Genomic DNA, 71,802 nt, shown 5'->3' with positions numbered 1-71,802 from the left:
AGCATTTGCATGTCTGTTATTTAACTTAAAAAGGGTTTGTGTGGCATAAAAGGATTCACAGTGGGGAGCTGGGAACGGGTTTCAACAATACAAGGTTTATCAGAGTAAAACAGATAAAATGCAAAATGAGCACTTATCATCAAGGGTTAAGAGTCCACTTCTGATTATAGACATGGACAAGATGTGCAGTCTGTCTGAGCATAGGCGAAATGAGCAGATCTTCAGTGATTCCAGGGTTACCCCTGCAACCACTGCCTTCACCCCCAGAGTGTGGGCGCAATAACTGGGTATCAGTTAAGGCCCTGGTAGCCTGAAGACCTGTGGTCTAGTATCAGGGAAACTCAGAACAGAGACTTACAGAGGTGTCCCCAAGTTCAAGTGGCTCCTGGGTGGCAGTCGTGGCATATGCAGGGTGCTGGACTGCTGCAATCCATGCTTCAGCTCGTGTTCTTGTGAGGAGTTCGCAGATGAGAGGGGTTTAACTGCTCAGCATGTGTCCAAACAGGACCTGTGGATGAGAAAAAAGGAGTGGGTACCCATAGAAGCACGTTGGAGCAGATTAAAGTCAGAGCCACATGGGGGTGGGGTTAAAACTTTGAAACATGTTTGGCACCCACAGTGGGAAAATCAAAGTCCACTCAACACGTGGGAGATATAATTAAATCGCATAGAGCAAAAAGTGGGTAGGGCAAAATTAAAGACAATTAAAATAGGCATGGGATAAATAAAAAAAAATTGCAACACGTTGAGGCGCCATTTGTTGTTATTTAACTTAAAAGGGGTTTGTGTGGCTGGCATGGTGTGTAAAAAGATTCACAGCGGGGAGCTAGGAATGGGTTTAAACAATACAAGGTTTATCACAGTGAAACAGATAAAAGGCAAAATAAGCACTTATCATCAAGGGTTAAGAGTACACTAGGGCTATAAAGTCTGAGTATAGTTATCAGTTCCCAGGAGAAGTAGCCATGGCAGATACCTGGAGTGCCTCTGCCAAGATGCTTCTGGCCAGGAGAAGAGGCAGCAGCCAAAAAGAGTGAACTTCTCAAAGTCTCGTGCTTTTATACATTCCCTTCTGTCTATCCCGCCTCAGGGTGATGTCATTTGTTTGCCTATAGTCCCAAACTCCTGTTGGGATTCACAACATATGTCCTCTGGATAAATGCCTAAGAATGGTATTGTTGGATCATAAGGTATTATAATTTTTACTTGTTTAAGGACTCTCCATACATTCCTCCAAAGGGATTGCATTATTTTGCATTCTGTGGCCTTATTTTGTGAATCATTCTTCTCAAATTCTATTGTGTTTCTGTCTTAGGTAAATACATGAGCAATTCTGAGTAAGTGAGCCGTGTGTCAGATTTCCTGGTCCAGTTGAGATTATAATCTTTTGCTACCTGACTTCCACAGAGAGTATCTTGTCTGCATTCTTGTCTATTATGAATAAATAGACCTCAGGTTCAGTACTGTGGGGGAGAGTATCACTGTTGTTTCCTACTGCCATAATCCAACACTAGTTGAATGTAATTTGAAGATATTATCATCAAAAACCAAGAAACACTTTGCTAAGTGCCTCGAGAGGTGATCACATTTAAATATCAATTAATTATGTGTCTTAGCTCCTTCTACTATTGCAAAGGAATTTACTGAAACTATACACTTGGGTCTTTTCAACTTTAGATGGACCTTACATAATAAATACTCAGTTAAGGAACATTGGCTATGATTGTTGAAAAATCACACCACATTTTAGACAATTTTGGGGATATAAATTTTAAAAGTCAAATGAAAAGTACTGTGTCAAAATTATGATTTGAACAGGGAGGCGTGGCCATGGAATAACTGGGACCTAATCACCTGTCCTCACAAAACAACAAATAAATACAACAAGAGACCCAACTGAAGTCATAATCTACAGCTGAAAGTTCTGCAGCCTCAGGTGGGTGCTTGTGTGTGGTTGGAGTGAAAAGGGGTGAGGGCTGAAGAGCAGCAAAGTCAAATCAGAGTTTTGGGCAGTGTGGGCACTGAGCTGCACCATTTTAATGATTTCACTGTAAGCACAGCAAGCAACATTGTTCCTAGTGCCAGAAGAAAAGAGACAGGGACTTAAAACCTCTCAATATTTGACCTCACCAATGTACCCTGGAACCCCACCTCTCCAGAACCCTGCCCCAGTAAGGAAAGATGGGAGTATGGATCAAATTATCAATGACTATGTCCATCAGAGAAGCAATTACAGAAACCAGACCTCCCACCTTCTGCACCCCATAATGATCCTGGGTCCATACTCCCTGAGGGATAATAGTACAGGAAAGCTTTCAGTGGAGGGGATGGGATATGGAACTCTGGTGATGGGAATTGTGTGGAATTTCACTCTTCTTATTCTGTGGTCTCTTTGATATTTTCTATCTTTTATTTTATAAATAAATTAAATCAAAATTATGACTTGAAGCAAGAGTCATCAAATTTTTAAAAGAATATTTTATTTATTATTTATTGGATAGAGAAAGACAGAAATCAAGAGGGAAGGGATATATATATATATATATATATATATATATATATATATATATAGAGAGAGAGAGAGAGAGAGAGAGAGAGAGAGATTGAGATCTATAGCACTGCTTTTCTGCTCATGAAAGTTTCCCCCTTTAGAGAGGGGCTGGGGGTTTGAACCCAGGCCCTTGCACATTGTAACCTTTGCACTCAATTGGGTGCACCACAGCCTGGCCCAACTTTTCAGTTTCCCTAACACAGCTTTTCAGTTTCCAGTGAGGAAACAAGCCATGGATCAAATTGTGGATTTTGTAACAGGTCTGGCTGAGTCCTCAAAGCTTTGCTTAACGCACATATAATGAATGCAATCAGGCTGAACAAGAGAGGCAGAAAAGGAGAGTGAGTCCAGTCACCCTGTGGGTGAATATGTGTTTCCAGAAGTGTTCACACTTTGCTTGTCTTTTGTTTCAGCTGCACTTTTCTTTTTCACTGTTAAGTGTCTTTGTAATGTGAGACAACCACAAAGTTGGAATATCATGGACACAAGGGCACAGAAAGGAAGCTGTGCCCTCTATGCTGATTGGCAGTGCCCCACACCTGAAACGTGATGTTTCTTTAGTAAGAAGAGAACAAAACAAAAGTGAAAGGTCTTTAGTTTCCACTTGTATTCAGAAAAAGATGACTATGATCTTACAATAATTTATGTAAGCTGATATGGCATAATCTATTTTTAAAAGTTTAAAGGCCGTTCTTATCTACAAAAAAAAAGAGGTAAAACAGGTAAGGTTTGAGTTCTTACTAGTTGTAAAGATGAGGGTGAAGAAAGAAGGGAAGAAACATGTGCCTTTTTACTTTTCTTTATTTATATTTTTTTGCCTCTGGGGTTATTGCTGGGCTTGATGCTGGCATTACAAATCTACCACTCTGGTGGCCATTTTTTCCTATTCCATTTGATAGAGAAATTGAGAGGGGAGAAGGAGTTTGAGAGGGAGAGAGAAAGAGAGGCATCTACAGACCTGCTTCACCACTTGTGAAGTGTCTTCCTGCATGGTACTATGGGTGCTCGCTTAACCAGGTGTGCCACCACTCTGCCTGCCCCTTGTGTGCCTTTTTAAGAATGACTTCCTGGTAGTCCTTCTACCACCTATTATCAAATTATCTTTTCCTTCTTTAGTTAATCTTTTAAAAGTCACATTGTGGTTATATGAAAGCTTTATTCTTTTGAAATTGCTATGTGTGGCATAGTGCACCAAAGTAAAAGACTTTGGGGTGGGTGGGAGGGAGGCTTCAGGTCCTGGAACATGATGGCAGAAGACCTAGTGGGGGTTGTATTGTTATGTGGAAAACTGGGAAATATTATGCATACAAACTATTGTATTCACTGTCGACTGTATAACATTAATCCCCCAATAAGGAAATTTAGAAAATTGCTCTGTGTTATAAATTTGAAATTATTTTGATGTACACTGGATACCATTTAGTGAAATGTATGGGAAAATTGGCTTGTAGCTCATCTTGAATTTTCTCATTAAAATTTCTCGGGAGTCAGGCGGTAGTTCTTGGGTTATATCCCTAGGAGAGGAATTACTGGGTCATATGGAAGGTCCATGTCTAGCCTTGTGAGGGTCCTCCAGACTGCTCTCCACAGGAGTTGGACCAATTTACATTCCCACTAGCAGTGCAGAAGGGTTCCTCTGTCCCCAGAGCCTCTCCAGCATTTGTTGCTGCTGTCCTTTTTGATGTATGCCATTCTCACAGGGGTGAGGTGGTATCTCATTGTTGTCTTTATTTGCATTTCTTTGACAATCAGTGACCTGGAGCAAATTTTCATGTACTTGTTAGCCTTTTGGATCTCTTCTGTAGTGAATATTGCTTTTTTTTTTTTTGTAGTGAATATTCTGTTCATATCCTCTGCCCATTTTCGGAAGGGGTCATTTGCTTTTTTGTTGCTAAGTTTGCAGAGCTCTTTGTACGTTTTGGTTATAAGTCTCTTGTCTGTTGTATGGCATATGAAGACCTTCTCCCATTCTGTGAGGGGTCTCTTTGTGTGATAGTTTCTTTGGCTGTGCAGAAGCTTTTCAATTTGATGCAGTCCCATTGATTTTTTTTTCTGTTTTAGTCTTCCTTGCAATTAGGCTTGTATCATCAAAGATGCCATTAAGGTTTAGGTGAGAAAGTGTTCCACAAAAGTTTTCCTCTAAGTATTTGATAGTTTCTGGTCAACATCCAGGTCCTTGATCCACTTGGAGTTGACTTTTGTTTCTGGTGAGATAAAGTGGTTCAGTTTCATTCTTCTGCATGTTTCAACCAAACTTTCCTAGCACCGTTTATTGAAAAGAGCCTTCCTCCATTCAATACTTGGGAAAGAAGAACAGAAAGGGAAAATCAAAGCAAGACTTGACTGAGTCTGGAGTAGGGCACCAAAGTAAAAAATCTGTGGGTGGAGGGTGAGAGTAGATGTTCAGCTTTACTGGGGTGGAGTGAGGTGAGGAACACAGTCCTTTGGTGGTGGGAATGGTGTTGATGTACACTCCTATTAACTTGTAGTCTCATAAATCACTATTTAATTAATATGAGAGGGGGAAAACATGATTGAATATCTCAAACCTTTTAAAGCACAGACCATACATAGGCTGAATATATGTTCCTTCAATCTAAGCACTTAAGACTTCAAGAGTGTAACCAGACTGAATTTTAACAGTGATCTCAAATTGTTAATACATTTCTACTAATGATTTGTTCTTTGAAATGTAGACTTTTCTAAAAACAGACCAGGGGGAAAAGAAGCAACTGGTGGCATTACTTTATAAGACACAGCTATATATAATGTCAAAGGACATAAATTATGATGATGTCCTAACAATCCTAACAATGGGACCTTCAAAGTTAACCCAATTGCCAAATAATTTGATTATAGCAATAACTGTCTATTGCCGTCTTAAACCCTAAGACAGCAGGAACCTCCCGCTTCCTCTATAAAGTCCATATTTTCCCCAGTCTTAGAACCTCAGGGGTTGGGATTACTTTGCTGCATGCTTCTCTCAATTCATATGAAATGATATAGCATCTGCTGATCCCAGCCTAATCAATGCAACGAGTACCACCTCAGCATAATTTACTTCCAACTGTGTCCAGAGATGTCAGGCAAGGAATGTCAACCCTTCAGCCTTATTAATCAGGTGAGACCTTTCCTTTCTCATAGGACTCTCTAATTCCATTTCAGCTGGTTCATTTCCTAACAAAGCCCCAAACCTAGATATAGACCAGGTCCCATGAGATAGGGCATATGTACACATGTATCCATAAATTAGGGTAAAATATATACCTGAAAGCAAAAGTTAACAATAGTCTGCAGTGAGTCAATAAATGAAGAAAGCAAGTAGAAAGACCTAAGAAGACATCATAAAGTTCTTCTGGGAGTGTGATGCCTCCGGTTCTGTTCTTTTGTCTCAAGATTGTTTTGGCAATTCTAGGTCTTTTCTGGTTCCAGATAAACATTTGTAGCATTTGTTCTATTCTCCTAAAAAATGTGGTTGGGATCTTGATGGGGATAGCATTAAATTTGTAGATGGCTCTGGGTAGTATATTCATTTTGATGATATTAATTCTGCCAATCCATGAACATGGAATATCTTTCCACTTCTTTGTGTCTTTTTCAATTTCCTTGAGTAGGGACTCATAATCTTCAGTATACAAGTCTTTCACTTCTTTAGTTAGGTTTATTCCTAGATATTTTATTGTTTTGTTGCTGTAGTAAAAGGAATTGATTTCTGGATTTTAACTTCTTCTAACTTACTGTTTTCATAGAGGAATGGCACTCACTTTTGAATGTTAATTTTGTAGCCTGACACCTTACTGTATTGCCTGATGATTTCCAAAAGCTTCTTGCTGGATTCCTTAGATTTTTCTATGTATACTATCATGTCATCTGCAAATAGGGAGAATTTGACTTCTTCTCTCTTCCAATCTGTATGCCTTTAATTCCTTGCTCCTGCCTGATTGCTATGGCAAGAACTTCCAACACTATGTCAAATAGTAATGGTGATAGTGGGCAGCCCTGTCTAGTACCTGATCTGAGGGGAAATGATTCCAATTTTTCACCATTGAGTATGATGTTGGCTGTAGGTTTGCTATATATAAACTCCACTATCTTGAGGAATTTTCCACCTATTCCCATTTTTTGTAGTGTTTTGATCATGAAGGGATGTTGTATTTTGTCAAAGGCTTTCTCTGCATCTATTGATATGACCATGTGGTTTTTGGTCTTGCTTTTATTCATGTGGTGGATCACGTTAATTGATTTATGTATATTAAACCAACCTTGCATCCCTGGGATAAACCCCACTTGGTCATGATGAACAATCTTTTTAATATACTGCTGTATCCGGTTGGCTAGAATTTTGTTCAATATTTTAGCATCTATGTTCATCAGAGATATTGGTCTGTAGTTTTCTTTTTTGGTTGTGTCCCTGTCTGCTTTTGGTATTAGAGTGATGTTGGCTTCATAGAAGCTGGAAGGGAGTATTCCAGTGTCTTCAATCTTCTGGAAGCCTTTTAAAAGTAGAGGTATTAGTTCTTCTTTGAAGTTTTGTAGAATTCATTTGTAAAACCATCTGGTCCAGGACTTTTATTTTTGGGGAGATTTTTGATAACTGTTTTAATTTCATTAGCTGTGATGGACCTGTTCATGTTATCTACTTCCTCTTTACTTAGTTTTGGAAGGTCGTAGGTATCTAGGAAATCATCCATTTTTCTAGGTTCTCTAGCTTGGTGGCATATAGTTGTTCACAGAAGCCTCGCATGATATGTTGAATTTCTGCAGTGTCTGTTGTGATAACTCTTCTTTCATTTACTATCTTATTTATTTGGGTCTTCTCCCTTTTTTGCTTTGTGAGCCCGGCTAAAGGTTTGTTGATTTTGTTCACTCTTTTGAAGAACCAACATTTACTTTCGTTGATCTTTTGGATGGTTTTCTTATTTTCAATGTTATTTATTTCTGCCCTAACTTTAGTTATTACTGCTCTTCTGGTTGCTTTAGGGTTCCTTTGTTCTTCTTCTTCTAGGTCTTTAAGATGTGCAATCAGGCTGTTTATTTGTGCTTTTTCTTGTTTCCTAATGTGTGCTTGCATGGCTATGAACTTTCCTCTCAGTACTGCCTTAGCTGTGTCCCAAATATTTTGATAGCGTGTGTCTTAATTTTCTTTTTTTTTTTATTTTTATTTTTATTTTTTTTTTATTATTTTTTTTTATTTTTTTTTTTATTTAAGAAAGGATTAATTAACAAAACTATAGGGTAGGAGGGGTACAACTCCACACAATTCCCACCCCCCGATCTCCATATCCCACCCCCTCCCCCGATAGCTTTCCCATTCTCTATCCCTCTGGGAGCATGGACCCAGGGTCATTGAGGGTTGCAGAAGGTAGAAGGTCTGGCTTCTGTAATTGCTTCCTCGCTGAACATGGGCGTTGACTGGTCGGTCCATACTCCCAGTCTGCCTCTCTCTTTCCCTAGTAGGATGGGTCTCTGGGGAAGCTGAGCTCCAGGACACATTGGTGGTGTCTTCAATCCAGGGAAGTCTGGCCGGCATCCTGATGATGTGTCTTAATTTTCATTGAACTATTGAAACTTTTTTATTTCTTCCTTTATTTCTCTTTGACCCAGTAGTTGTTAAGAAGTGTACTGTTGAGCTTCCACATTTTGGAACAATTACTAATCTTTTGTCTATTGTGAAGTGTTAGTTTAATTCCACTGTGGTTCTGAGAAGACGCTTGGGATGATTTCAATGCTCTTGAGTTTGCTGATGCTGTCTTTGTGGCCTAACATATGGTCTATCTTTGAGAATGACCCATGTGGATTTGAGCAAAATGTGTATTCCATTTCTTAGGATGATTGACTCTGAAAATCTCCAATTGTTCTAGTTTATCTATCTCTTCATTTAGCTCCCTTATGTCTTTATTGATTTTATGCCTGGATTATCTGTGAAGTTGAGAGAGTGGGAAGTTGAAGTCCCCTACTATGACTGTGTTGCTGCTAATATATTGCTGTAGCTCTTTCAGTAGATTTTTGATGTATTTAGATGGCTTCTCATTGGGTACATAGATGTTAATAATCGTTAAATACTCTTGATTGACTGATCCTCTGAGCATTAAGTAGTGTCCATCCCTATCTTTTAAAATTTTATTTATTTTAAAGTCTATCATGTCAGATATGAGAATAGCTGTTCCTGCCCTTTTTTGTGGGCCATTGGCCTGTATGATAGTTTTGCATCCTTTCACTTTGAGTCTGTGTTTGTCTTGTTGAATTAGGTGGGTTTCCTTGTAGACAGCATATTTTTGGGTTGTGTTTTCTGATCCATCTTCCTACTCTGTGTCTTTTAATAGGTGAATTCAGGCCATTGACATTTATTGATATCAAAGATTGAATACATTTTAACACCATTCTTGTAGATTTTTTAGAGTGTTCTGATAGATAGCCTATTTATGGTGGTCTGACTGTTAATAGGAGACCTTTCAGAACTTCTTTCAGGGCAGGCTTGGTGCTAGTTGATTCTTTCAACTGTTGCTTGTCTGAGATGGTTTTTATGCCTCCATCTAATGTGAATGACAGTCTAGCAGGATACAATATTCTTGCTTGAAAGCCTTTCTCATTGAGTACTTGATAGATATCTTGCAATTCTCTTTTGGCCTGTAGTGTTTGTGTGGAAAAGTCTGCTGCTAATCTTATGGGTTTTCCTCTGTAGGTGACTCTTTGTTTTTTCTCTTGCAGCCTTCAGGATCCTTTCTTTATCCGTATTCCTTTCCATTCTAAATAAGATGTGTCTTGGTGTCTTTAAGTCTGGGCTAATTCTGTTTGGGACCCTCTGGGATTCTTGAACTTTTATGTCTTTGATGTTGTCTAGACTAGAGAAGTTTTCAGCTATTATGGCCTGAAGAATCCTTTTTTCCTCTGGTAAGCCAATAATGCATATATTGTTTCTTTTGAAGTCATCCCATAGCTCTCTGTTGTTGTTTTCAGTATTTCTTAATCTTTTTGAGATCTCTCACTTCTTTTTTAGTTGTCGCTAATGCATCCTCAATCTTGCTAATTCTGTCTTCAGCCTCATTGATTCTATTCTTTATCTCCTCTACTGTTTTCTGGAATTTATCTATTTTTGTTACCCTTTTCTGATACTGTTTTAGCTTGTTCGGCTAGTTGTGTTCTTAGCTCAACTATTTCAGCTTTCTGCTCTCTAATAAGCTTGAGATAATTAGTGTTTTCTTCCAGAGTCTCATTCATTGTTTCTGCATTTCTGATGACAATTCTTTCCAAGTCTTTATTCACTCCTTTGATTATTTTGTTAACTAGTGTTTGGATGTTGACCTCATTATTTTGTGCTTCAACCTTTGGGGGGCTTTTAGCTGGACTCTTGTCCTGTTTCATTTCTCCAGTATTTCTTCTTGTTGGTTTAACCATTTTATATAGTATGTTATGAGGTCCCTCTCTCACTACTTTTCAAATTACTGATCACTATTGCCTGGATTGACTCATGTCTAAGTAAGGTAATCAAAGGGTTTACAGTTGTGGAAGTTAACAGTTGTTTCCCCTAGCCAGACTCACAAAAAAAAAAAAAAGCGAGAAGTCTCAAATTAATAGAATCATAAACAATAGATGAGATATCACAACTGACACCACAGAAATCCAGAAAATCATGTGAAACCTCTATGAAGAACTATATGCCACCAAGCTACAAAATCTGGGAGAAATGGAAGAATTCCTAGAAATATATGCCCTTCCAGAACTGAACCAAGAAGAACTACAAAACCTAAATACACCAATCACAGACAAAGAAATCGAAACAGTTATTAAGAATCTCCCCAACAACAAAAGTCCTGGACCAGATGGCTTCACAAACGATTTCTACAAAACCTTCAGGAAACAGTTAATACCCATACTTCTAAAGTTTTTCCATAAGATTGAAAAAAACAGAAACACTCCCTTCAACCTTCTATGAAGCCAACATCACCCTGATACCAAAAGCAGATGGGGACACAGCAAAAAGGGAAAACTACAGTGCAATATCTCTGATGAACATAGATGCCAAAATATTAAGATCTTGGCCAACCAGATACAGAAGTATATCAAAAAGATTGTTCATCACGACCAAGTGGAATTTATCCCAGGAATTCAAGGCTGGTTCAACATACGTAAGTCAATCAATGTCCTTCACCACATCAATAAAAGCAAAGACAAAAGTCACATGATTATCCCAATAGATTCAGAGAAAGCCTTTGACAAAATCCAACACCCATTCATGCTCAAAACTCTACAAAAAATGGGAATAGATGGGAAATTCCTCAGATAGTGGAATGCTGGGAAATTGTGCAGATGCCGTCACATCTGCCATGTTGTCCCCTCAGGCTATTGCCAGTTCCTATGAGAGTTGGGACATTCTCGGAGTGCCTTTCCCAACCAATCCTGTCCCGGTTCATCACTCCCGGTTTTTGCCCTATAAAGCCCTTTTTCTTCCGCCCCTCGCTCTCTTGCCCACTTTTCACTTTGGTGATTAGACACGGGGAAGGTTGCTGTGCGAGGTGGCCATTTTGGCTAGCTCCACATGGCCTGAACCACTGCACTCTCACCCAACTCTGAGGTGCCCATGTGAATAAAGAATTGTGTTCCCTCTCTGCTCCGGATCTCCTCTCTCCCTCCTCCGTGTCACAGCACGGCAGTGGAATCCATATATAGCAAACCCACAGCCAACATCATATTCAATGGACAGAAGCTGAAAGCATTCCCCCTCAGATTGGGGACTAGACAGGGCTGTCGAGTATCACCATTACTCTTCAACATAGTATTGGAAATTCTTGCCATAGCAATAAGGCAAGAGAAAGAAATCAAAGGAATACAAGTTGGAAGGGAAGAAGTCAAGCTCTCACTATTTGCAGATGATATGATAGTATACATAGAAAAACCTAAAGAGGGGAGTCGGGCTGTAGCGCAGCGGGTTAAGCGCAGGTGGCACAAAGCACAAGGACCGGCATAAGGATCCTGGTTCGAACCCCGGCTCCCCACCTGCAGGGGAGTCGCTTCACAAGCGGTGAAGCAGGTCTGCAGGTGTCTATCTTTCTCTCCTCCTCTCTGTCTTCCCCTCCTCTCTCCATTTCTCTCTGTCCTATCCAACAATGACGACAACAACAATAATAACTACAACAATAAAACAACAAGGGCAACAAAAGGGAATAAATAAATAAAATAAAATATTAAAAAAAAAAAAAAGAAAAACCTAAAGAATCCAGCAGAAAACTAGTGGAAGTTATTAGGCAATATAGCAAGGTGTCAGGCTACAAAATCAATGTACAAAAATCAGTGGCATTTCTTTATACAAACACTAAATCTGAAGAAGAAGACATCCAGCAATCACTCCCATTCACTGTTGCAGCAAAATCAATAAAATACCTAGGAAGAAAGCTGACCAAAGAAGTGAAAGACTTGTATACTGAAAACTATGAGTCACTATTCAAGGAAATAGAAACTGATACCAAGAAATGGAAAGACATCCCATGCTCACGGATTGAAAGAATAAATATCATCAAAATGAATATTCTCCCCAGAGCCATATACAGATTTAATGCGATACCCATCAAAGTTCCACCAAGCTTTTTTAGGAGAATAGAACAAAAACTACAATAATTTATCAGGAACCAGAAATCACCTAGAATTGCCAAAACCATCTTGAGGAAAAGAAACAGAAGTGGAAGCATCACACTTCCAGATCTCAAACTATATTAAAAGGCCATCATCATCAAAACAGCCTGGTACTGGAACAAAAATAGGCACATAGACCAGTGGAACAGAATTGAAAGCCCAGAACTAAACCCCCACACATATGGACATCTAATCTTTGGTAAGGGGGCCCAAAGTATTAAACAGAAGAAGGAGGCTCTCTTCAATAAATGGTGCTGGGAAAACTGGGTTGAAACATGCAGAAGAATGAAATTGAACCAGCTTATCTCATCAGAAACAAAAATCAACTCCAAGTGGATCAAGGACCTGGATGTTAGATCAGAAACTATCAAATACTTAGAGGAAAACATTGGTAAAACACTTTCCCACCTACACCTCAAGGACATCTTTGATGAAACAAACCCAATTGCAAGGAAGACTAAAGCAGAAACAAACCAATGGGACTATATCAAATTGAAAAGCTTCTGCACAGCCAAAGAAACTATCACACAAACAAAGAGACCCCTCACAGAATGGGAGAAGATCTTCACATGCCATACATCAAACAAGAGACTAATCACTAAAATATACAAAGAGCTCAGCAAACTTAGCACCAAAAAAGCAAAAGATCCCATCCAAAAATGGACAGAAGATATGAACAGAACATTCACTCCAGAGGAGATCCAAAAGGCTAACAAACATATGAAAAACTGCTCCAGGTCACTGATTGTCAGAGAAATGCAAATAAATACAACATTGAAATACCACCTCACTCCTGTGAGAATGGCATACATCAAAAAGGACAGCAGCAACAAGTGCTGGAGAGACTGTGGGGACAGAGGAACCCTTCTGCACTGCTGGTGGGAATGTAAATTGGTCCAGCCTCTGTGGAGAGTTGTGGAGAGAACCCTCACAAGGTTAGACATGGACCTTCCATATGACCCAGTAATTTCTCTCCTGGGGATATACCCCCAAGGATTCCATAATGCCCAACCAAAAAGATATGTGTACACCTATGTTCATAGCAGCACAATTCATAATAGCTAAAACCTGGAAGCAACCCAGGTGCCCAACAACAGATGAGTGGCTGAGAAAGCTGTGGTATATATACACAATGGAATATTATGCAGCTATTAAGAACAATGAACTCACCTTCTCTGACCCTATTGGATGGAACTAGAAGGAATTATGTTAAGTGAGCTAAGTTTAAAAGATGAAAATGAGTATGGGATGATCCCAGTCATCAACAGAAGATGAGAAAGAAGATCAGAAAGGGAAACTAAAAGCAGGATCCGACTAAATTGGCACCAAAGTAAAAACCACGTGGTGAGGGTAGGGTGGACATTTGGCTTCCTGGCGTGGTGGGGTCAGGGGTGGGTGGGATAGGACACAGTCTTTTGGTGGTGTAAATAGTGTTTATGTACACTTCTATTAAATTGTCATATATATATATCACTACTTATTTAACATGAGAGTGGAAAAATTGATTGTATGTCTTGAACTTTTTAAAACACAGAGTCTTTTTAATACATAAGCTGAGTCTTTGATATGTTGCCTTCCTCAAAAGCCTAGACCAGGTATAAGAGAAGCAACTGGTGGCACCGCTATATACAAGATGCTGGGTAGTATACAGCAAGCCCTAACAAAGGGACCTTTCAAAGTTAACCCAATTACCAAATAATGTGATGTTAACAATAACTATCCATTGTCTTCTTGAACCCTAAGACAGCAGGAACCTCACATTTCCACTGTAGAGCCTATATTTCCCCCAGTCCTGGAACCTTAGGGTGGGGCCCACTTTCCTGCATGCTTCTCTCAATTCATATCAAATAATATTGTACCCGCCGATTGCCACCTAATCAATGCAATGAGTGCCACCTCAGCATGCTTCACTTCAGACTGTGTCCAGAGACTTCAGGTGTGGAATGACAACCCTTCAGCTTCATAACTCTGGTGAGACCTTTCCTTTCATAGTATTCTCTAATTCCATTCCAGGCGGTTCACTTCCTAACAAAGTCCCAAAACCTAGATATAGACCAGGTCCCCTGAGATAGAGCATATGTTCACACGTATCCATAATCCAGGGAAAAATATGTACCTAAAAGCAGTACACAATAGTCTGTAGTGAGTACCCAACACTTCATCTGCACTATTCCAGCCCTAGGTCCATAATGGTTCAACAATTTGTTTGGCTTTGTATGTTAACTCTCTTTTCAGCCACCAGGTTTCAGATGCCAGCATGATGCCCACCAGACTTCCCTGGACAGACAACCCCACCAATGTGTCCTGGAGCTCAACTTCCCCCAAGACCCACCCTACTAGGGAAATAGAGAGTCAGGCTGGGAGTATGGATCGACCAGTCAACGCCCATGTTCAGCGGAGAAACAATTATAGAATCCAGACCTTCCATCTTCTGCAACCTACCAAGACCCTGAGTCCATACTCCCAGAGGGAAAGAGAATGGAAAAACTATCAGGGGAGGGGATGGGATATAGAGCTCTGGTGGTGGGAATTGTATGGAGTTATACCACTCCTATCCTAAGGTTTTGTTAATGTCTCCTTTTTAAAATAAATTTTAAAAAACAACAGTTGTTTCAATAGTATTTTAATTCCTGATTTGGGGCTCAGTTTCTTAAAAGCCTCTTTTTTCTTTTTCTTCCCTGTAGGCTATTGGAGCTTGAGGGCTTTTAAACTATAAGTAGGTTGCTTATCTTAACCACTGACTCCTCCTCGAGGAAACACTCATGAAAGACATGTCTCTGATATCTGATTACTGTAAAAAATGGCGACTAATCCCTAGCACTGCAAAAACGGTATCATCTGTTTTCCATCTACACCATGCCTCGGCCTCGCGTGAGCTTAATGTGCAGCTTGGCTATACGAGAATCCAGCATGAAGCCCAGCCAGTCTATCTTGGCGTTACTCTCGATCGCACTCTGTCATTTCACAAACATATCATAAAAACTGCAGCAAAGGTGGACGCGAGGAATAACATCATTGCAAGACTGGCCAGCTCCTCATGGGGCGCGAGCGCTTCCACACTACGATCATCATCTCTGGCATTATGCTATTCCACTGCAGAATACTGTGCCCCAGTATGGTTCCGTAGCCCCCCTGTCCACTTGGTCGATTCCAAATTATATTCCTCCATGAGGATAATTTCTGGAACCATCCGTTCCACCCCGGTTCCATGGCTGCCAGTTCTTAGCAACATCGCCCCGCCAGATAATCGTCGGGATGCGGCATCATCTAAGTTCATTTCCCACGTCTACGCTCGACCGGACCTGCCAGTATACGCGGAGATCTTCGCCCACCCTGTCCAACGCTTGACGTCTCGTCACCCAATCTGGTCCCCTACGCCTACACTGAACTTCTCTGTTCCAGACTCTTGGAAACAGAGTTGGAAGTCAGCTGAGGTAAAGAACAAACACCTCATCACAGACCCCTGCAAGCGTCAAACCAGCTTTGACCTAGCACGTTATGATTGGGTCCTCCTCAATCGCTATGGAACAGGCCATGGCCGGTGCGCGGCTATGTTCCATCGCTGGGGAGCCAGAGACGACCCGAACTGCCCCTGTGGCTCCAGACAGACTATGACCCACATAGTCAACGACTGCCACCTCTCCAGATTCAAAGGAGGTCTCGAAACTTTACATCAGGCTCAACCTGATGCTGTTGACTGGCTATGGACGAAGGGCAAACGCTTGAAGAACTGACTCCTCATGAAGAGATAAAGCAGGCTTTGGCACAGATAATCCAGTGGTTATGCAAAGAGACTTTCACAGCCCCACTGCTAGGCCCCCAAGGTATAGATCTTCTCCTGAGTTTCCTGGTTAGTTCTTTTTCCCCTGGTGTCAGCACAGGGAGGGCCTCCCTGCCACTGCTCCAGATTTTGAGGTCAGTAGCAATGGAGACTCACAGCTGCACTTGGTGAGTCTCAGGGGAGTCCTCTCCTCCCTTCAGCTGTCCCCTTGTTGGCGAAACAGACTGGAGGTAGTGTCTAAATTGGTAAACTGCCGGACTGTTACCAGCCACTTAATCTGTCCTAGGCTCCTCTCTGTCATGAGCCACGCGTGTTTGCACTAACTGGTAATTTGGTGAGTTCCTGAAGTCGTTCTAGTCCTGTCTTGTTGCAGTCCCAGGTCGTCTCCTTTGGTATTCCTAGTTGATCTGGGAGAGGAGAGGAGAGAAATCCTGGCTGTTAAGTTCTTGTTGTTGATGGTGATCTGTCTGTTATTTATCTTCTATGTGTGCTACGGGAGCCTAAGAGCTTTTTAAGTATAAATAGATTTTTTTTTCTAGCTTAATCACTCACTTGTATAACTAAGCTAAGCATAACATAACTAGGTTATGTGTGATTTGCACAATGGTTATGCAAAGAGACTCTCATGCCCAGGGGTCCAAAGTTCCAGGTCAATTCCCCACTCCATAGCCAGTCAGAGTCAAGCAGTGCTTTGTGTTTTAGTGAGTTTCTGAGTAATTTATGGTTGTATTTGGTGAGTTTTGAGATGATTTTTCATAGGTTTTCCTAGTTTGTCAGGAGAATGATATGAAAAGGCACCTATTCCATAGCTGTACTTCTGGACCACTGGGAGGGTAGATTTTATCCCGAGTCAGACGGACAGTTCTGTGCCCTTGATGTCAACACAGGGTCTCCTTGCTGCTGCTCCAGCCTCTGAGGAGCAATAGCAGTGGAGACTCGAGAACCCATAGTTACAAATTGGTGAATTTTGGGTGATTTTTAATTTTGTTGTTGTTGTTGTTGCTAACACTCAGACCTGGAAGTGTTGTTTCTCCATTGGCAAACTCTCAGACTGGTGCTAGCCTTTCCTGAGTATGGCCTTTTAGCTTCAGGAATTTCTCCCTTGGCACCTTCCTGTTCATAAGATGCAGGGTTTGTATTCACCTGTGGCTTGGTGGTGTTTTGAAGAGATCCTGAACCTATCTTACTGAGTTTTTAGGCGATCTTCATTGCTTTTCCTAGTTCTCTCCCTTACCTCTTTTCCCACCCACTGTTCATGTGTGCCTGCACCCACCTGTGACTTAGTGAGTTTATTCAGAAGTTCCAGTTGTAATATGGTAAGTTTTCAGGTGATTTTTCTTTGCTTTAACTGGTTAATAAGGAGGGTAACTTGTGGCAGCTGCTATTTCATAACATTCCTCCAGAAGTTTCTTGGCTACTTTTTATTTTCTCGTAAGCTAATGTGTTTCAATTCTCTATATTCCATATACAAGCAAAACCATGATAGTGGACATCCTTACATAGTTTCAGATTTTAGGGGGAAAGCGTTTCCCCACTGAGTATGATGCTAATTGTGCTTATCATATATAGCTTTTATTACGTTGAAGTTTTTTACCCCCTTCTATTCCTGATTTTTTAAGGTTTTTTTTTTTTGTATCATAATTGAGTTTTGGATCTTGTCAAATGCCCTTTGATATCATTTGGCACAATATTTGGCACAATACTTATGTGATTTTTATCTTGATTTTTGTTGATGTGGTGTATTACATTGACTGATAGCCACTGAGTCTGGCTCCCCCCTCCCCTTTCCCTTAGAAAGATTTTTGATTACTGCTTCAATTTTTGTAAAACCATTTTGAGTTAATTTTTGTATGTGGGAGGGGGACAGTTGAATAACTTTTTCATGTGAGTATCCATTTGTAGTTATACCATCAACGGGGGGGGGGGGGGGAGCCTGCTATTCTTTCTTCCTTGAATGAAATTATCTTGACATTTTGTTTGAGAATCAGTTGACTGTGCATACCTGAGTTTCCATCTGAATTCTCAATTACTTTTTTTTTAAAATTTTTTATTTAAGAAAGGATTAATGAACAAAAACATAAGGTAGGAGGGGTACAACTCCACACAATTCCCACCACCCAGTCTCCATAACCCACCCCCTCCCATGATAGCTTTCCCATTCTCTAGCCCTCTGGGAGCATGGACCCAGGGTCGTTGAGGGTTGCAGAAGGTAGAAGGTCTGGCTTCTGTAATTGCTTCCCCGCTGAACATGGGCGTTGACTGGTCGGTCCATACTCCCAGTCTGCCTCTCTCTTTCCCTAGTAAGGTGTGTCTCTGGGGATCTCAATTACTTTTTTAGATTTTTTTTCTTAAAAAAACATTTTTATTTATTACCAGAGCTCTGCTCAGCTCTTATGATGGTGTTGAGGCTTGAACTTGATATATTTGGTGCCTCTGGAATTAAAGCCTTTTTGCATATCCTTTATGATATCTTCCCAGCCTTGGACTCAGTTATATTCCAGTGAGTTCTATCTCTGTTCTTATGCTAGTATGGCATTGTTCTGACAACTATTTCTGTGGTAAGTTTTGACATTTAGCTATATGAGTCCTTTTTTCTCCTGTGTACACCCAGCAAAACAACTCCATACTCAAGGACCCCATCTAGTATCCAGGACAGAATGTGTGCACCGCCTTCTGACCAACGGGAAGAGGACAGGGATAAAACACCACCTGTCCAAGGGTGTTCTTGCTTATCCCTTCTCTAGGTTTCTACTGCCCTCCTGGAGAACTCAACTGCTGTGCCAGTGACTCTCCGTGTCTGTGATTGACTTCTGATCATAGGCAAACCCTATTCTGTTTTTCCCCACAAAGAGAGCCTCTCCTGCTCCCCAAAGTGCTTGGATTCACGTAGGTCTACCAGGGGAGCGGGCTGGGTGCTGCAGAGAACTCCAGGGGCTGAGGTGTGTGTGTGTGTGTGTGTGTGTGTGTGTGTGTGTGTGTGTGTGTCTGCGCAGGGGGTGCCTACTGGGCGGGGCCGCCTGGCTCCAAGCCTAGTCCCCCTATGGCAGCATTGCGTGGGAGGCGAAGGAACAGGGGACCCCAGGCTAGTTTGGTGGGCGGGCCCGCAGGCAGTGCAGAGCGGGACAGAGCTGCACCCTGGAACATCCTGGACACCCGAGGGCAGGTTTCAGGTCCCTAGAAAGCCGTCCTTCCCCTGCCGGCTGGGGCGGGGCGGGGTGGCGTTTGGCCTCTTAAAAGGTCTGGGAGGGCGCCCCAGAGCCAGGCGCGATGTCCACAGGGTGCCAGCTGGGCCCGGTGCTGGCGGGCAGCGCCCTCCTGATCGGCCTGGGCGCCTTGGTGCTGGGGGCCAGGCGCCCGTCGCCTTACGGGCGGCACCTGCAGGCAGGGTCCCGGGCACGGCTGCCGGCCCGCGCTGCCTGGTTCCTGCAAGAGCTGCCCTCCTTTGCGCTGCCCGCGGGCATCCTGGTGCACCGGCCGCTGCGCCAGCCCAACGCGCTGCTGCTGGCACTCTTCTGCGCGCACTATTTCCACAGGTACCTGTGTGTGTGCGTGTGGGGGGTCGTCCTGGGGCCGGGGGTGGGGCAGTCGGGATCTCCCTGGGGCCAGAATGGGCCCAAGTGGGGAGCGACCAGGGTTGGCAGGGAGACAAAGTGGGCAGCGCCCAGGGATAGTGAGGGGCGGGGTGGGGTACCCGGGATGTCGGGGGCCCGTGGTAAGTGGGGAGCGCCCGAAGTGACCAGGAAGAACCAAATGGGGAGCGCTGAGGACACAGTGGGGGCGCGGGGTGCAGGGGCTGGCGGGATGACCAAGGGGAGAACGCCCAGGGGCAGCCAAGGAAGACCAAGTGGGGAGCGCCCCGAGGCAGCAGGGAGACAGTGTTGGGAGCGCCCAGAGATGGAAGGAGACAGCGGGGGGGGGGGGGGGGGCAGGGTGTGGGGGGCCAAGAAAAGAGCACCTTGGGGGCGGCCAGGGGGTTCAAATGGAAAGCACACGGGGTGGCCAGGAGCACCTGGGGTTGGTAGGGGACCGGGACGGGGTTACCCAGAGGTGGTGGGGCGTGGCAAGTGGGGAGTGTCAGAGGTGGCAAGGGGGGACTGAATGGGGAGCTCCCAGGGCTTCCCTGGGGATGTGGTGTGTGTTTGATGGATGCACCAGGGGTGGGGTGGGTGGTGGCTCTGGGGTGGCCAGGGTGAGGCCAAGTGGAGAGCGTCTGGGATGGTGGGGGATGAGGTGGTGGGTGGACCAGAGGGTGGGGAGCCCCAGGGGCTTACGGGATTGGGACGGGTTCCCCACGGGTGGCGGGTGGCGGGGGCATATGGCAGAGAGCTCTCTGAGGTGACCAGGCAGAACCAAATGGGGAGTGCCCAGGGCTTGCCAGGGACCTGGGGGACATGGGGCAGGGGTACCAAGGAGTGGCGGGGCAGGGAACCAAGGGGGCCAGAGCTGGCCAGTAGTGAGATCCCGGGATGGTGGGTGTGGGAAAAGTCCGGGAACAGGTGGGTCTAGTGAGGGAGGTGGTAGTGTCACACCTGGCTTGCAAGGTGGGAGGTCAAGACCACTACACAGAGGACACAGGTTACCAGTAGCGCTCCTTTACCTTTCCTATTTCCCTGGGACAGAAGTGGGCTTGCAGCTCAGATGGATTCTTGCATCAAGACCTCCCCCTGCAGGTGGAGACTGGGACCTTGAACTTGGGTCCTCTGGTAATGTGGCTCTACCAAATGAACCACCGCCTGGCCCCAAGAGACCAGTTTTTTGTTTCACCATTATGACCACAGAGACATTTGACAGACATGATTCTATTAGGCCATTATCTTTATCATGAAAGTTACTATATTGTCTGTCTGTGTCATAAATAGTCTTTTTTATGAGGTGATTTTATCATTCTTCTTTTTTTCTTTTTATTGGCACCTGGTTTATCACTGAGGGTGTGGTGTCTGCATGTCCATCTTTTCCCCTTTCTTGTTCTCTTTTCTGTCTTTTTTCCTTCCTTCCTTCCTTTCTTCTTCTTCTCCTCCTCCTCCTCCTCCTCCTCCTCCTCCTCCTCCTCCTCCTCCTCCTCCTCCTCCTTCTCCTCCTCCTTCTCCTCCTCCTCCTCCTCCTCCTCCTCCTCCTCCTCCTTCTTCTTCTTCTTTTTTGATAGGACAGAGAGAAATTGAGGTGGAAGGGGGAGATAATAGGGAGAGTAAGAGGCACCTTCAGATCTGCATTACCGTTTGTGAAGGTTCTGCTGCAGGCGGGAACTGGAGGTTTGAGCCTGGGTCCTTGCACGTGGTGGTGTCTGCACTCGACTGGGTGTGCCGCTGCCTGGCCCCAAGGTCTTTTCATCTTCACGAGGAGTATTTCCTGACAGTCTTATTAACATAGTTTTGAGATTTGCTTGTAAATTTTGTCTTCATGATTTCTTGGTATTTCATCCTATATAACTGATCTCTTCATGAATTTATAGTTGAATACTCAACTGGCCTTGGGCAGGGATTTCAAGAAAGCTGTGATGCCTTTTTTTTTTTTTTCTTTCTTTCTTTCTTTCTTCCTTTTAATCTAGATTCTTTTCAGAAGCTATTTTATTATTTATTTATTTATTTTACTAGAGCACTGTTCAGCTCTGACTTTATGGTGATGCTGGGGATTGAACCTGGACCCTTTGTTGCCTTAGGCATGAAAGTCTTTTGCATCTCCATTTTAAGCTTTCTCCCCAGCCCAGTGAGACTATTTAGTAATTCAAGAGGCCCAGAGTGATTCAAAGATTGGGAGCATTTTTTGGAGTCTTGATGTATATCTGCTTTGAGTTTTTGTTTTTCCCAGAGCTCTGTTCAATTCTGGCTTGTGGTGGTGTGGGGAATTGAATCTGGGACTTTGGAGCATCAGACACGAGAGTCTCTTTGTATAACTGTTATGCTATATCTCCTTTGCTTTGAGTCTTTATGAGTCCTGTGGCTTGGATAATAAGGAGACATTAAGGAAAACACAGCAGGTTGTGTCACTTCCAGTGTCCTGTGGAGCTGTGACATGAAACTTAAAATGAAGGGGCTGGGCTAAGGAGGAGGGCTGGCTTGAGTGTGACTCAAGCCCTTTGCAGACTGCCCTTGGGAACTGTTCAGAACACGAAAGCCCACTGGATAGAATAAAAACTCTACTTTTCTCTGTACAGAGATTTCATGTTAGGGGGCGTGTATAGCTCAGTGGGAGAGCATTTGACTGCAGAAGTGACATGTAAGGTTGGAAACCTCACAACAGCAAGACCTTTTGTCTCATTTCCTAATTTTTATGAGTGATTTTATTTTATTTATTTATTCCCTTTTGTTGCCCTTGTTGTTTTATTGTTGTAGTTATTATTGTTGTTGTCGTTGTGGGATAGGACAGAGAGAAATGGAGAGAGGAGGGGAAGACAGACAGGAGGAGAGAAAGATAGACACCTGCAGACCTGCTTCACCACCTGTGAAGCGACTCCCCTGCAGGTGGGGAGCCAGGGTTCGAACCGGGATCCTTATGCCAGTCCTTGTGCTTTGCGCCACCTGCGCTTAACCCGCTGCACTACAGCCCGACTCACTTTTATTAGTGATTTAATATTGATCCACACAACTATAAGATTAACAGTGGTATAATTCCACACTGTTCCCACCACCAGAGTTCTGTGTCCCCATTCCCTCCTTGGGAAACTGCAGTGATTCTCCCAAGGTCACAGACATAGGTTGACTATTATTTCTATAACTATTTATACTTCTATATATTTGCCCATTTATTCTATGGCCCTGCCTTTTCTTTCTAAGTCACACATACTACTTCCAACGAGTGTCCTTCCTTCCTTTATTTTCTCCCTCCTCTTCTTTTCCAGGTCCTGACGGAATTGGAGTTAACATTTACACCTTCTGGGAATATAGACCAAAATTCTTTATGGGGTGCAAAAGGTGGAAGGTCTGGCTTCTGTAATTGCTTCTCTGCTGGATATGGGTATAGAGCTCACATGTTTAAGCCCCCAATCCCCACCTACATTGGGAATCTTGACAACTGATGGAGTAGTGTTGCAGGTATCTCTCTCTCTCTTTCTAGCAAAGGAAAAAAAAGCCATGAGTTAAAAAATATTTATTTATTTTGAATGGAGACAGAGTGAAATTGAGAGGGGACGAGGAGAAAGGGAGGGAGAGAAAGACACCTGTAGCACTGTTTCATCACTGATGAAGCTTCTTCCCTGCAGGTGGGGACCAGGGGTTTGGATCTGGGTCCTTGTGCACTGTACTGCGTGCTCAATCAAGTGCAGCAGCACCTACCTGCCCCCTAAAAGTCATAACTGTTTCTTGTGATAAGTGGCCACCTATTGTGACCATCACAATTCACACCCAGAAGCTGATAATAGGCCACACATTCGAGCTGGTGTAGACATTTCCTGGGGGTTAGGTGCTGAAATGGATAACATTTCCTCATCAGCGACTGAGAGGATCATCTATAAGATGACTTACTAGTTTCCTTCTGACCTTTCAAGACTCAGGCCAGCACCACTGCCTACGGGAAGGCTTCCTGCGTTCCACACAGGTGTGATACTTCCTTGGCCTTTTAAAACAGCTGGTGTCCAGATTTCCCTGGACAGACAACCCCACCAATGAACCAGGATCCTTACTCCAGTCCATGTGTGCTTACCTGCTGCACATCTTCAGTTCATTTCTTTCTTCTATTTTATAGTTTAACATTGCCTCACATTTCTATGGCTTGTGTTTCCGCTTCCCCAGAGCCCTTCCCCAGTAGAGAAAGAGAGGGGCAGGCTGGGAGTGTGGATTGACCTGTCAACACCCATGCTCAATGGGGAAGCAATTACAGAAGCCAGACCTTCCACCTTCTGCATCCCACAATGACCTTGGGTCCATACTCCCAGAGGGGTAAAGAATAGGAAAGCTGTCAGGGGAGGGGATGGGATACAGAGGTCTGATGGTGGGAATTGTGTGGAGTTGTACTCCTCTTATCCTATGGTTTTGTCAATGTTTCCTTTTTATAAATAAAAAAAATAATAAAAAAACAGCCGGTGTCACCTTCCATAAAGGATGTCAAAGTGAACAGGTTTGAGGAGACTCCATCCTCATCTGCCAAGCTTCCTTATTTTACAGAAACAAGACACGGGAACGAAGTCATTTATGGGGCAAAGACAGAAGTTTGAGTTGAGTCTACTAGTGCTTTCTGAGCATGCCTTGTGAGAAGTGCAGAGATCATAGAAACCTGACAGGAATATGATTTTACCAAGGGAACTGGCTGAGAATCAGAGTAACTGGCTGAGAATCAGAGTAATAGTTAACACCTCTGCTAGGAACCATCTAGGCTGATCAGTGCCCTTTACAGATTGAGTAGAGAACCCAGTGCTGAAGAGGTGACAAAATTGTGGCCACTTAGCCATGTGTTAAAGAAATCCAGGAGGTTTAATTGGAGCCAATTAATGTGAACACAACGGCTCATTAGAATGGGGGTCCAAAAGCTAGATAGTCACTGCTTTTGGCTTTGCAGCCTTGTTGTCTTTGCTGGAACTTCTGGATCCTGCTGGTGTACCCTGAGAGCCCCTAGTCTGTAAACAGTCGAGGGAGGTCGTGTTCCAATAAAACTTTATTTACAAAAGCAGGCAGTGGGCTGTTTTGGCTGCAGGCCCTAATTGCCAGCCCCCTCCTGAAGAAACCCTGGACTTTATACTCAGTGCCCTGCTAATCCTATAATAATATCTTGTGAACATCTATAGAAAGCAGCAGGCATATTCTATACCAAAGCAGAAATCTGGGATTAAGCAGCAGTTTGACAAGCCCTGGGTCCCAAGTCCTTTATTTGAAACCAGGTGGGGAGGAGTAAGGGTCTTAGTGTTCACATTCTACATGACATGACATCATGAGGACATCTGGAAGACACAGAGTGGTGCTTGCCAGTGACATAAACACACTTTAGAGAGCTTGGCTATTTCCCTCTCACCTTGCCAAAGACAGGACTTTTTTTTTTTTTTTTTTTTTTGCTCTTCTCAAGTCTAAGTTTGGCAGTGGGTGAAGTGTGGAACTATGCCCCTGTAACCTTACAGTCTTGCTAATAGCTATTAAATCAGCAATAAAAAATTAAAAATAAATACATTTGGATCTCATACACCATCACCAAAAAAAAAACAAAACTCCAACACAAACAAACAAACAAATAAAAACTAACTTGCAGGGAACAGACAAGATAAGGACAGAGCCATCGACACTGGCAAAACAATGTTCCAGTTCATGTAGGAGGAAGGAGCAGTGGAGGCTGGGACCCAGGCCGTCTACAGAAGGAGTCCACGTGCTTAGCGGACAGACCCTTGTGCCTGTGCGGCGCCTGTGCTGCACCTGCAGGACACCTGGTGTTTACTCTCCTAGAGGAAGGCAGGACAGAAGCACTGCTCTGAGCTTTTCATTGCTCTTTTGGGGGGTGAAAGCTGGGTGGGAGCAGGGGTTCCAAAACCCTGGGGTATTTGGAGAATGTGAGAAAATGCAAACAGAAGGAGTTAGGGTCTGAGGGGCACCCAACCCCCCTGATCACAGTGCTGAGGTCTTGGGCTTTATACCTGAGCGAGCGGGAATGAAGGCAGGTGGGTGGGTAGGTTGGAGGGAGCCCCGTAAATGGAACCTCTTGCCTCACAACAGTTCTAATGAGAGGCACTGGGCCAGCAGGAGGGGGAGCCTGGGGTGTCCCCTCACCCATGCTGTTTGTTTTGGCTTCCTGTTACCTGTGGCAGTGGATGACATGGACATCAAAGCTGGATTTGGATTTTTAAAAAATTTTTTAAATTTTCTTTATTGGGGAATTAATGTTTTACCTTTGACAGTAAATACAATAGTTTGTACATGCATAACATTTCCTAGTATTCTGTATACCAATACAACCCCCACTAGGTCCTCTGAAGGACCTGTATTCCCCCCCCCCCCCCACACCCAGAGTCTTTTACTTTGGTGCGATATACCAATTCTAGTTCAGGTTCTACTTGTGTTTTCTCTTCTGATCTTATTTTTCAACTTGTGCCTGAGAGTGAGATCATCCCATATTCATCCTTCTGTTTCTGACTTATTTCACTTAACATGAATTTTTCAAGGTCTATCCAAGATCGGCTGAGAACGGTGAAGTCACCATTTTTTATAGCTGATTAGTATTCCATTGTATATATACCACAACTTGCTCAGCCACTCATCTGTTGTTGGACACCATTTAAAAAACTTTTTTATTTATAAAAAGGAAGCACCGACAAAAACCATAGTATAAGAGGGGTACAACTCCACACAATTCCCAATACCAGAACTCCATATCCCATCCCCTCCTCTGATAGCTTTCCTATTCTTTATCTCTCTGGGAGTATGGTCCCAGGGTTATTATGAGGTGCAGAAGGTGGAAGGTCTGGCTTTTGTAATTGTTTGCCCAGTGAACATAGGTGTTGGCAGGTCGATCCATACTCCCAGCCTGTCTCTGTCTTTCCCTAGTGGGGAAGGGCTCTGGGGAAGTGGAGGTCCAGGACACACTGGTGGGCTCATCTGCCCAGGGAAGTCCGGTTGGCATCATGGTAGCATCTGGCACCTGGTGCCTGAAAAAAGAGTTAACATATAAAGCCAAACAAATTGTTGACTAATTATGAACCTAAAGGCTGGAATATTGCAGATGAAGATTTGGGGATCTCCATTTTGTAGATAGCTAGTAGCTATCTTATAGCTAATAGCTATTTTATGTTAAAAAAATGTCACTTTACTCAGAAACCTCTAACAGCACTCAGCACCGCATAGAGGAGCTCTAAAAATTACAACCCACTGAAACGGGGCCAGCAATGCAGTTTATCTTCCACCTGTTTATGGCTAAGCAATAGTTATTGATTCTTGGTGTTCCACAGATTATGTAACATGTTTTCCAGCAGTGATCTCATTGCACCCAAGGATATCACCTTTTGTGCATGATTGATGGCAGCAATGACTGGGGGTGAGTAGAGGGAGGGTGAACATGACCTGGAGCTGGTCTTCAAAGAACAGGACTGTTTTCAGGACTGAGTCAGGCAAGGAGACCTGCCTGGTGACTCATGACTTAACATTGCTCTGAACTCCATCTGCATTATCTTCTAAGATGTTTTCCAGACATACCTCTCCTCTTTCAAATTCTAAAGGTCTTGTGTATCCATGCCATACTATCACCCTACTGACTAGTCAAGGTTTAAGTCAGACTCTGGGTCATTTTTCAGAAGTCCTCTATTCTGTTGGCTCTGTGGTGTCAAAGCTGATCCTAGAGTTTACCACAAAGAAGAGAAGGTCATTGGCTTTTGTGTGTTTCCTAACTGATGGTGAAACTTCTTCAGAGGCTGTCCTGGGTGCACTTTCTGTTTCTCTGGCCTCTATTTGTCATCTCTTGACGGCCTACGATTTCCTTGCTCAAAGGTATACAGTTGACAGACAAATCTGAACACTCATATATTGTATCTTTTGTTTTCTTATTAATGACATTCCAAAGTTCTATATATGTTTTTATTTTTTTCTAGTTAACTTGCTTTGAAAATATTCTTTCTCAGATTTTCCCAGTTTATTAAAGGGGGGGTTAATACAATCCAGTTGTTGATACATAAGTACAACCCATCATCTCTCCATGATAGGTGTTTGCAAGACATTCTCCCAACTGAAGTCCTTTTTCACCATCATGTACCAGGTCCCCAGGCCCCTTCACCTCCCTCCTTTCTCAGAGTCCTTTGTTTTGGTGCAATAACACTGCCTTTCGTAGAACAGATAATACTGATGAAGCCCATGATTCCAACATGGCTGACTTGTCAAATAAGTGCTGAGAATTATTTTTGGATTTGGAAATTGGAGAACTTTAGTGACCTGGCCAAGACAAGCTTCTGTGGTAGAAGCTGTGGGGGGGGGGGGGGGGAGGAGGCTGTAAGACATGAGGAGACAACTCTGGAAGAGATTTTTTTTTAAGGCAGAAAAATGGGGGTAATAGATGGAGGCAGGTAGAGTTGAGGAAGGAGTTATTAAGGCAAATGACAAATAATCATATCCATGAGAATCTGGTGTGGTACTGAAGAGACGAAGCACCAACACTGTTTTATACATGACCCATTTCAAGCTCCAAGGCCACATGGGAGGTACTGTGGCCTGGAGGAAACTTTGGCACTGTGGTCTCTCCATTTCCCTCTCTCTATATGAATAATAATAATAGTCAAAAAGGCCCAGAGCAGTAAACTTGTTCAAAAATGAGGTTCCCAGGAGTCGGGCGGTAGCGCAGCGGCTTAAGCGCATGTGGTACAAAGTGCAAGGACCAATGTAAGGATCCTGGTTCAATCCCCCGGCTCCCCACCTGCCAGGGGGGTCCCTTTATAGGCGGTGAAGCAGGTCTGCAGGTGTCTATCTTTCTCCCTCTCTGGCTTCCCCTCTCTGTCCATTTTTCTCTGTCCTATCTAACAGTGACAACATCAATAACAACAATAACTACAACAACAATGAAAAACAAGAAGGGAACAAAAAGGAAAATAAATAGAGATAATAAAAATAGATGTGTTTAAAAAAATGAGGTTCCCGTTCCACCCAAAAGAAGAGAATCTTTTTTAAAGTTTTTAAAGTATTTTATTTATTTCTATTGGATAGAGATAGAAATCTAGAGGGAAAGGGGACATAGGGAGAGAGAAAGAGAGATACCTGCAGCACTGCTTCACTGCTCATGAAGCTTTGGCCCTGCAGGTGGGGACTGGGGATTTGAACCCAGGCCCTTGTGCATGCCAGTGTGTGCACTCTACCAGGTGTACCACTTGCCCAGCCTCTGAGGATCTTCTAGATAGACTCAAAATGAATTTTGATTGACAATAAAGTTAAAATTTTCATATAGTATGTGTATTCAATAGGCTTGATAATCTCAGCAATAGCTTTATATTTGAAGAAGACTTAGTTAAATATGAGTGACTCTATATGATATGTGTTATTTGAAAGGTTGCTTCTGTGGTTTAATTTGGAGTTTAAATTTCAGTTAACCCTTTCCTATCAGAGACCCTCCCACTGAATGTGTACTTAGTGGTGATGGAAAACTTTACAGTTAGGGTAGTCATCACTCCCTGTATCACAACAAGGGGGTGGGGAATACCAACTTGCACTGGCAGTGTAGTAGGAGGGAATTAGAGAAAAGTCATTCCAGGGAAACTGAGTCACAGGCCACATGCAGGACATGGGCTTCGGAAGGTTTGTTAGCTTGTCTGGCTACCTGACTCACTGCCATCTCTTCCTTGCTTTTGTTGATTTTTTTTCACTGCTTCCATCTTTCTCACAGCAAAAACTTTTGGATCAGAAGAATTGTATTTGTTTTCTTAGACTCCTGCCCTTCCAAAGGCATACTTCATTTTCATTTAAAAATTAATTTACTTTATATGATAGACTAGAGAGAAATTGAGAGGAAAGTGGAAATAGAGAGGAGAAGAGAGGAATAAACAACACCTGCAGTACAGTTTCTCTGCTTGTGAAGCTTCCTCCCTGTTGGTGGGGACTAGAAGCTTGAGCCTGGGCCCTTATACATGGTAACATGTGTGCTCAATGGGAAACACCACCGCCTGGTCCCCATATTTCATTTTTTTTACTGAGGAAACAAAGAGGCTAATTCTTAGAAATTTGGTGAGATGGAAAGAGGGAGGGTGAACATAGTAATGGGTCCTAGCCTGTAGCCTGATCCTATGGAACACTTATGCAATCCTTCACTCTCGCTCCTCCACCTCCTCCTCCTCTCTGTCTGCTGGTCCATAGCTGAGAAGAGCCTGGCTTCTGGCTATCACTCCTGAGTATCATTGTTCTGTGGCATGGACCATGAAAATGTTCATTTACGAAGATAACGTACCCAGAAACTCTAATTCCTGGTCCTGTTTACCTCATTAGTTTAAATAGTTCTTAGCTCCATCTATGACATGCACAATCTTCCCTGCCATCCCTAGGAGAAGTTTCCTTGCATTCTTCAAGATGAGGGTTTCTCCTGTGCCTTCACACTCTCTCTGTAGTGCTTAACCCTCCAAGAAGTCTGGCATTTTCAGGTTGGTTCAGGTGGTCATATTCTCTGCTGTAATGCCAGATGGTGTCTGGATGAAATATGACTGGCGCTTGTCACCTCCAGATGCTGGTGTCACTGCAAATTTCCTAGTACTCTGAGGTTCGACTTTTAGTAGGAATTTCCTTCCACCCATCACATTCATGAGGCTCCTCCCCATGTGATAAAAGGGTCCAGAGAATGCTACTCCAGACAGGTCACTTTGGCCTAAGGATTATTTTGAGGTGGAACTGAAAACCAGGAGACAAAAACATTTCTTTCCTCCTCCTCCTATCTTTTTAAAAAATTTTTTTTTTATTTAAGAAAGGATTAATTAACAAAACCATAGGGTAGGAGGGGTACAACTCCACACAGTTCCCACCGCCCAATCTCCATATCCCACCCCCTCCCCCTATAGCTTTCCCATTCTCTAGCCCTCTGGGAGCATGGACCCAGGGTCATTGAGGGTTGCAGAAGGTAGAAGGTCTGGCTTCTGTAATTGCTTCCCCGCTGAACTTGGGCGTTGACTGGTCGGTCCATACTCCCAGTCTGCCGCTCTCTTTCCCTAGTAAGGTGTGTCTCTGGGGAAGCTGAGCTCCAGGACACATTGGTGGGGTCTTCAATCCAGGGAAGCCTGGCCAGCATCCTGGTGGCATCTGGAACCTGGTGGCTGAAAAGAGAGTTAACATACAAAACCAAACAAATTTTTGAGCAATCATGGACCCAAAGCTTGGAATAGTGGAGAGGAAGTGTTAGGGGGATACTCACTGCAAACTCTAGTGTACTTCTGCTTTCTTACTTTGGTGCCATACTCCAAACTCAGTCAATTTCTGGTTTGCGTTTCTACTTCTTTTTTTTTTTTTATTATTTTTTTACATCCATAACATTCCCCAGATTCCCATTTAACAATACAACCCCCACTATTTCATTCATCATTTTTCATGGACCTGTATTCTCCCTACCCACCCACCCACCCCAGAGTCTTTTACTTTGGTGTAATACTTCAATTCCATTTCAGGTTCGACTTGTGTTTGCTTTTCTAATCTTGTTTTTCAACTTCGGCCTGAGAGTGAGATCATCCCATATTCATCCTTCTGTTTCTGACTTATTTCACTCAACATGATTTTTTCAAGGTCCATCCAAGATCGGCTGAAAACAGTGAAGTCACCATTTTATACAGCTGAGTAGTATTCCATGGTGTATATATACCACAACTTGCTCAGCCACTCATCTGTTGTTGGACACCTGGGTTGCTTCCAGGTTTTGGCTATTACAAACTGTGCTGCCAAGAACATATGTGTACACAGATCTTTTTGGATTGATGTGTTGGGTTCCTTAGGATATATCCCCAGGAGGGGAATTGCAGGGTCATAGGGTAGGTCCATTTCTAGCCTTCTGAGAGTTCTCCCGACTGTTCTCCACAGAGGTTGGACCAATTTACATTCCCACCAGCAGTGCAGGAGGGTTCCTTTGACCCCACAACCTCTCCAGCATTTGCTGCTGTTACCTTTTCTGATGTATGACATTCTCACAGGAGTGAAGTGGTATCTCATTGTTGTCTTGATTTGCATTTCTCTGACAATCAGAGACTTGGAACATTTTTTCATGTGTTTCTCAGCCTTTTGGATCTCTTCTGTGGTGAATATTCTGTCCAAGTCCTCCCCCCATTTTTGGATGGGGTTATTTGTTGTCTTGTTGTTGAGTCTGGCAAGCTCTTTATATATGTTGGTTATTAAACTCTTATCTGATGTATGGCATGTAAAGATCTTCTCCCATTCTGTGAGGGGTCTCTTGATTTGGGTAGTGGTTTCTTTTGCTGTGAAGAAGCTTTTTAATTTGATGTAGTCCCATAGGTTTATACTTGCCTTAGTCTTCCTTGTAATTGGATTCGTTTCATTGAAAATGTCTTTAAAATTTATGCGGAAAAAAGTTCTGCCAATATTTTCCTCTAAGTATCTGATAGTTTCTGGTCTAACATCCAGGTCCTTGATCCACTTGGAATCTACTTTTGTATTTGGTGAAATACAGTGATTCAGTTTCATTCTTCTGCATGTTTCAACCCATTGTTTCCAACACCATTTGTTGAAGAGACTCTGCTTTCCCCATGTAATAGTCTGGGCCCCTTTGTCAAAGATTAGATGTCCATACGTGTGGGGCCTCATTTCTGGGCTCTCAATTCTATTCCACTGGTCAGTGTGTCTGTTCATGTTCCAGTACCAAGCAGTTTTGATGACAATGGCCCTATAATACAGTTTGAGATCTGGCAGTGTGATGCCTCCGGTTCTGTTCTTTTTTCTCAAGATTGTTTTGGCAATTCTAGGTCTTTTCTTGTTCCAGATAAACATTTGTAGCATTTGTTCTATTCTCCTAAAAAATGTGCTTGGGATCTTGATGGGGATAGCATTAAATTTGTAGATGGCTCTGGGTAATATATTCCTTTTGATGATGTTAATTCTTCCAACCCATGAACATGGAATATCTTTCCACTTCTTTGTGTCTTTTTCAATTTCTTTGAGTAGTGACTCATAATTTTCTTTTTTTTATTTTTTATTTATTTATTTTTATTTAAGAAAGGATTAATTAACAAAACCATAGGGTAGGAGGGGTACAACTCCACACAATTCCCACTGCCCAATCTCCATATCCCACCCCCTCCCCCGATAGCTTTCCCATTCTCTATCCCTCTGGGAGCATGGACCCAGGGTCATTGTGGGTTGCAGAAGGTAGAAGGTCTGGCTTCTGTAATTGCTTCCCCGCTGAACATGGGCGTTGACTGGTCGGTCCATACTCCCAGTCTGCCTCTCTCTTTCCCTAGTGGGGTGGGTCTCTGGGGAAGCTGAGCTCCAGGACATATTGGTGGGGTCTTCAATCCAGGGAAGTCTGGCCGGCATCCTGATGACACCTGGAACCTGGTGACTGAAAAGAGAGTTAACATACAAAGCCAAACAAATTGTTGAGCAATCATGGACCCAAAGCTTGGAAAAGTGGAGAGAAAGTATTAGGGAGGTACTCACTGCAAACTCTAGTTTCTTACTTTGGTGCCATACTCCAAACTCGTGACTCATAATTTTCAGTATACAAGTCTTTCACTTCTTTGGTTAGGTTTACTCCTAGATATTTTATTGTTTTTGTTGCTATAGAAAAAGGAACTGATTTCTGGATTTCAATTTCTTCTAACTTAGTGTTTGCATAGAGGAATGCCACTGACTTTTGAATGTTAATTTTATAGCCTGACACCTTACTGTATTGCCTGATGATTTCCAAAAGCTTCTTGCTGGATTCCTTAGGTTTTTCCATGTATACTATCATGTCATCTGCAAATAAGGAGAGTTTGACTTCTTCTCTTCCAATCTGTATGCCTTTAATTCCTTGCTCCTGCCTGACTGCTATGGCAAGAACTTCCAACACTATGTTGAATAGTAATGGTGATAGTGGGCAGCCCTGTCTAGTACCTGATCTGAGGGGAAATGCTTCCAGTTTTTCACCATTGAGTATGATGTTGGCTGTAGGTTTGCTATATATAGACTCCACTATCTTCAGGAATTTTCCATCTATTCCCATTTTTTGTAGTGTTTTGATCATAAAGGGATGCTGTATTTTGTCAAAGGCTTTCTCTGCATCTATTGATATGACCATGTGGTTTTTGGTCTTGCTTTTGTTGATGTGGTGGATCACATTGATTGATTTACGTATATTAAACCAACCTTGCATGCCTGGGATAAACCCCACTTGGTCATGATGAACAATCTTTTTGATATACTGCTGTATCCGGTTGGCTAGAATTTTGTTCAATATTTTCGCATCTATGTTCATCAGAGATATTGGTCTGTAGTTTTCTTTTTTGGTTGTGTCCCTGTCTGCTTTTGGTATCAGGGTGATGTTGGCTTCATAGAAGCTGGAAGGGAGTATTCCAGTGTCTTCAATCTTCTGGAAGCCTTTTAAAAGTAGAGGTATTAGTTCTTCTTTGAAAGTTTTGTAGAATTCATTTGTAAAACCATCTGGTCCAGGACTTTTATTTTTGGGAAGATTTTTGATAACTGTTTTAATTTCATTAGCTGTGATGAGCCTCTTCATGTTATCCACTTCCTCTTTACTTAGTTTTGGAAGTTGGTAGGTATCTAGGAAATCATCATTTCTTCCAGGTTCTCTAGCTTGGTGGCATATAGTTGTTCATAGAAGCCTCGCATGATATGTTGAATTTCTGCAATGTCTGTTGTGATTTTTCCTCTTTCATTTACTATCCGATTTATTTGGGTCTTCTCCCTTTTTTGTTTTGTGAGTCTGGCTAAAGGTTTGTCGATTTTGTTTACTCTTTCGAAGAACCAACATTTACTTTCATTGATCTTTTGTATGGTTTTCCTATTCTCAATGTTATTTATTTCTGCCCTAACTTTAGTAATTTCTGTCCTTCTGGTTGCTTTAGGATTCCTTTGTTGTTCTTCTTCTAGGTCTTTGAGATGTGCAATCAAAGCTGTTTATTTGTGCCTTTTCTTGTTTCCTAATGTGTGCTTGTATAGCTATGAACTTCCCTCTTCGGACTGCTTTAGCTGTGTCCCAAATATTTTGATAGCTTGTGTCTTCATTTTCATTGAACTCTCGAAACATTTTGATTTCTTCCTTGATTTCTTCTTTGACCCAGAAGTTGTTAAGAAGTGTACTGTTGAGCTTCCACATTTTGGCACTGTTACTAATCTTTTGTTGATTGTTAAGTGTTAGTTTAATTCCACTGTAGTCTGAGAAGATGCTTGGGATGATTTCAGTGCTCTTGAATTGGCTGATGCTGTCTTTGTGGCCTAACATATGGTCTATCCTTGAGAATGATCCATGTGGATTTGAGTAAAATGTGTATTCCAGTTTCTTGGGATGAATGACTCTGAAAATGTCCAATAGTTCTAGTTTATCTATCTCTTCATTTAGCTCCCTTATGTCTTTACTGATTTTCTTCCTGGATGATCTGTCAAGTTGAGATAGTGGGGTGTTGAAGTCCCCTACTATGATTGTGTTACTGTTAATATATTGCTGTAGTTCTTTCAGTAGAAGTTTGATGTATTCAGATGGCTTCTCATTGGGTGCATAGATATTAATAATTGTTAAGTCCTCTTGATTGACTGATCCTCTGAGCATTAAGTAGTGTCCATTCCTATCTTTTTTAATCTTATCTATTTTAAAGTCTATCATGTCAGATATGAGAATAGCTGTTCCTGCCATTTTTTGTGGGCCATTGGCTTGAATGATAGTTTTCCATCCTTTCACTTTAAGTCTGTGTTTGTCTTGTTGAGTTAGGTGAGTTTCCTGTAGACAACATATTGTTGGGTTGTGTTTTCTGATCCATCTTCCTACTCTGTGTCTTTTAATAGGTGAATTCAGGCCATTGACATTTATTGATATCAAAGATTGAAGATATTTTAACGCCATTCTTGTAGAGTTTTAGAGTGTTTTGATATATGTCCTATTTGTGGTGGTCTGGTTGTTTATAGGAGACCTTTCAGAACTTCTTTCAGGGCAGGCTTGGTGATGGTTGCTTCCTTCAACTGTTGCTTGTCTGAGAAGGTTTTGATGCTTCCATCTAGTCTGAATGACAACCTAGCAGGATATAGTATTCTTGGCTGAAAGTCTTTCTCATTGAGTACTCGATAGATATCTTGCCATTCTCTTCTGGCCTGTAATGTTTGTATGGAGAAGTCTGCTGCTAATCTTATGGGTTTTCCTTTGTAGGTGACTCTTTGTTTTTCTCTTGCAGCCTTGAGGATCCTTTCTTTATCCTTATTCCTTTCCAATCTAAGTATGACATGTCTTGGTGTCTTTAGGTCTGGGTTAATTCTGTTTGGGACCCTCTGGGCTTCTTGAATCTTTATGTCTTTGGTGTTGTCTAGACTAGAGAAATTTTCAGCTATTATGGCCTGGAGAATGCTTTCTTCCTCCCCTTCTCTTTCTTCCTCTGGTAAGCCAATAGTGTGTATATTGTTTCTTTTGAAGTCATCCCATAGGACTCTGTTGTTGTTTTCAGCATCTCTTAATCTCTTTTTGAGATCTCTTACTTCTTTTTTAGTTGTCTCTAATTCATCCTCAATCTTGCTAATTCTGTCTTCAGCCTCATTGATTATATTCTCTCTGCCCTCTACTGCTTTCTGGAGTTCATCTATTTTGTTGCCCTGCTCTGATACTGTTTTAGCTTGTTCAGCTAGTTGCCTTCTTAGTTCAGAGATTTCAGCTTTCAGCTCTCTAATAACCATGAGATTATTAGAATTTTCTTCCATATTCTCATTTGTTGTTCCTGCATTTCTGATTACAATTTTTTCAAATTCTTTACTCACTCCTGTTATTATTTCCTTAGCTAATGTTTGGATGTTGAACTCGTTGTTTTGTGCTTCACCCTCTGGAGGACTTTTAGCTGGACTCTTGTCCTGGTTCGAGTCTCCAATATTTTTTCTTGTTGTTTTACCCATTTTATATATTATGTTATGAGTTCCCTTTATCAGTACTTTTCAAATTATTGATCACTATTGCCTGGATTGACTTGTGTCTAAGTAATTTAATTAAAGGGTTTACCGTGGTGGAAGTTAACAGTTTTTTTTTCAATCCCTGAGTTGGAGCTCAGTGGTGTAAAAGCCTTTTTTTTTCTTCCCTGTAGGCTATGGGTGCCTGAGGGCTTTTAAACTATCAATAGGCTTCTTCGCCTAATCACTGACTCCTGACCAAGAGATAAAGCAGGGTGTGGCAGAGATAATCCAGTGGTTATGCAAAGAGACTTTAACAGCCCCTCAGCTATGCCACGGAGGTATAGGTCTTCTCCTGAGTTTCCTGGTTAGATCTCTGTACCCTGGTGTCCCTTCCTGTTGCTGATCCAGATTCTGAGGGTAGTAGCAATGGAGACGCAGAGTTGCACTTGGTGAGTCTCTGGGGAGTCCTTTCCTCCCTTCAGCTGTCCCTTTGTTGTGGAGCAGACTGGAGGTGGTGTCTCCACTGATAAACTGTTGAACGGTTAGCAGTCACTTAATCTCTCCTTAGGCCCCTCTCTCCTCTCTGTCACCAGCCACGCGTGTTTGTACTCACGGGTGATTCACTGGGTTCCTGTGGTCATTCTAGTCCTGTCTTGTTTCGGTCCGGGTGGTCTCCTTTGGTATTCCTAGTTGATCTGGGAGAGGAGAGGAGAGAAAGCGATCTGCTGCTCGTAGCTCCGCCTCCCCTCCTCCTATCTTTTATTTATTTATTTATTACTTTTGTTGCCCTTGTTTTATTGTTGTTGTTATTGATGTCGTTGTTATTGGATAGGACAGAGAGAAATGGGGAGAAGAGGGGAAGATTAGAGGGGGAGAGAAAGATAGACACCTAAAGACCTACTACACTGCTTGTGAAGTGACTCCCCTGCAGGTGGGGAGCCAGGGGGCTCGAATTGGGATCTTTACGTTGGTCCTTGGGCTTTGCGCCACGTGCACTTAACCTGCTGCGAGGGTTGACTCCCAGCTTATTTATTTTTTAAGATCTCTTTATTGAGGAAATGTTGGCTTACAGAACTGTTGTCATGGAGGGATAGTTCCATATCGCCCCGAAAGAGATGTCAGCACACATCACTCTGCACCCTAGGACACGGGACACCCAACCCCCACCCCCTGTCCCTTCTCCCTCTTCTTCTTCTAACATTTGCCCTTCTTCCGTAGCCAGTCAACAGGTCAGGTTGAAAGCTGTCAGGAGCTACTTGTTGCTGGCTTTGAAAGTGACTGGGATCCATGTGGATTCAGTCGGCTAGGAAGGACCGTCAGTTTCCCCTTTCTTCTTCTAGCGTTTGCCCTTCTTCCGTAGCCAGTCAACAGCGTCAGGTTGAGCCTGATGTAAAGTTTCGAGACCTCCTTTGAATCTGGAGAGGTGGCAGTCGTTGACTATGTGGGTCATAGACTGTCTGTAGCCGTCAGTTTCCCCAATGAATGGGTACTCACGGGATGCACCACGAGAAGGTCGATCCAATGCATCCCTCCCTTCTGCCTAAGAGTCCAGATTTCCTGAAACAGACATTGGCCACTTGTACTATCTCCCTGAATTTCCCTAGCTTTGTTTCTTCTGGTGTGGTGGTCTTTCTGCCTCAGTTCACCACATTCAGAAGTTCAAAACAGTATTCTTTTGTCTGACCACGTCTCCATGAATGTGTGGTGAAAGTGTTGTGTGTAAGCCTCCATGTCTAGCCCCCTTTCAGCACTGTCAAGTTCCTGTGTGGATATGGCATAAACCCTTCAATCCTATTAACATCTTTGCACGGGCAAGACCACAACCACTGAACTGAAGAGACTAGAGAAAAAAAGCCCTGATGTACTTCCCCTGAGCTTTTTACATCTGAAAACCCTCTTAAAAGTTTCCAGATGGCCACATATACGGTATTTCTCTCCATCAGAAGTTTTCTTAGGTTTCATCTGTCAGGCTAATTGTTGAATGTGGAAATCAGTATATTCCTCTGTGTGACTGGTCTCATGAATTCTGGTTTAGAGTTGAATCAAACATGAGTCCATGTTTACATTAGTTGCATTCATACATTTGCAAATCCATTTAAAAATTTGTGATTAATAGTGGTTTACAAGATTATATGTTTACGGAGTATAATTCTACATTGTAGCTTCTACCAAAGTGCTGTGCCCTCACCGTCCCAACGATAACCACCACAGTTCTCACAAAATCTTAGAGATAATTTTTTTTTTTTTTACTTATGGTAGCTTTTTTGTTTTGTTTTATTTTGTTTTGCAAGCTCTTTTGTTTCAATTCTCTGTACTCTACATATGAGTGAAATCAACTTGTACTAGTATTTTGCCACTTTATTTATTTTGTTAAGTATAAACACCTCCAGTTCCATCCACCTTGTTCCAAAGGACACAACATGCTCTTTTTTTGATTGCAGAGTAATATTTAATGGAGTATATGTCCCCTAACTTCTGTAGCTAGTCACCTATCAATGGGCATTTAGGATGTGTCTACTTTTTGGCTTTTGTGAATAATGCAGCCATGAATTAGAGGTACACATATCCATTTGAATTAGAGTTTGCATGTCCTTTAGATAAATGCCTAAGAGCGATATTGCTGGATCATATGGCATTTCCACTTTTGTTTGTTTAAGGACCTCTCCATGAAATGTTCAAAAGGGGCTGCGTGAGTTAGCATTCCCACCAACAGTGTAACAAAGTCCCTCTTTCTCCACAACCTTTCCAATACTTGTCGTTTTATGTTTTGTTGTTGTAGGCCATTGTCACAGGTGGAATCTCAGGATAATTTTAATTTCCATTTCTCTAATGATAAATGAAGTGGATCATTTCTCCGTATGTTTATGGGTCATATGTATCTCTTATTAAAAACTGTCTATTCTTTTCTCTTACCAACCTTTCTATTTTTTTCTTTTCTTTTCTTGAACTGTTGAGTTCTTTATAGGTGTTTGATATCAATTGCCTATCAGATGAAGAAGAAATCCAGAAATCAGTTTCTTTTACTATAGAAACAAAATCAATAAAATATCTAGGAACAGACCTAACAAAAGAAGTGAAAGACTTGTATACTGAAAATTATGAGTCACTATTCAAGTAAATAGAAAAAGATACAGAGAAGTGAAAAGATTCTTCATGGTTATGGGTTGGAAGAATTAACATCATCAAAATGAATATACTACCTAGAGCCATCTACAAATTTAATGCTATCCCCATCAAGATCCCAAACACATTTTTTAGGAGAATAGAACAAAAGATACAAATGTTTATCTGGAACCAGGAAAGATTAGAATTGTCAAAACTATCTTGAGAAGAATGAAGAGAACCAGAGGCATCACACTCATAGATTTCAAATTGTATTATAGGGCCATTGTCATCAAAACTGCTTGGTATTGGAACATGAATAGACACACTGACCAGTGGAATAGAATTGAGAGCCCAAAAGTAAGTCCCCACATCTATGGACGTCTAATCTTTGACAAAGGTGCCCAGAGTATTAAATGAGGAAAGAAGAGTCTCTTCAACAAATGGTGTTGGAAAAAATATTTTCTCATTTCTTTCCTCAACCTTGTGAATCCTATCGGTCATATAGGCTAAGATTTTCTGCATTTACCTTTAGTGATGTTATTGCAGTTCTCATTGTTATTTAATATTGGCTCTGTGTATAGATTGTGTTTTCCTATTTCTCCCCATGTTCCAGAGTTTCTTGTTGAAAGCTCTACATCCTCTAGATGACAACTCTGGGAGTCAGATTCTAGTTGGTGCTGCCCATGGAGTAGTTTTCCATTTGTTTACTGACTTTTCTGAACTACTTCTGGGAAGTCTGTATTTTTGTTATTGCAGCCACCAAAGTCACTTCTTATTTAGTTTACTTATCACCTAGTGTTTGTGCAAACTTTTGCTTGTGGATATTTGTCTAGATTGCTGGAAATGTCATTGAGGTTTGCAAAATCTTCATGGAAAGTTCACTCCTGAGACTTTCTCCCCTTTTTCTCTATCATTTGCCCCATCTTTGAGCCATTACTTTATGCCACTATGCTGCTTAGATATTTTAAAAATATATTCCCCCCCCCAAAAAAAATTCTTACACTTTATAGCTGTGGGAACTTTTGAGTGTAATGGGATAAAAACACATTTCTTGAGTGTAATTCCAGGTAATTTATGGTTTCTTTTTAGGTGGGAAGTTTGGAAAGAGTGTCAATTTAAACAGATGAATTTGTGAAAAAACAAAATTGTCAAGCTGTCACTACGATGTGAAAATTACAATGGTTATCCTTGTGGGGAGGGAGTAAAATTGGGGTGCACAGGGGGTGGGCACAAAACTATGGTGGTGGGTACAGTACGGAACTATTTCCCTGTAATCTTATAAACCATTATTAAATCACTGATAAGAATAAACTAAAACAGAACTCTCGTAGACATATTTGAATGTAATAAACTGTTACAATATATACAATACAATGAAATATAATTCAATGGCATGCATACCCAGTCCTTTGCCTTTTTAAATTGAGTCATTAAAAAAAATAAATTGAGTCATTTCATTTTCTCTCTTATTAATTTCTCTTTTTAATTTTTCCTATGCCTTCTTTTTCCTGTATACTTTTCTCATTCTTCAGATAATATATAATTACTTGACTTTCATTAATTGGGTGTTTATTTTTGATGTTATTCCATCATTTTCTTTGTATTCTTTTACAGAGTTCTACAACTACCAGTTCTCATTTACCTCTTCCTCCAGATTATCTACCTGTCTCTTCCATTAGCAGGCATACATCTTCTTTTTTTAAAAAAAATTTATTTATTTATTTATGAAGACGAGAGAGAGAGAGAGAGAGAGAGAGAGAGAGAACCAGACATCACTCTGGTACATGTGCTGCTAGAGATTGAACTCAGGACCTTATGCTTGAGAATCCAATGCTTTATCCACTGTACCACCTCCTGGACCACAGCATACATCTTCTTTACCATGGTCTTTATGTGAGTTTTAAAATTCATTTTGCAGTGTTGTGTATTCCATTTCATTTACTTTGCAGCAATTTTTTTATAGTCACTTTCCTTCACATATTAGAGATTGTTGCTATTTTCCTTATCCTTTTTCAGTTTTTCATTTGTAATCTATTTTTTTATTTATAAAAAGGAAACACTGACAAAACCATAGGATAAAAGGGGTACAACTCCATACAATTACCACCACCAGAACTCAGTATCCCCTCCCCTCCCCTGATAGCTTCCCTATTCTTAATTCTTCTGGCAGTATGGACCCAAGGCCATTATGGGATGCAGAAGGTGGAAGGTCTGGCTTCTGTAATTGTCTCCCCGCTGAACATGGGTGTTGACAGGTTGATCCATACTCTCAGCCTGTCTTTCTCTTTCCCTAGTGGGCTGAGGCTCTAGGGACTGGGGGCTCCAGGACACATTGTTGGGCTCATCTGCCCAAGGAAGTCCAGTTGGCATCATGGTAGCATCTGGAACCTGGTGGCTGAAAAAAGAGTTAACATATAAAGTCAAATAAATTGTTAACTAATCATGAACCTAAAGGCTGGAATATTTCAGATTAATATTTGGGGTCTACGTTTTATAGATAGCTAGTAGGCCTATTTTAGTTATATTCCAAAGGGCCCGTGACTATACTAGTTTTTTTTTTGTTTGTTTGTTTGTTTCCCCTGAGCCTGAAATCTGATATGTAGGTGAATCCAAGTTATTGTCTGGGGAGATGATGTCATGGTTGGAAAAAGGACCAGAAAGCTGGATCAGGGAAGAGAGTAGCTCCCAAATATGGGAAAAGTGTATAAATATTATTGACTGTAAACCCCATTGATTTGATCTGATCTGGGGCTCATATACAGCTTAGGAACCTATGTGACCTCTGCATCCCTGTAGATCCGAGCTCACATTTTGTGGTCATGAATAGAAATGTTCCGAGCTGCACCAATTTCAGGATCCATCTTCTGTTGGCACTCCCATGGAGCGGATTCAGCCAGGGGTCAAATCACCGAACCTCCCTCACCGGCTCTCAGGGACCATGTGATACAGAAAGGAGGACTCAAAGAGTATTCTGGTACAAACACTCATTTATTTGGAGATAGGTACAGGTTTATATAGAGAGTTAAACAAAGAAAAAATTTCAAATATGTTAGAAATTACAGGTTTCTTAAAGGTCAGTTTGCCCCTATGGTAGGGGGCTGGTATGACAAGAATTAATGCGATACATAAAGGTCAAAACAATTATTCTGCATGATGCCGGCAGGCTAATTATCCAAAGGCATTTGAGAGAAGCATAGGGGTTAAACCAATAACATGAAGTAGATGTAAATCATATATATCAAAGGACACAAGGAAATATGATTTGGGGTTTTTTTACTGTCTGGTGTTGAGGAGGTGTATGATAGAGTGTGTTCTCCTTTGTGATCAAAAGGTGAAGTGGATGTGTGAACTTCGAGTGAACTCTAAAGCAGACAGCCATTTGGCCTGCTGCTAGCAGGGGAAACTAAGTGTGAGAGGCATGTAGGCTTTCTGTGAGCTTGAGAGACTAACAAGGAGAATCTGAGTCTAGGAGACTTTTCCCTCTTGGCTCATCTCTATAAGGAGAGAGTCTAACAAGTAGGGTGTCTTTCCAGACCTCCATCCAAGGATGGGAGAGCTTCCCTAAGCTCTACCAAGCTTTCACATAGTCCCACAATCTTCCTCAGGTGGAGCATAGAGTATGTTGTCCATCCTTCCTTCAGAGGATGGAACATTCTCTACCGTTGTTGATACAAATTGAGGGCAAGGTCCTATGGGGGCCCGCAAAGGGGTTTATTGTGTTGTTCCTGATAGACATGACTAATAACATTGGGGAGAGGGATCCTTATGCCGGTCCTTGCGCTTTGTGCCACGTGAGCTTAACCCACTGCGTTACCACCTGACTCCCTATTTCTGTATTTCTGATGACAATTCTTTCCATGACTTTACTCACTCCTGTGATTATTTTCTTCACTAGTGTTTGGATGATGACTTCATTATTTTGTGCTTCAGCCTTTGGGGGGCTTTTAGGTGGACTCTTGTCCTGGTTCATTTCTCCAATATTTCTTCTTGTTGGTTTAACCATTTTATATAGTATGTTATGAGTTCCCTCTCCCAGTACTTTTCAAATTATTGATCACTCTTGCTTGGATTGACTTGTGTCTAAGTAAGGTAATCAAAAGGTTTACCATTGTGGAAATTGACAGTTGTTTCAATAGTACATTAATCCCTGAGATAGAGCTCAGTGGTTTAACAGCCTCTTTTGTTCTTTTTCTTCCCTTTAGGCTGTGGGAGCCTGAGGGCTTTTAAACTATAAGTAGGCTTCTTAGATTAATCACTGACTCCTGGCCAAGAGATAAAGCAGAGTGGGTCAGAGATAAACCATTGGTTATGCAAAGAGACTTTCACAGCCCCACTGCTAGGCCAATGGGTTATAGATCTTCTCCTGAGTTTCCTTGTTAGTTCTCTGTCCCCTGGTGTCAGCACAGAGCCTCCCTGCCACTGCTTCAGATTCTGAGGGCAGAAGCAATGGAATCTCACAGTTGCATTTGGTGAGTCTTAGAGGAGTCCTCTCCTCCCTTCAGCTGTGTTTTTGTTGGTGAAACAGACTGGAGGTGGTGTCTCAACTGGTAAACTGTCAGACTATTACCAGCCACTTAATCTGTTCCTAGGCTCCTCTCTGTCCACGAGCCACATGTGTTTGCACTCACTGGTGATTTGGTGGGTTCCTGAAGTCATTCTTGTCCTGTCTTGTTGTGGTCCCAGGTGGTCTTCTTTGGTATTCCTAGTTGATCGGGAGAGGAGAGGAAACACAGCTGCTGCTGCTCCATAGCCCTGCCCTTCCTTTTATTTCTTTTATTCCTCTCTGTCTCTCTCTCTCCACCAGAACACTTTTCAGATATATGCTACTCCTCTCCCTCCCCCTCCCCCTCCTTTTTTTTTTTTTTTACATGTTTTGCTAAGGGTTTTTTTTTTTTAAAAAATTTTAAGCCATTTCCAAAAAGTATGATTAATAGTGGCTTACAAGATTTTATTTATTTATTCTCTTTTATTGTCCTTGTTGTTTTATTGTTGTCATTGTTGATGTCACCATTGTTGGATAGGACAGAGAGAAATGAAGAGAGTAGGGGAAGACAGAGAGGGGGAGAGAAAGATAGACACCTGCAGACCTGCTTCACCGCTTGTGAAGTCATTCTCCTGCAGGTGGGGAGCCAGGGGTTTGAAGCAGGATCCTTATGCCAGTCCTTGCACTTTGTGCCACCTGCGATTAACCTGCTGTGCTAACCCCTGACTCCCTGTCTTATAAGATTACTGGTGTACACTGGAGTCTGTTGTTTGGAGGGTAGGGTCACAGAACTTTGGTGATGGTTGCAGTGTGCAACCAGACCCTGAAATCTTATAATCTTAATAAGAATTTGAAAAGAAGAAGATGGTGGGGGGGGTGGTCAGATGGTGGCTCATGTAGAACATACGTATTATCATGTGAGAGAACCTGGGTTCAAGCTCCTGGTCCTCACCTCCAGAAGGAAAGCACCAGTGAGTGATAGAGCAGTGCTACAGGTCTCTCCTTTTCTCTGTCCCTCCCTCTGTTTTTCTTTCTTTCTTTTATTGATTTAATAATGATTGACAAGACTGTAGGATAAGAGGGCTACAATTCCACACAATTCCCACCACCAGAGTTATGTATTCCATCCCCTCCATTGGAAGCCTTCTTATTCTTTATCTCTCCGAGAACATGGACCCAGGATCATTATTAGGTTCAGAAGGTGGAAGGTCTGGCTTCTTTAATTGTTTCTCTGCTGACATATATGTTGGCAGGTTGATCCATACTCCCACACTTCTGTATTTTTTTTTTTTCAGTCTCTATCAAAAAAGAAAAAAAGAAAGAAAGGAAGAGAGAGACAGAGCAAGAAAAGAGAAAAAGGAGGAAAGGGAGGAAATGGGGGAAAAAAAGGGCCTCTGGGAATGGTGAAGTTGTAAAGGCACTGAGACCCAGTAATAATCCTGGAAGCATAAATAAAGAAAAATAAAATAAAAATAGTGTAGGATGAGACCAGGGTAAACTAGAATGCCACGCAGCTTACTGAAGTTACTGACACTCAAGTCTTTTTTCTTGCTTGAGGGTTCCCCAGGTTTCTACAAGCCTTTGGTTAGTATTTAGATTTGCAACAATCTGACTGTGACACACTTTGAGTTAGCTGTTTTATTACTTTACAGAGCAGTGAACTCTTGAGCTTGTCCTTGTGCCGTTTTCACTCTCTTAAAAATGATGCAATATAAGGGTATTCACAAAACTGAGGGGGTGAGTGTTTCATAGGTGGTTTTAAAGTTAACATGAACAAACGAATATCAAGATTCACTTGAAAATCTGTTAAAAGACTAAAACTCCACTTGTTTTTGTTTGTTTGTTTGTTTGTTTTTTTTTTCCTCCAGGGTTATTGCTGGGCTCGGTGCCTGCACCATGAATCCACCGCTCCTGGAAGCCATTTTTCCCCCTTTTTGTTGCCCGAGTTGTTGCAGCCTCGTTGCGGTTATTATTGCCATTGTTGATGTTGCTTTGTTGTTGGATAGGACAGAGAGAAATGGAGAGAGGAGGGGAAGACAGAGAGAGAGGGGAGAGAAAGATAGACATCTGCAGACCTGCTTCACCGCCCGTGAAGCGACTCCCCTGCAGGTGGGGAGCCGGGGGCTCGAATAAACTCCACTTGTTTTTAGGACCTATTTCTAAGGTATGATTTTATAGTAGCACAGTCTGTAAGAACCCAAAATTGGAAGCAAGCTAGGTGTCCAATGACAGATGAGTGGCTAAGAAAGTTGTGGTGTATACATATAGAATGGAGTACTTACTCATCTTTCAAAAAATGATAAGAACCATCTCCATTGCCTCATCTTGGATGGAGATTGAAGGACTCATCTTAAGTAAGGTAGGCTAAAAAGGAAAAAAGGAAGGGTGAGTATGAATGCTCTCACTGACAGCTGGAACTTAAGAAACAAGGACAGAAAGGGAAAACACAAAGACAAATTTAGATTGAGTTAGGTGTATTTCACTAGGCTCTGGGGAAGGAGGGCAGGGAGTGGGGAGGGGCTTTAGGCTACATGATTGTGGGAAAGGACCTAAGTTGAGAGTGAGAGTGTTTGGCAGATGCCTATCATGAGGAGATGAGAAATTGTACCCATGTGTCAACAACTGTTCTGCAACCATTAAATAAATAAATAATAAAGTGATAAATAAATAAATTTAAAAATAATTAATAAAGTGATAAATAACTAAACAAAGTGATTTAAAAATGGGTTAGGTGCAACTGTCAATAAAGTGACTAAAAAAATCCTCAATAAAGTTATTTAAAAAAATGGGTTAGGTGCAATTGTCTGCTTGAAACCTTTGCTCTTATTGCCTGAAGGATTTTTTTTTTTTTTTTTAAACAGTGAGTCCTTATCTCTCACCCTCTTTTATCCCAGGACGTTCATCTACTCCATGCAGACTAGAGGGAAGCCTGTCCCTGTGTCCATCCTGCTCTGGGCTTGTGCCTTCTGTGTGGGGAATGGGACCCTGCAAGCTTACTCTCTGAGCTACTGCGCAGACTACCCTGCTGAGTGGTGTATGGACCCGAGGTTCATCCTAGGTGAGCACACCGTGTGCCTTCCCTCCACCCCCACACCCCCCAGGTGACAGCCCATCCCACAGTCACGCTCACTGTCCCTCTCCCCACCCAATTCCAGAAGACTGCCCCTTCTCCTTTTTACTCTTACTCCACTTTTTTAAAAATTTATTTTCATTTTTATTTATTTATTATTGGATAGAGACAGAGAGAAATTGATAAGGGAGGGAGAGATAGAGGAGAGAGACAGAGAGATACCTGAAGCCCTGCTTCACCACTCATGAAGCTTTCCCCCTGCAGGTGGGGATCAGGGGCTTGAACCTGGGTTGTTGCACACTGTAATGTGAGTACTTAACCAGTCATGTCACCGCCCGGCCACTTTTCTTTACTCTTCAAGCAACAGCAGCAACAATAAAACATCCCAGGGATGTTTTATCTCAGCTGTCCTTAGCAGGTTGACCTCTGATCCTTATGCCAGTCCCTTCATCACTGAAAGACAGTTCTGGGGATAGATGATGGCACACCAGTTGAGTGCACATGCTACAGTGCATAAGGTCTCCGTATATATGGAGATAGCTAGCTAGCTAGATAGATAGACTAGAGCACTGCCCAGCTTTGGCTGATGATGGTGCTTGGGGTTGAACCTGGGTCTTCAGAGCCTCAGGCATGAAAGTCTTTGACATAACTATTATGTTGTCTCTCCAGCCCTTCGTTTATTTATCATTAATTAATCAATTAACTAACTAGCTAATTAATTAATTTATGAGAAAGAGAAGAGAAAGGTAGAGAGAACCGGAGTATCACTCTGGCATGTGTGATGCCAGGGATCAAACCCAGGAGCTGATGCTTGAGAGCCCAACACTTTCTTACTGAGCCACGTCCCAGTCTGCCAGAATGTGCCCTAACCTCTGTCTCTGCCTCTGTGTTGCCCAGGAATCCTCCTGTTTGTGGCAGGGATGGCAGTGAACATCCACAGCGACCACATCTTGTGCCAGCTCAGGAAGCCGGGAGAAGTCATCTACCAGATTCCAAGAGGTCTGCTGCCCCTACCTGCCTCCCAGCTCTCAGTCCTCTTCCTTCTCCTCCTCCCTGGAACCCAACCCTGGGTCCTGCTGAGGAACTGGAGAGTCCACAAGGACACAGATGGTGCAGTTCACTCCCAGTTGCCCTTGACACTTTTTTTTGTGTCCTGTAGAAATGTGCTAATTCCTCCATTCTGACAAGAGGAACCTGAATGGGAGAAGCAGCTCCTCTGAAAAGCCACAGAAGCTGCAGGCACCACCAGCTTCCTGCAGGGCTGGCCTCCTACCTCCAAGATTCTCACACCTCCCTTTCTTTTTCTTCCTTCCTTCCTTCCTTCCTTCCTTCCTTCCTTCCTTCCTTCCTTCCTTCCTTCCTTCTTTCTTCCTTTTTTAATTTGAGAGAAAACATACACACACACACACACACACACACACACACACACACACACACACACACGCCAGAGCATTGTTCAGCTCTGGCTTATGGTGGTTCTGGGGCTTGAACTGGGACCTCAGAGTCCAGCCAGCAAAGTCTTCTGCAGAACCACTGTGCTGTCTCTTCAGCCCACACCTTAACTTTCAGCCCAGCAGCTGGCCACTCATATGTGTGTGTGTGTGTGTGTGTGTGTGTGTGTGTGTGTGTGTGTGTAGCTGCAGTGTGTTGAGTCCCTGGAGAGGCTTAGGGACAGGAGACCCAATGCCCAGCATATAGTGGATATATAGGGATGGAGAGGGATGGGGAGAGGTGACAGGAACACCTCCTTTACACCAGGAGACCCAGCCAACCTCCCACACTCATCCCTGTCCTGCTCTGGACTTCTGGTACAGTCTGGGCAGCAGCCCAACAACATTCCAAAAAATTCTGAGAGAGACAGGCTATTGTTGCTTTATCTCCTGATCTTCAAAAGAGTGCCACAAACTGGCAGGACAACTCCCAGAGCTCCCCAGCCCCAAGTTCTCTGTGGATGCCCCTCCCCATTTTAGAGCTAAGCAGAGGGGCGTTAATGTCATTGAGCTAAACCGCTAGACCTTGAGTTTCCTGACCTTCCTCTGATGTTTAGTCTCCCGGCTCTTTTACACACAGGAGGCCTGTTCACCTATGTCTCTGGAGCCAATTACCTGGGGGAGATTGTGGAATGGATGGGTTTCGCCCTGGCCACCTGGTCCTTCCCAGCATTTGCCTTTGCATTTTTCTCGCTCTGTTTTCTTGGTCTACGAGCTGTTCACCACCACAGGTGAGCTGCCCCAGTCCAGGGGGTGGGGTCCCCATGTGGCTCTGCAGGCTGGTAGTATGTGGAGTTAGAAACCCAAGACATTTCTGGATTCACTACTCTATGCAGCACCGAGGAGCGGTCCCAGGGCCTTTCACATGGGCCTTGCCATTACTGAGGCCGTCTCACCCCACTTCTATTCTTTACCTTAAAGAGAGGAGAAACACCACAGCACTGCTCCAGAATTTGTGGTGCTGGGGCTTGAACTCAGGGTCTCACGCATAGTAAGGTGTATGCTCTACTGCTTGACCTACTTCCCAGCCCTGCTGGACTTATTTTTCTCTAATTATTATTATTATTTTAAATTAAAAAAATTTTATTGATTCATGAGAAGTGATAGGAGAGAAAGAACCAGACATCACTCTGGTACATGTGCTGCCGGGGATTGAACTCAGGACCTCATGCTTGAGAGTCCAATGCCTTATCCACAGTGCCACCTCCTGGACCACTTATTATTATTTTTTATGCAATGTTGGAGAATGATTCCAGGACTTTGAATACAGATGCTATACTATGTTGAGTGGCCTCCTTGGCCCAATTTTTTTTTTTTTTTTGCCTCCACGGGTATCGCTGGGGCTCAGTGTCTACATTATGAATCCACTGATTCTGAAAGCTATTTTTTCCTTGTTCCCCTTGTTGTTTATTATTGCTGTTGTTATTATTATTGTTGTCACTATTGTGCGATAGGACAGAGAGAAATTGAGAGAGGAGGGGAAGACAGAGAGTAAGAGAGAAAGATACCTGCAGACCTGCTTCATTGCTTGTGAAGCGACCCCCTGCAGGTGGGGATCCAGGTGCTCGAACCAGGATCTTGCACTTTGTGCCATGTGTGCTTAACCCGCTGTGTTACCACCCGGGCGCCAGCCCAATTTTTTTTTTTTTTTTTTTTTTTTGCCACCAGGGTTATTACTGGAGCTCAGTGCTGGTACTACAAATCCACTGCTCTGGTGTCCATTTTCCCTTTTTGTTTTACTTTACTTTATTTGATAAGAGAGACAGAGAGGAAGAGAGAAAGAAAGCTACCTGTAGATCTGTTTCTTTGCTCATGAAGTGTCTCCCTTGTAGATGGGAGCAGTGGCTTGAACCCGGCTCTTTGTGCGTGGTAATATGTGCAATTAACCGGGTGCACCACTACCTGGCCCCTCTTGGCCCAACTGTTTTCATTCTTTATTTGTTAGACAGAGAAGGAGAGAGTGAGGGAAGGAGGGACTGAGAGAGGTAGGGAGAGAGAGAGAGAGAGAGAGAGAGGGAGAGAGAAAGAGAGAGAGTGAAGATAGAGACATCATAGCATAGCTCGCCCATCCATGGAGCTCGCCCTGTGCTCCTGTGTGGTGGTAGGGCTCAAACCTCAGGGCCTCACATGGGTCAGGTATGTGTTCTATTGGGCAAACTGCTTCCTGACCCCAGGTATTTGCTCTGAGACGATGAGCTTGCCACCATGGTGTAGACTAGTAAGTCCTGACATTTGGGCTTGCCCTGAAGCTTTCCAGCCAGAAGCATGTATTCTTATGTATGAAGAATGGTTGGACCTGGCCCTGTGCCCTCTTGGGTATCTGGCAATGGCTGCTGGTGACAGTGGGCTTCGGGTTCCTAGCCATCATCTTGCAAGAAGTACAGAGTATCTTCCATTCAAGCCTCTCCTGCCATCAGTCTCATTTTGTGTTCCATGCTGGAGGCCGGGGGTGGGGGTGGGGTGGGGTGGGTGCAGGCATGACCATGGGTGGCATGGTCCAATTTCACAGATAATCCTGAGGTCCAGCCAGGACAGACCCCCCCCCCCCCAGGGAAATCATTATCCCTGTGCCAAGTGTGGCTGCTACATTTGACTTTTTTAAATTAAATTTTATTTTTTTAACTCCAGGGTTATCTCTGGGACTTGGTTGCCTGCACTATGAATCCACTGCTCCTGGAGGACATTTTCCCCATTTTGTTGCCCTTGTTGTTGTACTTGTTGTAGTTATTATTGTTATTGTTGTCATAGCTATTGTTGTTGTTGGATAAGATAGAGAGAAATTGAGAAAGGGGGGAAGACAGAGAGGAAGAGAAAAAAAACACCTGCAGACCTGCTTCACTGATTGCAAATCGACCCCCTGCATGTGGGGAGCCGGGGGCTAGAGCTGGGATTTTTACACCTGCCTTTGCGCTTTGCACCATGTGCGCTTAACCCGCTGTGGTACTGCCCAGCCCCCTTGGCTTCTATTTTTTTTTAATTGTTGTTGTAGTTATTATTGTTGTTGTTATTGATGTCATTGTTGTTGGATAGGACAGAGAGAAAGGGAGAAAGAAAGGGAAGACAGAGAGGGGGAGAGAAAGATAGACATCTGCAGACCTGCTTCACCGCCTGTGAAGTGACTCCTCTGCAGGTGGGGAGCTGGGGGCTTGAACTGGGCTCCTTACGCCGGGCTTCTATTTTTTATCTCTAGGTTTGGTGTGAATGTCACCAAATTTTGAATGCCTTTTTCTTAAAGTTTGATTTCTTTTATTATTTATTTTTTCCTTTCTGACTTTTACTAGGTAGGACAGAGAGAAATTGAGACAGGACGGGAGATAGAAGGAAAGAAAGATAGACACCTGCTTTACTGCTTTACTGCTTGTGAAGCGTCCCCCTTGCAGGTGGAGAGCAGGGGCTCTAACCCTGGTCCATGTGCATGGTAATATAGGCATTAAACTGGGTGCACTACTACCTGATTTCCTCTTGATTTCTTTTACTTTACTGAGACAGATACAGAGGGGAAGTTACAGAGAGACCAGAGCTCTCTCAGTTCTAGCTTACAGTCAGCCTGGCCCCAGTCTGTGGGGTGGCCTTTCATCAGGTACATTCTCAAAACTGTAGTAGACAGATACAGCAGCCCAGCTGTGTGTACGACTCTCTACACCCCACCATCCTTGCTCTAACTCACTCTTCTCTTGTTCAGGTTCTACCATCAGGTATTTGAGAACTATCCCAAATCCCGGAAAGCTCTCATCCCCTTCATCTTTTGAAGAAAAAAAGGTAAAATGAAGCCAGCTCCTTCAAGCAGAGGAGTGTCTTCCAGCTGCCGACTCTCCAGACTGTTAACACCTTGCTGTCTGTAGAGGGGGGAGTCTTCTGTCCAAGTCCTCCTGTCATTCTGATAGCTGGCCTGAAGACTCTCAGCAAAGTGCTCCCACCCCTGTTCTCCTACTGGGGGACATTCATATCAAATGAATTTTACTCAGTGCCTGAAAGAACTGTTTCCAGTAAGCTATCTGCTTAAGCCTCAGACTTAGCTGGGTTTGGGGTGGGGGTCTCCCCCAGCAGGCAGCCAAAGTTCCTGGACATTTAATATCTTAATCTTTGATATGGAAGAGGCTATCTGATAAACAGTAGTCATCCTTATGCTGAGTTTATACCTGCTGTCTTTAGATTCAGTTACCACACCCTATGCTTCAATCCTTTATCCCGATGTATGTTCTGTCTCCTGCCCAAACCCACCCCTGACTGTATCCATACTTCCTGACAATCTGCCAGCCTTGCAAATAAAGGACCATGACACCAAGAGGAGGGGACTTTGCTGGCCTGCACTCACTTCTTTTACTTATTTATTTATTTTATTGCTACTTGGGTTATTGCTGGGGGTGCAGCCATTTTCTCCTTTTTATTTTTCTTTTTAAATTTTATAAGATAGATATTGAGAGTGGAGGGAGTTAGAGAGGGAGAAAGATAGACACTTGCAGACCTACTACCTGCTACACCACTCATGAAATTTCTACCCTGCAGGTGGGGAGTAGGGGCTCACGCCTGGGTCCTAGTACCTGGTACATACGTGCTCAACAGAGCCACACTCACTTCTATGATCGTGCAGGTCAGGGGAGGTCACATCCAGGCTCTCAGACACAGAACTCTAGTCTTTCTGAGTACGCTTTCGGGTATCCTTCATCTCCAGCCCTGATGATAATGTGACACCTTCTGGCCAAAGCTCCCAACAGAGACTTCTGCGTTGCTGCTTCTGGAAGCTTCTTAACCTCCCTTTCTTCCTTCCTCCAGGAGCTCTCAGTTCCTCTGCAGCCCTTTGGCTCTACATCTGCCCTGTGCCCATCAGAGACAGCTCTGTGGTTGAAAAGTCTGGGCTGGAGAGTCCGCTGGCAGGTCTAGTGAAGGTGTTCACACACCAGTCAGCTGAGACTTCACCCTGAAGCTGTGAAGAGCCACAGCAAAGCTGCTTCTGAGTAAAGCCAGAGACCCCACATAGTTTCTGAAACTGGCTCTGATGACAGATGTGAAAAGACCAAGTATCCTGCCTCCTCTCACGGGGGAAGTGGCAGTCTCATCTCAGGGGACATTTTCTTAGTGCCCGTGTTTTCCAGAGTCTGTCCCCTGTCCCTGCCGGAGAGGGCCTGGCATGAATCTGGTGTGTTTTCCTGTGGCTAGGGTCAGCTGGATCTTAATGCCCTCAGAGAGAACATGATTCTGGTGTACAACTGACCGACTAAAGTATGTTTTACAGCAGACACTGAAAATTTCCATCTGCTTGAAATTGGGTGTCTTGGCCAGTACTAAGCATGTGTCTGCAGAGATGGTCCCAGGACAGCCCTTCCCTTTTCAGATTCCCTCCAAGAAGCATCCTGGGGGTGGCTTGGACTTCATGGGAGGTTCTGAAAGCAGAATTTGGTTGAACTCCATGATCAGAGAGACACCACTAGGTAACTGGCAATTGATTCAGTGTCTCAATCTTTCCATATATATGTATATATAAATATATTCAACATTTCCAAAATTTTAAAACTGGGAGGATTCAACATTTCTTGGTCCTTTTTGGAGGTGGGATGCTGGGAGTTGGAGCTGACAGCTGGGCCCTGCCCAGGGACACTGGGATCCAGGAAGGGGCAGAATGCTTGTAGTCTGGGTGCAGGAGACCATGGGTCCAGTCCCTTCAGGGCTGGTTTTGTGGAAAGTGACTGTGCTCTGGGGAGGGAGTGCTGGTTTTTCATCTGCAGTGCTGAGTGCGGTGATCCGAGGCACAGAGACCAAGTGGGAGGGAGGTCAGAAGATGAGCCAATGCTATAAAGCATAGGAAGCTATCAACAGCAAGTGGCCGCCACGTGCCTCCTGGAGTCCCAGTGAGAAGGTGACTGGACCCAGAAGGTGCTTACAAGGTGTCTTGATGCCCTCCCATGGCTTGCCTACCCCCCCATGCAGCTACCCCTCTTCTTCTCAGTTTTCACTTTTTATAATGCAAAATTTATTTATTTAGTTTTCTTTTTTATTAGTAATTTACAAAATTACGAGATAACAGGGGTATAATTCCACACTGTTCCCACCACCAGAGTTCTGTGTCCCCATTCCCTCCATTGGAGACTGCAGTGATTTTTCCAAGGTCACAGATATGGGTTGACTATTATTTCTATAACTGCATGCATATATATATATATATATATATATATATATATATATATACACACACACACACACATATATATATACACACACACACACATATATATACCCATTTTATTCTATGATTCTGCTTTCTCTTCCTTTGTAACACTTGTTATTACTTCTAAATGTACTTCCTTTTTTCCTCTTCTCTCTCTGAGTCTTGATGGAATTGTGGTTCAGAGCCCTCTAGCGATCTTCTGCTGACATTTTTCCCCCATCTGTGTGTATGGACCAGAATTCTTATGAGTGCAGAAAGTTCTGGCTTCTGTAATTGCTTCCCTGCTGGAAATGGGCATTGGCAGATTGATTCATATGCTCAGCCTGTTTCTATCTTTCCCTAGTGGGGTAGGGCTCTGGAGAGATGACGTTCTAGGACACATTAGTGAGGTCGTCTGCCCAGGAAAATCAGGATGAAATCATAATAGCATCTGTAATATGAAATAATAGTAATAGAAAGGACTAATATTTTAGATACCACTAAAAAATAATAGGCAGGGGTAAATAAGCCAGTTTCATAAGCCCAAGAGTAGTTACCCAAGGTTCAGCCCCATGTGTTCATATTGTTCCATGAGACTCCAGCAGCAGTCTCACGGGTCCTGGGAAGACTTAGCTGGGGTCCAGGTTCCAAAGACAGTGCTGGGGAAATCAGGGGTATGAATGGGCCAGATCATGAGAAAAGTCACTACCAAGGTTAAAATTCACATGTGTCCAAGCCCAGGGAAAGCAGCCATCCCCCTATCCTGAATTCCACCAGCTGCTCATAGGCGCCGCCCTCTGCCCCAGCGTTCAGTCATATTTTGCGCTTGGGCAAAGAAGGCCTGACTTCTGGCCACTAGCAAGTTACTTCAGTTTCCTCTAGTTCATCAGTCCATGCTATGTCACAACAGAAAGGCAGTAAGTTATGAGGTAGGACAAAATGTTTAATAAATAGAAATCAGAGCACAATGGAATACCACTCAGGTATTAGAAATGGTGATTTCACTGTTTTCAGCCCATCTTGGATGGAGCTTGAAGAAATCATGTTAAGTGAAGTAAGTCAGGAAGAGAAGGATGAATACGGGATGATCTTATAGGCAGAAGTTGAATAGCAAGATCAGAAGACGAAACACTGAGCAGAACTTGGACTGGAGTTGGTGTGCTGCACCAAAGTCAAAGACTCAAGGGTAGGGGTGGGGTGGGGGGAGAGTTCAGGTCCTGGAACAGGATGGCAGAGAACCTAGTGGGGCTTATATGTAAAACTGAGAAATGCTATGCATGTATAAACTATTATATTTACTCTTGACTGTAAAACATTAATCCCCCAATAAAGAAATAAAATTAAAAAAAAAAAAGAAACCAGAAAGGAATAGAACAGGGATCTTAAGGTGGTAAGAAGCTAGGAGGTCTGTTTTAGGTGTGTTCCTAGGTCCCATGATTTTAATGATTTTTTTTTTTTTTTTTTTTGTGCCTGAGCTTGATAGTTACTAGGGAGATGGACTAAACTATTGTATGGAAAGATGTAGTCATAGTTGAGAATAGGGATAGGAAGCTAGATTAGGGCAGAGTGTATCTCTTACACTTGAAGAAAAAAAAATATAAATACAAACTAACTATTTACCCCATTGACCTGGGGCCCATATCTATTCATATTTAGCACAGGAGCCTGTGTAACCTCTGAGTCCCTGTCAGTTTGAGCTCACAGTCCATGGTCACAGCTGGGAACATTCTAGGCTGCACTCATTGCAGGACCAGTCTTCCTCAAGTGGCAGATTAGGACAACCTGCCTTCCTTTGGAGATAGGGGCAGTCCCTACCATTGCTTCTTTATAGTGGGGTCAGTTTGTGCTCTTTAAATGAAGGCCTTTGAGCAGAAAGCAGAAAAGGAAAATAAAGGTATGAGTTACAGAAGCTCTCCAAGGTGTAATAGAGACGCAGGAATGTGTACTAAGGTGAGAACTCCCCCCTCCACACACCCATGAAACAAGTCTTCCTTCCTTTATCTCTCTCTCTTAGGACAGAGAGAAATTGAAAGGGAAGGGGGAGATAGACAGGGAGATAGAGATAGATGATAGATAGATAGATAGATAGATAGACAGACAGATAGATAGATAGAGATATCGCAGACCTGCTTCACTGGTCCTGAAGCTTTTCCCCTGTAGGTGGGGAGTGGAGGCTCAGACCTGGGTCCTTGTGCACTCTAATATGTGCACTCAACCATGCAAGCCACTGCCTGGTCCCCAGTGAAACAAATCTTAAGCTGATGCTTGGATTCTATGAACTAAGACTTCCAGGTCCTCTCCATGATGCTGAAAGCTTCCCAATGACTGACTCCCAGTGATGCTGTCCACCTGAGCTGCACAAGTGTTCCGTGAATGGCTTCTATTATTCACTCAGAACTCAGGTCTTAACCACAAGCCACCACCACAGCCATCACTGTTGGTCGGCTTCTAAATTCTGCTTCTAAGACCCCTTCTGTTTCATTGGTTTAATCCCCCCTGCTTAAGACTGTATTCTATTGACATAACCACTGTTAACTAAGCACTACCCTGCCTCCAGGGCATTGGTTTAATCCTCACTGTTTTGCACGCTTTTTCCTTCTCCCCACCCCCTATCCTATGTACATCCTCTTCAGACCTGACTCTTCCGCCTCAGGGTATATAAGGACAAGATTGTGATTAGAGATAGCTTAGATTGAGCTGCATTCCACATGAATAAAGACTGAACTGCGTATCACTCAGCCATGAGTCCCTGGTTGTCTCTCTCTCCCTCCTGCCAAGCTAGCCCGACATATCACTTTGCTCATCCCTTGATATTTTCAAATCTCTGCAATCTTTATTTTGACCAGCCTTGAGTTAATAAGGTAATTCTCCTGTTTGGAAGCAAAAGACAACCATTTCTTGTCCTGCCAAAATGATGTGAGTATGGACCCCCCCCTTTTTTAATTCACCCTGTTAGTAAATAAAATGATCCTTTTTTCTTCTTTTTAAAATTTATTTATAAAACAAAAATATCAACAAGACCATAGAACGAGAGGAGTACAACTCCACACAATTTCCACCCACCCCCATCCCTTGAAAGCTTTCCTATTCTTTAACCCTCTGGGAGAATGGACCCAGGGTCATTATGGGGTGCTGAAGGAGGAAGGTCTGGCTTCTGTAATTGCTTCCCTGCTGAACATGGGCTTTGGCAGGTCGATCCATACTCCCAGCCTGTCTGTCTCTTTCTCTAGTGGGGCAGAGCTCTGGGGAGGCGGGGTTCCAGGATGCACTGGTGAGGTAGTCTGACCAGGGAAGTCAGGTTGGCATCATGGTAGTATCTGCAACTTAGTGTCTGAAAAAGCATTAAGATATAAAGCAGAACAAATTGCTTAATAATCAGGAACCTAAAGGCAAGAATATAGCAGATGAGATTTGGGGTCTCCAGTTTGGAAAATGCTAGTAGGTTAAGTATGTTCCAAGGGACTCATGACTTTACTAGTTTTTGCCTGAGCCCGACAGTTAACATGCAGGTAGACCAGAGGTGTTGTCTGGGGAGATGGTGTCAGAGTTGGAAATAGGGCTAGAAAGATGAATCAGGGAAGAGAGTAGCTCCCAAATACAGGAAAATATATAAATATTATTAGCTGTAAACTCCATTGCTTTGATCTGGGGTCCATATTTAGTGCAGGAGCCTGTGTAACCTCTGTATCCCTGTAGGTCTAAGTTCAAGTTCTGTGGTTGTAGCTAGAAATGTTCTCAGCTGCACTCATTACCAGATCCATCTTCTTTTTAAAAATTTTTTATTATTATTTTTTAAATTTTTAAAATTATTTATTCCCTTTTGTTGCCCTTGTTTTTGTTTTTTTATTATTGTACTTATGATTGATGTTATTGTTGGATAGGACAGAGAAAAATGGAGAGAGGAAGGGAAGACATAGAGGGGGAGAGAAAGATAGACACCTGCAAACCTGCTTCACGTCCTATGAAGCGACTCCCTGCTGGTGGGGAGCCAGGGGCTCGAACCGGGATCCTTACCCAGTCCTTGCACTTCGCGCCAGGTGCGCTTAACCCGCTGCACTACAGTCCTACTCCCCAGATCCATCTTCTTTGAGTGGCCACCATGTGACTCCTGGAGTCCCAGTGAGAAGGTAGTTGGACCCAGAAGGTGTTTTATGGGTTTTATAGAGAACTAGGAAGATTTCTGCTGTTATAGGGTTTAAGAAGGCAACAGATAGTTATTATTATAACCAAGTTATTTGGAAATTTGGTTGACTTTCAAAGATCCCTTTGTTATGACTTGCTGTATCATACAAGACTTCACCATGATTTATGTTATTTAATGCTATTTACATATAGCTGTATCTTATATAGTGATGCAACCAGTTGCTTCTCATCTCCCTGGTCTAAAATTATAGGTGATTTAATATTTCAAAGAAAAAATAATTATAAGAAATGTACTAACAATTTAAGCTTTAAATCCAATCAGTTTACCAATTTCAAACCAAAGACCCCTTTGGTGGTTTAACTGCAATGTAGAATAAACTCCCTCTGATCTTAAATCTCTCCTTGATAAGAGGACTACTCTCAGAGCTCTGAGGCTATTATCCTCACCCCCACCCGCTTTCTCAGTTTAGGACTGGAGTAAACATGTGGATTGAATGCAACTGAGGTGACTGTCATCTTTAAACATTTCTAAAAAAAAAAAAAAAATAGGCGGCAGGCTCAGGGAGACAGCACAGTAGTGGTGCATGAGACTTGTAGTGGAAAAGTCCCAGGTTTGATCCCTGTCACCCTCAGTGGCCAGAACTGAGTGGTGGTGCTCTGGTCACCTTCTACCCTTTGCCCCCATGGAAAAAAAAGAACCCTCAAATAGATAGGGCAACCAAAGCCTGACTGGTTAAGTTCTCTGGGTGTTGTGTGGTTAAAATAACATGATGGTGTCTTTTAGCTGAGGTAGTGCTCTGTGGTGTTCCTGCTGGAATTCTCTTGGAGGGCTGTTTTCAGGCCCTGCAGGAGAGGTTGGCATGCTGTTTGTCTCAGAAATAAAGAGCCAGAGCACACGTGTGGCTTTGTCTTGCCCTGTCCCTTCCTCTGACAGGGCACTGGGACTCAGAACTGGTATGTTTCCCAAGGGAACAGTGCTAGCTGGAGCAGCCCTCTAGCTTGTCCCTTGATGGATCAGAAAGGTCACAGCAGGCTTGGGCTGGAGAAGGTGCTCAGCAGTAGGGCATAGGACCAGCAAACTCAGGGTCCTAGGTTTGATTCCCAGCACTGCATATGCCAGAGTGGAGCAGTGTTCTTGTCTCCATAATAAAAAAATAGATAATTTAGGACCTAGTGGGAGTTGTATTGTTATGTGGAAAACTGGGAAATGTTATGCATGTTCAAACTATTGTATTTACTGTTGACTGTAAAACATTAATCCCCCAATAAAAAGTTTTTTAAAAAGACAAATAGCTGCTGTCAAAGTAAACTCAAATAATTCAAAAAGCTTATAAACTTACTTAAAAATAAAAAAATAGAAAATACATAATTAAAAAATATCCTTCACAATAGCAAAAATCTGGAAACAACCAAAATGCCCTTTGACTAATGACTGGATAAAAAAAGTTACGGGACATATACTCAACAGAGTAGTTTACAGCAATAAAAAAGATGACATTGTGCCCTTTGGGATATAGTGGATGGAACTGGAGAAGATTATACTAAGCACAAAGCAAATAAAGAGGTGAAGGACAACTACAGAATAGTTTTGCTTGTATACGGAATTGAGTATATGAATGTGAAAAAACAAAATGTCAACCTATGTTTAAGACTGTGGGAGGTGGTCTGGGAGGTGGTGCAGTGGTAAAGCTTTGGACTCTCAAGCATGAGGCCCCAAGTTCAACCCCTGGCAGCACATGTGCCAGAGTGATGTCTGGTTCTTTCTCTCTCCTCCTATCTTTCTCATAAATAAATAAAATCTTAAAAAAATAAAAATAAGACTGTGGGAGAACTATAGTGGTTGGTTATCCATGGGGGTGGGGATAGGGACACTGATCTTTGGAGATGGGAGTGGTGAAAAAAATGACGATTAAAAAATACCTATATTTATATATCATCTCCCATTGGCCCGTGTAAGAGGGTCCTAGCAGAGCTGCACAGATGGGTGTGAACATAGGCCAGGACACAGTCCCTCCAAAAGGATTTAATTCTTGGCATATGAGAAGTCCCAGGGGGCATCTTCACCTTTCCCCAGATGTGACTCCTGCTCAGTTGGGCTTCTGAAGAGCTCCTGGAAGGAGAGCTGCCAGCACCCAAGGGCTGGTTCACTATCCAGACAGCTGTCTAATTGCCATTCAGCTTCTAGGGGGCCTGCCCCTCCCTCTGGGCCGAATCTCCTGCCTGGACCCAGGGGAGAAAGCTCTTGGCTGGGACTGGGTGGATTCATGAGGATCAATTTCTCTCCTTCTTGGCTTTCCAGTCTCTAAAATTCTGTGGACTGAGGTCCAGGTGTGGTAGATGAGCCATGAGGATAAAGGTAAAGTGAGTCCTTTTGGAGAAGACTGCACAGTTTTACAGCATTCACATGGTCTGCACTGAAAGAAAGGGCCTGGAGATCAGATCAGATCGATGGGGTTTACAGTCAACAATATTTATACACCTTTCCCATATTTGGGAGCTACTCCCTTCCCTGGTCTAGCCTTCTGGTCCTTTTTCCAGCCATGACATCATCTCCCCAGACAATAACTTGGACCCACCTGCATATCAGGTTTCAGGCTCAGGGGAAAAAAACAAAACAAAACAAAAAACTAGTGTAGCCACAGGCCCTTTGGAATATAACTAAAATAGGCCTACTAGCTATCTACAAAATGGAGACAACCCCCGCCAACTCTTCATCTGCACTATTCCAGCCTTTAGGTTCATGATTGGTCAACAATTTGTTTGGCTTTATATGTCAACTCTTTTTTCAGCCACCAGGTCCCAGATGCCAGCATGATGCCAACCAGACTTCCCTGGACAGATGACCCCACCAGTGTGTCCTGGAGCTCCGCTTCCCCAGAGCCCTGCCCCACTAGGGAAAGAGAGAGGCAGACTGGGAGTATGGATCGACCTGTCAATGCCCATGTTCAGTGGGGAAGCAATTACAGAAGCCAGACCTTCAACCTTCTATATCCCACAATGACCTTGGGTCCATATTCCCAGAGGGTTAAAGAATAGGGAAGCTATCAGGGGAGGGGATGGGATACAGAGTTCTGGTGGTGGAAATTGTATGGAGTTGTACTCCTCTTATCCTATGGTTTTGTCAGTGTTTCCTTTTTATAAAATAAAATAATTTTAAAAAAAGAAAGGGCCTGGAGCCAGAGGCTGATACTCTGCTGTCCAGGAGCCAGTGAGTGGATTTCTTCCTCTTTCCCACAAACTGTAGCCTGTGATCTGGATGAAGGCCACGCACTGGGGGAGGCTCCAGCCCACACTAAGCTGCACTGGTTCCTTTAGCCAAAGCTTTCTGGGACCACAGTTGGGTCTTGTTCAGTGCACTTGGAGTTCAGGTGAAGGAGATCCAACAACCTCTCCCTTGTGGGAGGAGGAAGAGGAGGAGGAGGAGGAGGAGGAAGAGGAGGAGGAGGAGGGAGTTGGAAAGCAGAAGGTAGGGAGCTCCATGGAGGAAGGGGAGGTGGGTGGCCTCAAAGTGGGCCTCTTTCCTCAAGATGTGTCCTGGTTGCCAGCTCCATCTTTTCCTCAGAGAGGGAGGGAGAGAGGGAGGGAGGGAGAGACAGAGAGATAGAGATAGAGATAGAGAGAGAGAATATCAATTCTTCTCACAGCCCCTTTTGTAACAGCAAGAAGGCAGTTTCTGAAGACAAGCCATATAGCTATACCTTATGAGGGAATTTGTCTTTTATAGCCACACATCTCATAAAGATGGCCTTCAGTCTTCCAGCTAGGTCACTGGTGAGAAGAATGAGGGGGTGGCAGCCAAGCCTTCTGAGGTTACAGGAGGACCCGGAAAAATGACCAATTTACACACCTCTCTCTCTCTTTCTCTCTCTCTTTTTGTTATTACAAGGGTTCACTGCTCCAGGCCAACTTTTTGAGCTATCAAGACAGAGGCAGAGATAGAGACAGAGATAAAGACACCATAGCATCTAAGCTTCCCTCAGTGTGGTGGGTAGTGGCTGGAACCTGAGTTATGCCCATGACAATGCAAGCGCACTGTCCAGGTGAACTGTCTTGCCAGTCTGGACTTTTCCTGTTTGCGGCCTCTCTTTGCCGTCATTCTAGGGTCCACCAGGAGAAAGGTCCTTTCTTATTAGGGAGGCATTTCTGTTTTTCAGTGTGGCTAGAAAGCAAATACCATAACGTCAATTAAATTTCACAAATTGACTAAAGAATGCATTCATTTGTCACACGCTGTCTTTCAGATACAGTTTCATCACAATTTCTTTGTGCTGTGCAGTGGCTGGGAAGGTGGCTCAGAGGCAAAGCATAGGACCGGCAAGCAAGAGGTCCAGACTTTGCCCCCTGGCACTGCATGTGCCAGCGTGATGTGCTGGTTGTCTTTCTCATAGATAAATACATGCATGATTCAAAAAAATATTTTTCTTGTTTATCATAACAGAATATAAAAAAACAGGTTGAAAAATGATTCCTTGTACTAGGAATAAAATATAAGATGTTAGTGGAGTGTCCTTAAGCAAATAGAAATGGAATTATTTTCTGATTCAGCAATGCCACCCTTAGGCATCTAAACAAAGGACACACAAACACTAATTTGAAGGGAAATTTGCACCACTATGCACACAGCTGTATTACTCAGAATAGCCAAAGAGTGGAAGCAGCCTAAATGCCCATCAACAGATGACTGGATAAAGAAGTTATGGAATATATAATCTATGGAATACATCAAGAAAGATGATGTAACTGGAGGTGATTATGCTTAGCAAAATAAGTAAAGAGGTGAAGGACAAATGCCAGGTGGTTTCACTCATATGTGGAATCTAGAAAACTGACACACAGGCACTGGGGAAAAAGAGAGATGAGAGGGGGAAAGGGAGAGAAACTGTCTCTAAGACTTAGGAGAACTATGATGGTGATCTTTGGGAAGAGGGAGGGTAGGGACACAGAATTTTGGTGGTGATGGGGTGTGGAACTATATACGCTGTCATCTTAGTCTTTAACTCACTATTAATCACAAAGAAAAAATGGAAAGAAGTATAAGCAATTGGGAGTCAGGTGGTAGTGCAGTGGGTTAAGCGTACGTGGCTCAAAGGGCAAGGGCTGACGTAAGGATCCTGGTTCGAGCCCCTGTTTCCCCACCTGCAGGGGAGTCGCTTCACAGGTAGTGAAGCAGGTCTGCAGGTGTCTATCTTTCTCTCCTCCTCTCTGTCTTCCCCTCCTCTCTCCATTTCTCTTTATCCTATCCAACAACGACATCAACAACAACAATAAAAACAACAAGGGCAACAAAAGGGAAAATAAATAAATATAATAAAAATATAAATATAAGCAATCAAGTGAGTGGAAGTAAGTAACAGCTGGGTAAAAAATAAAATGAAGTCAGAGATAGTGCTGGTGCAAAGATGTGTGTCAGAAGAACCTGGGCAGCAGCCAAGATCTAGACAATAAATTGGGCACAAAATCTTAATAATAATGAGAGTAAGGATCCATCTCTAAATCTAAAAGATTTGTAAGAGTAGAAGGAAAAAAAGGGATGAGTGGACGAGGAGTACAATAACTGCTGGCACTGAAGTACATGATAGAGACGTCGATTTCCACTGAGAAAACCAACTGAAACTTGTAAGCACCAAATAACAACACTTCAAAATATAAGAACAAAAGCTCAGCAGAGGGCGAAATAAAGAAATCTGCACACTAGCTGCAGTCAGATCACAACCTTCCCCTCTGAGGGTCCTTGCAGCTCACACATCAAAGAAGAAATCTCGAGAAGATAATTTTTACACTTATTTTATTTTATTTTATTTTATTTTATTTTATTTTATTGGCTAGAGACAGAGAGAGAAATCTAGAGGGAAAGGGCATAGAGAGAGGGAATGAGAAGGAGAGACACCTGCAGCACTGACTCACCACTCGTGCAGCTTTCCACCTATAGGTGGGAACCGGAGGGCTTGAACCCAAGCCCTTGTACATGGGGATGTGTGTGCTCAACCTAGCACTCTCCACTGACTGGCCCAATGAGAAAATATTTTAGATTTATTTATGTAAACTTTAGTCTTGGAGACTTACATAGTAAACAGCTGCCACAGCCAGAACATAGTTTTGGATTAGGTGAACGTGACAAACTTGACATGAAGATTTGTGACAGGAAGGTGTGGCAGGCAATGGTGGTTGGCATGAGAACCATGGGCCTTCCTGGGGCTGGCTGGGGCTGGGGTGTGGAAAGGAGGGGGAGCCCTGGTGCAGGAGGAGAAATATCTGAAAGCTTTTACCATCCCTGCTTTCTCCCCTGCCACTTGAATAAAGAGATAAAGGCAGCCTCCTTCTGGAGGGTGGAAGGCTGGTTTGAGTGATTTGTAATTTATTCTGGTTTCCAATAGCAAGTTTTAAGCCATAAAACCTCTCTCACCCCATCCCCCATTTTTTGTTCAGAAGCTGGTGTGGTTGAATTTGGCTTTCTGAGGTGTGGGGCTGTAAGTCCTTGGCTTTATTTCCCCCAAAGATTTGCAAATGCGTGTGCTCTGTTCTGCAAACACTTGTCAGCTCACCTGTGTGGATCCTCACCTTGCGACAGAAGAGTTTCCATTTGTCATCTGCAGGAGGCAACAGCAGTGTTCTTCTTCCCTGAGAATATAGGTTTCTGGCCCACGATGCCCTGGACAGCTCGGTTCCATCTGTTGGTCTGTGTCCTCCTTCACAGAGAGTCTCCTGTCTGTTAAGCTTGCCTCTGGATCCTGATACTTGTTTCCTTGGAAGGTGGTCCCCAAAGGGACAAGTTGTCTAAGGGACTCTGTGGCCTGTTGGAGGTCTTCTCTGGTCAGCTTGGATGGAGAGCAGAGGCCTTAAACCAAGCCAGCTGCTAAGGGTGGATTTCTCTCTGTGGAGCTCACTGTCACTGCTTGCAACGGAGCCAATATTTGTTCTAAAACAATTAGGACCAATAGAAATAAGACAATGAACATCAGGCACAGATGAGGGGTGAGCTCACTGAGCCTCTTTAGGGAGACTTTGGAATAGGCAAGTGCTGTCAGACCCCAGGACCCTCTTAGGACTGGATGAGGGATAAAGTGCTTGGAGCAGGTCCTGCTTCTGGTGGTGGTGGGGGGCAGGCTTCCTGATCCTTGGGTCCCCCTCTACTCAAGATTTCCAGGAGAAAAGATTCCATTCCTTGGCTATTGTAAATAATGCTGCAATGGGTGTATATGTAAATTTAATTTTTCAGTTAGTGTTTTTGCTTTCTGTGATAAATATATAGAGATGGAATGCTGAATCATAGGTGATTATAATTTTCGTTTCTTGAGGGACCAATTTACATTCCTACCAGCTGTGTACAGGTTTTCCCCTTTAATCCAAATCATCACCAACATTTTCTTCTGTCTTAAAAAATATGTTTTTTGGGAGTTGGCGGTAGCGCAGTGGGTTAAGCACACCTGGCACAAAACGTAAGGACTGGTGTAAGGATCCTGGTTCAAGCCCCCAGCTCTCCACCTGCAGGGGAGTCGTTTCACAGGTGGTGAAGCAGGTCTGCAGGTGTCTGTCTTTCTCTCCCCCTCTCTGTCTTCCCCTCCTCTCTCCATTTCTCTCTGTCCTATGCAACAACGAAGATATCAATAACAACAACAATAAAAAAAACAAGAAGGACAACAAAAGGGAAACTAAATATTAAAAAAACTTTAAAAAATATGTTTTCTTAGAGAGAGAGAGAGGAACACTGCTCAGCTCTGGCTTAATGGTGGTGTGGTGGGACTTTGGAGTCTCAGGTATGAAAATATTTTTGATTCATTATTATGCTTACCTCCTAGTTCTTTATTTATTTATTTAGAAAACCAGAGAGAGCTCATGGTGGTGATGAAGACTGAACTTGGGAACTTCAGAACCTCAGCATGAAAGGCTTTTTCACCACCATTATGCTATCTCCCTAGCCCAGCTCCTGTCTTCTTGATAATAATCCTTCTAATAGGTGTGAGGAGGTGTCAGTTGTTTTTGATGTTTATTTCCCTGATGATTAGTGATGTTGAGAACCTTTCACACACATGGCGGCCATCTGCGTGTCTTCTTTAAAAAAATGTCTATTGAGAGCCTCTGTCTGTTTTCTTTCCCCCCCAGGGTTGTTTCTGGGACTTAATGCCTACACTACTCCACATCTCATAATGACCATTTTTTGAAAGAGGGTGTGAGACAGAAAGAAAGGGGGGGGGGGAGGAAGAGAGAGGAGAGACATCACAGCAACCCCTCACTACTTACGAAGCTCCCTCTTGTGGGTGTTCTCATGTGGTCCCAGGGGCTCAAACCTGGATCCTTTCATATGCTAACATATGTGCCCCACAAGGTGAGTGCTCTGGCCCATTCCTCCCTGTGATCATCTGAATAAAAAGTATTTGAGAATTTCCAAAATTAAACTCTTTAACAAAATAAGAATAAGAGAAACTCTTCTCTTGACATATACTCCTTTTCAAACACTACATTTCATAGCTAAAGCTCAGGAGAAAGAAAACAGTGCTTGTGCTGACAAATCAATATAGAACCAGAGGTCATAGCAATAAAGTAAGACAAGAGAAATAGGACTTGACATTGAAATTGTAGAGCCTTGGGGGCGCAAGGATCCTGGTTTGAGCCCCTGGCTCCCCACAAGCAGGGGAGTCGCTTCACAAGCAGTGAAGCATGTCTGCAGGTGTCTCTCTCCCTCTGTATTTCCCCTTCCCCTCTCAATTTTTCTCTGTCTTATCCAATAAAAAAAAAAAAAAGGAAGGAGAAAAATGGCTGCCAAGAGCAGTGGATTTGTAGTGCAGACACCCAGCTCCAGTGGTAACCCTGGAGGAAAAAATAAAGAAAAAAAGAAAATGCAGAGTAGAGCTGTATCTACAGATATGATGGCAGTTACATAGAAAATGTGAGACTGGGGACTGGGTGGTGGTCACATAGTAAGAGCAAGGACCCGTTCAAGGATCCTGGTTCAAGCCCCTGGCTCCCCACCTGCGGGGTGGGGGGGGGGGAGGTCACTTCACAAGTGGTGAAGCAGGCCTGCAGGTGTCTATCTTTCTCTCTCCCTGTCTTTTCCTCCTCTCTTAACTTCTCTCTGTCCTATAGAACATCAATAGCAGCAGCAACAACAATAATAACAGCAACAACAATAACAATGGAAAAAATGGCTGCCAGGAACAGTGGATTCATAGTGCAGGTCTGAGCACCAGCCTGGAGGCAAAAAAAAAAAAATTAAAACAAACAAGCAAACAAAACCCCCCAAAAAGTCTGTAGGGCAAGTTTCCACAGAGAAGGCAAAATGATGAGTCATAGGCAAGAGAAACATCTTCACAAGAAATCCTTCCAATCAGAAACAACAATCACAAGTGTATCTAGAACTTCTCACAGCCGCTCACCTTGAAATGCAAAGACCTCTGGCAGGCAATTCCTGAACAGGGATACCTCAACAGGCCTTTCACCGGGACAAGAACGCAATCTCACTGTTGACCAGGTAAATGCAAATGCTAATAAAAACGAGTTATGTAAATGCACCCAGGCTGCCCAAGTTAAAATAGCTTCCAACACCAAAGTGTTGACCAGGATGTGGAGAAATGTTAGCTCTCACACATTTCAGTTGGGACTAAAACTGGGAAGATCACTTAGAAGTGCGAGCCTGCAGTTCTTGTTGAAGTCACTTGACTGATGCTACGTTTCATCACCGGCGCATGTGCCCAATAAACTGTGTCTCCTTTAGCAACTGTCTGTACGCCTTCAGATGTGGGCCTTGAGCTGTCCATCTTGTTACAGCTACCTCCATGCACATGTCTTGGAAAATGAAACTGTAATGTAAATATAAACTAAGTGCCAGATTAGAAAGCCTGCATGAGGAAAAGAGTGCCTACTCTTAATGATTCCTAACACAATTACTTAAAAAAACAATTTTATGGGGGAAGTGGTTAATGGTTTACAGTACAGTTGTTGACACATGGGCACAGCTTCTCATCTCCCCATCACAGGTGCTTGCAAAACACTCTCACCCTCAACTTACACCCTTTTCCACCATCATGCACCAGGCCTCCAAAGCCTCCCCCCTCCAACAAACGCCTCTTTGTCTTCTCCCGACTCCAGTCCTTTGCTTTGGTGCAATACACCGAATCCATCCAAGTTTTACTTTGTGTTTTCTCTTTCTGCCCTTGTGTCTTTACTTAATTCCTTCTTGTTTTAATAATAAAAAAATGTCATCAGGGTTATTGCTGGGGGTTGATACCTGCACAATGAAGCCACCTCTCCTGGTGGCCATTTCCTGTTCTTTTTTTTCCTCCCTTTCCTCGCCCTTCTTGTCCTCCTCCTTTGGACAGAGAGAAATTGAGAGGGGAGGGGGAGATGAAGAGGGAGAGAGGGAAGGAGGGAGGGAAAGAGAGAGAGAGAGGGAGAGGGAGAGGAAGAGAGAGAGGGAGAGAGAGGGAGAGAGGGAGAGAGGGAGAAGGAGAGAGAGTTGGAGAGAGAGGGAGAGGGAGAGAGAGAGGGAGAGAGGGAGAGAGAGAAAGAGGGAGAGGGAGAGAGAGAGGGAGAAAGAGAGAGGGATAGGGAGAGAGAGAGGGAGAGGGAGAGAGAGAAAGAGGGAGAGGGAGAGAGAGAGACAGAGAGAGGGAGACAGAGAGAAAGAAAGGGAGGGATATATATATATATATCTCTTGTTTCATCACTTATGAAGCTTCCCTCCTGCAAGTGGGGAGTGGAGGTTTGAATTTGGGTCCTTGCGTATGATATTTCATATTCTCAACCAAGTGCACCACTATCTGGCCCTCTCATTCATTACTTCTTGTTTTGTAAATTATTTATTTATTTCTAGTAGAGACAAAGAGAAATTGAGAAGGTAGAGGGAAAGGAGACAGTGAGGGAGGATGGGAGAGGGAGAAGGAGAAAGCGAGAGAGAAAGATGGAGAGACACTTACAGGCTTAGCTAACACTCCTTGTCCTTCCCGAGTGTCATGGCTGGATAGCTGGACTCTTCCCACATTCTTGTGAGGAGGTCCTAATCCCTACTGAGCTAGGGATAAGGGGCTTTGGGGGGGAATTCAGGCAGCATTAGTGTCCTGTGAGCACATAACCAGGGAGAGGGTGCTCACCAAGGACTGAACCAGCTGGGACTTGATCTGAGACTTCCCGGCCTCTAGAGCTGTGAGGACAGAGCTCTGTTGATGAAGTCATCCAGCCTTTGGTGGATTTGTCACAGCAGCCAAGACTGACTGATACATAGCTCCCTCATGCACTTCCCTCCTGGGCTGAGCTCTCTCTCTCTGTCCTGGGGCTGTTACTACTCAGCCTGCTCCTCCTACTCCTATGTCTGCTTCCCAAGCACTGGAGAATGCTCCCTGGTCCTGACTTCCTCTCCCAAACCTGGTGGCCTCCAGCTCAGCCCATATTCTCCTTCTGTCCCTTGTCCTCTGTGGTTCCCAGGTTGAGGACTGGTCTGTGATGCCAGATGCCCGCCAGCCCCTTGCACTCTGCAGAGTCAGTGAGCTCCACGGGCTGAGGGGCTTTTATGCTTGCTCAGCTAAGCAGTGTCTGAAGAATGAGCAAAGCTCAGGTTCTCATCTTTGCTGGAAGCCTGAACTTCCACAAGAGGGAGCCAGGCCTAAACCAAAGCACTCCCCATGGAGTCTGCTGTGTATTTTTCTGGGGCCCATGGCTGCTGCTTCACCTCCATCAAGGCCCCCAGCCTTACTTTTTCTGTCACCTCCAGAGACAGAGGTGGTAAGGGAGTCAGGTGGGCGGTAGCGCAGTGGGTTAAGCGCACGTGGTCTGCCTGGGAATATTCTGGTCTTCATTCTTTTCTTTCTCCCTCTTCCTGCCTTGCCTTTCCTTCCTTCCTTCCTTCCTTCCTTCCTTCCTTCCTTCCTTCCTTCCTTCCTTTTTTTCTTTCTTCCTCTCTCTCTCTCTTTCTTTCTCTTAATAATCTTTTAAAAATATTTATTTATTCCCTTTTGCTGCCCTTGTAATTATTATTGTTGTTGTTATTGATGTCTTCATTGTTGGATAGGACAGAGAGAAATGGAGAGAGGAGGGGAAGACAGAGAGGGGGAGAGAAAAATAGACACCTGCAGACCTGCTTCACCGCCTGTGAAGTGACTCCCCTACAGGTGGGGAGCCGGGGGCTGTAACCGGTCCTTGCACTTTGTGCCACGTGTGCTTAACCCACTGAGCCACCGCCCGACTCCTTTTTTTCCTTTCTTTCTGTCTCTCTTTTTAACTGTTTTATCTTTAATTTTTACTTATTTATTTATTTACTTTTTTAGAGACAGAGAAATTAAGCGGGAAGGGGGAGATAAGGAGAGAGTCAGAGAGAAGAGAGACACCTGCAGCAGTGCTTCATCACTTGTGAAGCTTTCCCTCTGCAGGTGGGGACCAGGGGCTGGGACATGGGTCCTTGCACATGATAACATGTGTGTTTAACTGGGTGTGCCACCACTACCTGGGCCCTGCACTTTTTTTTTAATCACTCAGAATTATCCACTATCTGGTGCAAAAATCCAGGTCAGTCTCACTGGTTGGGGAGTGTATGCTGTCTTCTGCTCCAGATCTACCTAAGAATTGATCTCCTGGCATTGCTCTCTGGCCCTGTCGGTTGCTAATTACTTGCAGGGCAACACAGGGCCTGATGAGTTTGTGATTATCCAGCAATTAGAGCGATAACCTGGAGCCGGGACAGACTTCACCCAGCTCAAGGAGCAAGCTGCCCAGGCTCTCAGGATTGGGCTGTGTCCTGCATCTGAGAGGCTTTGCTGAGTCCAGGATGCTGGGAGCACCATCCACTTCACACTCTCCCAGGGGAAGTAGACTTAAGCCCCCCCCAAAAGCTGGAAGGTGCCCCCTTTCCTGGGAGAATCAGCACTTTTTTTAAAAAAATTTCTTCATTGGGGGAATTAATGTTTTACATTCAACAGTAAGTACAATAGTTTGCACATGCATAACATTTCTCAGTTTTCCATGTAACAAAACAACCCC

At 43.3% G+C, this 71,802-nt stretch overlaps 1 protein-coding gene across 2 annotated transcripts; it reads left to right on the top strand.

The window, feature by feature from the left end:
* Positions 1-19,058: 19,058 nt before the first annotated feature.
* Positions 19,059-52,841, top strand: SRD5A2 (steroid 5 alpha-reductase 2). Of its 2 annotated transcripts, XM_007523893.3 has the most exons (5): positions 19,066-19,492; positions 46,889-47,052; positions 47,962-48,063; positions 49,135-49,285; positions 52,237-52,841. In XM_007523893.3, the coding sequence occupies exons 1-5, from the start codon at positions 19,227-19,229 to the stop codon at positions 52,301-52,303; spliced, it is 750 nt and encodes a 249-aa protein (XP_007523955.1). In that variant the 5' UTR covers positions 19,066-19,226; the 3' UTR covers positions 52,304-52,841. The 2 variants fall into 2 exon arrangements, with proteins under 2 accessions (XP_060042808.1, XP_007523955.1); XM_060186825.1 differs by lacking the exon at positions 49,135-49,285 and having other exon boundaries at positions 19,059-19,492.
* The last annotated feature ends 18,961 nt before the right edge of the window (positions 52,842-71,802 follow it).

This window comes from Erinaceus europaeus, chromosome 3 (genome assembly GCF_950295315.1).
Source record: "Erinaceus europaeus chromosome 3, mEriEur2.1, whole genome shotgun sequence".
In the NCBI taxonomy this organism is placed as follows: domain Eukaryota; kingdom Metazoa; phylum Chordata; class Mammalia; order Eulipotyphla; family Erinaceidae; genus Erinaceus; species Erinaceus europaeus.
Note: the sequence above shows the minus strand (reverse complement) of the source record. Positions and strands in the feature narration are given on the sequence as shown.

What these genes read in the sequence shown, in the direction of transcription:
- SRD5A2 (XM_007523893.3), top strand. Translation starts at nt 19,227, where the DNA reads ATGTCCACAGGGTGCCAGCTGGGCCCGGTGCTGGCGGGCAGCGCCCTC. An exon ending in TGCGCGCACTATTTCCACAG is followed by an intron (nt 19,493 to 46,888) that starts GTACCTGTGTGT and finishes CTTTTATCCCAG; the next exon opens with GACGTTCATCTACTCCATGC. An exon ending in CATCTACCAGATTCCAAGAG is followed by an intron (nt 48,064 to 49,134) that starts GTCTGCTGCCCC and finishes TTTTACACACAG; the next exon opens with GAGGCCTGTTCACCTATGTC.